The following is a 72,089-nucleotide window of genomic DNA, read 5'->3' as shown; positions in this document are numbered from 1 at the left end:
TCACAGCTCAGCCAGAATATGAGGGTGGAGATACCCCACAGTCATAGGCCAGGAAAATGGTACCATCACAACAGTGTGAAGATGGCAGGATGACCTCCCATGATGCTTCCTGGAAAGATAGCAGGATGTGTCCTCCTTGGTGCTTCCTGGGAACAAGAAAAGCAGCCTGGGTTCTGCTACAAGCCATGGTTTTGAGAAATGTCTTTGTCAGAGACCTGGAGCCACTGCCAAATTGACAGCACATCTCCATTCCTAACGTGTTCAAGTGTGCCCAGTGATTGGAAGAATCATCTGGAAAGCAGGACTGGTCCACCTTCACTGTGGTTCTTAGCATGCCTTCTGGGGAGGGGAAAGCCTGAGTACTCCTTGTGGAAAACCCACAACTTTTGTGTAAAAGGTGAAATGTCAAAAGCACTGAGCTACCCACAACAGTTTAGGGGTGCAACCATAACTGTTTGGGGTTACATGATTGACACACAGCACTCTGGGCCCTCAAGTTGACTATAGTCTGTATGGTATGGATTTTCTAAAAATTCATAAATATAATTAGCAAGTTTCAATTTAGGCAGATGTTTCTTTATTAACTACATCCCCAGTAATTGTGTTGTTGGACCTGGGCAAAGATTTGTAGATACTAAGTGGAAAAGCAAGGTTTTAAAGTTAACATCCTTAATTCTATTGTTTTAAAACCCATCAGAAATAATATTTGTGTAAAGTTTAATGTAAGTGCATTACTTATATTTTCTTAAATATTTATACAAAATTACAAATAACAGAAAATACATTCGACAAAATCCTAAATGTGAAAATCAAGACTAAGATAAATTTACAGTCATTTATCTAACAAAGAAAACAAGACTAAAACTATAAATAGAAGAATTTGCAAGAAATAATGAAAATAAAATAAGAAATATTATGGAAAATGAATAAAAGTGAACTAAAATATCATTAAAATGAAAATTGTAAACATTTTTAGGTGATTTCATAAAACATAAAAGTATGATTTTGGTGTTTTCTGTTTGGTTGATTTGGATTTATAAAATAAAATATTCTTAAAGGAATCTATTGTCTCCTGGACAATGTGATTAGTAGGAGGTTTATCAGTGGGCTTAAGCTATATCAAAGTAAATGGATACATATCAGTGGATTGCAAAACAAAAGAGTGTTTGAAACCTTTTTTCATAAAAAGTGAAAAATGTTTAAGGAATTAGATATATTTATCATGCTTTTATCATATATATATAAAACATATATAGCATATTATATAGTTTATGTTTATCAAAATACCATATTAGCCCACTGGTGCTTGCAATTTTCTGTTTTTATGTATCCAATAAAGTGTAGTTTTTTTTTAAAAAAACAATTTTAGATTCTTTATAATATTATTAAATTTAATTTTGTGTATGTGTATGCCTGTGTGTGTGTGTATCTGAGTGTGTGTGTCTCTGTGTGTGTGTGTGTGTGTGTGTGTGTGTGTGTGTGTGTGATTATGTGTTAATACCAATTAGTACAGTGTCTAGTGTGATCAGGAAAGGCAGAGAGGTCTCCTGAAGCCTGAGTTAGGAAAGACTGAGACATCCAACCTATGGTTTTTATTCTACAAGTTCCCTATCTCCACTGTTGGGCATTTCATCAACCTATGGCTTATCAAAGAATAATTAGTGGTCTTGTCTCTGAGCCACACCATCCCCTTCTATAAATGATTATAGAATAGAAAAATAAATTGTAATTTCTACTATTTAAACAAGTGAAAGGAAAAATAATACTAACCTAAAATGATGTCATTTTATAAATTAATTAGAGGAAACTATAAAGCAACACAAAATACAAAGTTTCACTAACACTTATTTTGTGGTGTATTTTACATATTTAAGTCCCTATTGTCAAACAGAATCTAATGGCTTATGGAGAAAAAAAAAACACATATCAGAACGACTCAGAAAATGCAGTTCATTTTGTAAAATGAATATATGGCATAGCCACTGCTGACAAACTCTCTCTACAAAATGTATCTAATCCTCTGTAAATGTGATTCCTTTAAGAATGTTTTATTAATTCCTTGAGAATTTTATATCATATATTTTGGTCATATTCATCGTCACCCTACCTCTTTCTAGATTTACTGCTATCTCCCCAACCACCCACCTTTAAGCTCTCATCTTATAAACAACAAAAACAAAACAAAACATAAGAACAAATCATCAAATCCAATCTGAGTTATTCAGCTACTCTTGGATGCAGGAAGACCCCAGGAGAGGCCAGAGCTAGGCTGACTCTATGACTGTCTGCAAGGGGCTAGTTCAGGAGATTAGGCCTAAGTTTTTTTTTCTCAGAACGAAACAAAATAGTTCCAGAAAAAACCACTCGCAAAAGCTGCCCTGCCATCTGTCCTGAGGCAAGGCCAGTGAGTCAGCAAAAGTTCTAGAAAGTCCCCAGCAACACAGCCAATCCCAGAGACACATGTACACTTAGAGATAGAATCAGCCAATTACAATAAAGGTCACCTACCCAACCCTGAAATTCCCCTAATTAACTTTAAATTGGTCCTGCAAACTCACCTCCTTATTTGATTTTATTGAACAGTAGACCCCTGCATGCAGGATGGCTGCAGAATAAACAATCTTTGCTTTTGGATACTTTTTGAGTTTGGGATGCCATCATTTCGCAGTTCACAGACCCTTACACTTATAGTATGGTTCACAATCATTGTGAGCTTATATGTACAGAGCCACTTTGCGTTTATATGTATACTACTTTCTTGTGTCAAGAAAACAGTAATTCACCATCTCTGGCCATTTTGGTGTGCTGAGGGAAGGGATATGTTATAAAAACCCAATTTAAGGCTGAGCATTTCATAATTCGTTATTCTCTGTACATGAACCAGTTCTGGGTCTGATCACTGCCATCTAATGTGAAAAGCTTCTCTAATGAGAGTTGAGAGATGCCCTCCTCTATGAGTATAGCAGTTGGTGGACACCATGCAAGAAGAGCTGCACTGGACAAGTGAGCTCCCTGGAGATGGCCCAATGTCCTGTTCAGCTTCGATGGATAACGTCTCATGTGGCACAGCGCCCAGAGTCTTCATCCCAGGATTGTTTCTTGCTACTGATGTGCTTTGTCATGCTTGCCATTGCATAATCCTCATTTCCTTTGCTTGTTGTGAGTGGACAGCTGGAGACCATCACTGCCTTTCACTTGGTATGATTACTTAGCCCACTCTGTTGTACAAGTTTCCTGCAGATTAATATGAAGATGAATTTTCTTGATATAATGCTGTCTAGATGAATCAATGATTTATGGTATTTCTCACCTGATTTAAGTAGTTTTTTTTTAAAGTTAGTTGGATTTAAATAATTTTGAGAAGTTAAAGCAGTTAATAAAAAATATAAACTTCAGTAATTAGGACAGTTGATAGAAAGTTTTAAGTTAGAATCACAAATAAAGTGTGCCCCTTCCTGATAGTATGGCAAAAGCTGCTTGAGTTGGAAAAAAAATAGTACAGTGAGCATAATGCATTACATACATGTATTGTACATCAGGGAAGAATAGGCTTGTGACAAGCTAATAATTAAAGTAAGCATACAATCTAGATTGGGTTTCAGTCCTTGATCTTGTGATCTAGGGATGAGTTAACAGGCTTTTCTGTATGTACCAGGAAATGATAAGGTCATTGTCTTAGTTATGATTTTACTGCTGTGAACAGACAGCATAACCAATGCAAGTCTTTTAAAGGACAATATTTAATTGAGGCTGGCTTAGAGGTTCAGAGGTTTAGTCCATCATCATCAAGGCAAGAGCATGGCAGTGTCCAGTCAGGTATGGTGCAGAGAGAGCTGAGAGTTTTACATCTTCATCTGAAGGCTGCTAATGGAAGACAGCTGACTTCCAGACAGCTAGGCATAGGGTCTTAAAGCCCATGCCCACAGTGACACTCCAACTCTGATAAGGCCACACCTTCAAGTAGTGCCACTCCCTGAGCAAAGCATACACAAACCATCTCAGTTATAATAAAGACCAAATAATTATTTTATAAGAACAGAAAACAGATAATCAGCCAGCTTACCCCATCAGAACTTCAAATATAAGAGATAAAAGATGACCTGCTCCTTAGGAAGTATGGATTTTTGTCAACGAAACATAGGGAAAACTTGCAACTATAGGCTTGCTTGTTTAAACTTGTTAATTACTGAGTGAAAATTACTGCTTTGAGGTCACAGTGTGCTTTTGGAAAGACAGATAGATAAGAATTGTTCAGTTAGATATAAGTTTCATATAAGAAATGTGCAATCAATATGCTGTTGTAATTTTCCTTTGTGTAACAATTTTAATCTGTTTTTGAAGAGTATGTTTTTGTTGTGATTATCTTTGGAAAATATATAACTTGTGGCTATGAAGTAATTTTTTTTCTAATAGAAAAACCTTTATGTCAAGGTGTGTAAAAGGTGGTTAAAAGAAGTAAAATAATTGCTGGAGCTTGTTTTTGCTTCAACCATTCTATATGTGTGTGAAGGTTAGATTTCCTCCCTTTCTCTTCTCAAACTGCTGGCTGCCATCGGTAGTAGCCTTTGTAAGTATCTGCCTCTACCTTCATGAGAACCCTCATTGGCTGCCTGCCTCCATTTACCCTCTGGTGTCAAAGTTGGCCTTTTCATTTTCATACTGTCTACTTTGTAGAATAATAGTAGTTTCTCACCTGGAACCTTTGACTTATCTAACCACAGGTTCTTGGCCCCAATAATGTTTCCATGTATGGGTTCTACCTCATGGAGTAGCCCTTGGATCCAATCAAAAGGTGATTGTTGGTGTCCACACCACACATGTTACTATTGCACCAATGAACATGTCTTGTCATAGGTCATTCTTTGCTGCTTGAAGAACTCACACTTGCTTTACACTGATGGTTACTTTTCTCTTTCCATCTCATGCATCACGTATTCCAACATGAGTTAGCCAATAGATGACACTTCTAAGGAAGAACCTGGTGTTGACATTTTGTTAGCAATAGAGTCTTACCATCAAGTTCCAGAGGCCAACCATGAGTGATGACAACACCCTGTAATGATTAGGGTCTATAGGACTCCGTTGGACAACCACTCAAAAAGAGATAACCCTCACTATAGTCTAATAAAGGAAGAAAGGGTTTGGTTTTCAAGGAAATGTTGGTGGTTAATATTCAGCATTATTAATGTTTCCCAGGAAGCAATTTTGACTATAAAATTATATGTGCTTTAATTCATTGTTAAAGAGTCATGCAAGTCACTTTTTAATTGGCAGCATTGACAATTCATGCAAATATACTCTGACCTCTCATTGAAATTCGGAAGCCGCAGATGGTGTTTACCTCTCACATACTGCTAAAATTAGTGTAAAATATTCAATGCTGAGAAAACTCTTTATTATGGAAAAGAAATAGTGCAGCATCAGATAGCAGCAATCTTCTGCTCAACTTTGTAAAAAATGTTTGTCAAGGAACTGAATTTTGTACCTTTTAACTTGTTACCTGTTTCTAAACTCTCCACTAACATCCAGAGAAGTTGGAGCAGTAGTATAGAAAGTTTAAAGGTACGTGTTACTAGAGGTCCAGCCCTTGGGGGGAAAGCAACTTTGTTTAACTCTAAAACTACACAAGAAGGTAAAATAAAGAATTGTTCAGTAATGATGATATTGGTTCTCTGTAACCAAGGGAACACATGGAGCTTAAAAGAAAGTATACAATAGCCTTAACATTTCAGAAGCTCAAAGGAGAATTAGTGGTTCAGGAGGAAGGTGTCACTGCAAATATCTATCACTTTAGCGATTTTGTAGATGACTTAAGTTTTAAGTGAAGTGCTTTGATTATCCTTTGAATACAGAGAGCATCTGTATTTAGGAACAGTGAAATAACTAGATTTTTGCGGCCCATTTATTCTTATATTACTAACTATTTTGTCTGTTTTTCATCCTTATGACATTTCACTGGATTAGTTCACAAGTATAAAAGGTGACAAATCAGCTCCATTCATTAAGGTTTGTTGGTCCTGAGGTGGTTGAAATTCAACTCTTTTATTATTTCTTTGTTGGGAGATTAAAAACAAACAGGGTACAGGGTTAAGAGCAACCCTTTATATTCCTCATTAGGAACTGGGTGTGTTTGTTCCTCTCATCCTTTTGATGACACAAAATGATTTTATTTCCCTATGTCTGTTGACAAATCTTTGCTCCTTAGTTCATTAATTCAATGTAAATTGATTAACATGATAAAGAGCAACACACTGCTCCTGATGAAACATTCAGTAAATAATGAAAGCAATCAGATGACTGGAGTCCATTCCTTACACCAGAGAAGGGGAAGCTGTCAGGGCATGGAAGATCTGTACTCATCTTTGGAAGGTTTTCTCTATTGTGCTGTAAAGGTATTAGCTTCCTCTTTTCCCTCACAGGGTTTCTATAAGACAGAATTTGTTTTTCATGTAAACATTTCTAAAAGAGTTCATTCTTTATTCTCTATCCATGCTGTTCTGCTCATAAAAACTTTGAAGCAACAACTGTATAAGCTTAATTAGGATACATCCTGTGTTAAATCCAAATCCAGTCCATAAGCAACTGCTCGCTACATTTTCTTCTCTATAATGTTCATAAATATTAAATAATAATGGAGTTACTGATAAGGAACTATATTTAGAATTTTCCTCCATTGGGTATAAAAGGGAACCACCACCTCTGGTTGGTTTCATGTTTAATTCATGAACACAAAGATGAACTTATAGCTTTTCAGAATAATAAACAATAAGCTAAAAAGGTTATTAGTAGTTTTTAAATAATTATTTATTTTATTTATTTACATCACAAGTGCTGCCCCCGCCCTGTCTCCCCTCACAGAGTTCCCACCCCCACCTACCTCCCCTTCATCTCTGAGAGGGTAGCACCCCCTTATGCCCCCCCAAGCCCCCATGAATCAGGATTCTGCAGGATTAGACAAATCCTTTCCCACTGAAGCCAGACATGTAGGACCTCTGCCACATATGTGCCAGGGGAAGAAGGAAGGCCCAAGTGAGGATGCTTGAATCCCACTTAGAAGGGGGAACAAATAGTCGTAGGAAGCAGAGGAGAGAGAGACTTGGATGGGGGACTGGAAAGCTAGGGAAATAGGGGGCAGGATCTAGGAAGTCCCAGAGAACCAGTATGATGGAGGCTCCTAGAAGTCAATGCAGGTGACCTTAGCCAAAGTGCCCAACAATGGGGAATGACACCTAAAGAGACAACTTCCAGTAGCCAGATGGGACCCTCAGTGAAGAGATGGGGACACCAAACCATCTATAAAACTTTTGACCCAAAGTTAGTCCCCTCTAAAAGAAATGCAGGGACAAAGGCAGAACAGAGACTGAAGAAATAGCTAACCTGTGACCAGCCCATTTTGAGATATATTCATGGGCAGGTACCAATCCCTCAGACTATTAAGGATGCCATGTTGGGCTTGTAGACAGTAGCCTAGCATAACATACTGCTGAGAGGCTCTACCTAGCAGCTGACTGAGACAGATGCAGATACACATAGGCAAGCATTGATCCCCATGGAAGAGTTAGGGGAAGGATAGAAGGTCCTCAAAGTGATGGTAACCCCATAGGAAGACCAATAGAGTCAATTAACTTGGACCCCTGGAAGCTCCCAAAGACTGAGCTACAAACCAAAGATTAATGTTGTTCTTAAATAGAACTTCACTTCAGTCTTTCTAAACAGCAACAATAGCCCCTGACTCCTGTGTTGAAAAATGTAAAGCAACTGCAATATACACATGATATTCTTTTTGTGTTTATCCTGGCACCTTATAATGCTTCTTAAGACTAACACATACAAGCTAGAACATGAATGATGCTGCATATTTTATTTCGGTGTTGGTTGAATCAAAATAAGAGGTTATTCCTTACTTCAGGAAATGGCACTGTTAACTTCCATATAAAAGATCTCAGGAACAATAATGCTGACAAAGTAGGAGAGCCCGAGGATTTCAGAATGCCCTCTGGGTGCACCACCATCTTATAAGTTGCTCCGGAAACTCTGTTGTGCTTTTGGCTAAACTTCAAAATACTTTTCTTGCAAAATATGTAATTTTCTCATTCTATGTACTCATTTTCCTGAATTAAGTGGATGGACATAATGCTGGAAGAATGAACACAAAGGCTAGCTATTTTCTTATTTTAGTTTGACAGTCATCCTCTCAGATTATGGGATGGTACAAACAGAGTTTCTGGATTTTCTTTAGATAAAGAAAGATAAAGATAAAGATAAAGATAAAGATAAAGATAAAGATAAAGATAAAGAGTTTTCTAAGTTTACAATTCCATAATGGTTAAAGGGGCCTAAATTTGTGCAAATTGCATGTTCCCTGTTCATATCAATTACATAGCACAGATGGATAGAGCATTTCATATATTTTCAATATATTATTTAATCTACCTTCATTATTATACATTTTAGCATTCCTGTGAATATAATTTCACTGAATTTCAGATATACTTTTGAACTATATATCACCTTTTTTTTGTTAAAATAGATCTTTAAAGTTCTTTCATTTATACATGGGTATATATTTTAGAAATAAGTAAAATAGTCACATTTATTTCTTCTTAAAATTCCTGTCTTAATAACCTTTTAAGCAAATAACTACTTATTAGAACAGAAACATGATAAATATGCCTTTTAAACTGAACTTTTATTATGTTTGCCCTTTTCATTTATTTAGCAATGGAAGTAGTTGGTATGATTCAAATGTTAGAAGTGATAGCTTCATTTCTCAAATATAGCAATCACTCGAATCATTGAAAATTGAAATGTCCACGTGGGGTGAGAAATGTGAGATGCTAAGTGAAAGCGTTGGAAGCAGTGGGCCGAGGCCTGCTGCTGTCCCACACCAACCTCTGTAATACAAGACATTTAAGAATGGATGCACCTTCATTTCGCTGATACCACCACCATGTGGGAGAGTGATCACCCCAACTACATGTTCTACCCCACATGGCAGTCAATGATGTATGACAAACTCCTTCCAAGAAACAAGCGTTGCAACGATATTAACCTGCATGTTTTTACTTCTTCAAATAGCATTAGACACAAGTTCTTGATGCAGGAAACTCACCCGACCAGGGGCTTGGGTCCCTCCAAGCACCAGTTCCAAGCCACCTTGGGCATGAACTCAACAGACTGTCCCACAGTTCCCGGAAGACTCTCCACACTGCAGATGCCCTAGCATGCCCTGGATCTTAGGATCACTGGTGAGTGGAATGCAACCTCTGTTCCAAAACAACAGTGAGGGGCCTGTGACAGCAGGACAAAGGACACAGGAGCCCTGCCTGACCAGCAGCTCGGGTTCCCTTCTGGTCGGTGCTGGTATACCTTGGTTTTGATCACAGCAGACAGCCCCATGATGCCCAGAGGAGACACCACTTCCAGGTGCTGTAATATGCCCAGGATATTAGGATTCCAGGATACCCGGATACCAGGAGCTTGGTCCCATGAGGATCTCAGGGTCTCAGAGGAAGCTTGACTGCCAAGAACTCTGACCCCAGAATCTCAGGTTCACAGAGAAGGCTGGACTCTGAAGAGTCCTGAATCAACTAGGATTACAGGAAGGATAGGTTCCAATCAGATAAATTTAGGGCCACAAGCAATTGAGAATCAGATGGCAGGAAGCAAGTGTAAGAACAGAAACAAGAGAAACCAAGGTTACTTGGCATTATCCGAACCAAACTCTCCCACCTTAGCAAGTCCTGGATACACGACAACACCAGAAAAGCAAGATATGGATCTAAAGTAACTTCTTATGATGATTATGGAGGACATTAAGAAGGAAATAACGAAATCCCTTAAAGAAATACAGGGGAACACATCCAATCAGGTAAAAGAATTGAACAAAACTATTCATATTCTAAAGATGGAAGTACAAACAGTAAAGAAATCACAAAGGCAGACCACTCTGAAAATAAAAAACCTAGAAAACAAGTCAGGAGCCAAGGATGCAAGCATAACCAACAGAATACAAGAGATAGAAGAGAGAATCTCAGGTGCTGAAGATACCAGAGAAAACATTGACACAACTATCAAAGAAAATGCAAAATGAAAAAAGATCCTAACATAGAACATCCAGGAAATCCAGGACACAATGAGAAGACGAAACCTAAGGATAATAGGTATAGAAGAAAAGGAAGATTTCCAACTTAAAGGGCCAGTAAATATCTTCAACAACATTATGAAAGAAAACTTCCCCAACATAAAGAAAGAGATGCCCCTGAACATACAAGAAACCTACAGAACTCCAAATAGTTTGGACCAGAAAAGAAATTCCTCCCGTCACATAATAATCAAAGCACAAAACAAAGAAAATATTAAAAGCAGTAAGGAGAAAAGTAAAATATAAAGACAGACCTATCAGAATTTCACCTGACTTCTCCCCAGAGACTATGAAAGCCAGAACATCCTGGGCAGATGTCAGACAGAACCTAAGGGAACAGAAATGCCAGCCCAGGATACTATACCCAGCAAAACTCTCAATTACTATAGATAGAGAAACTAAGGTATTCCATGACAAAACCAAATTTATACAATATCTTTCCACAAATCCAGCCCTTCAAAGGACAATAAAGGGAACACGTCAACACAATGAGGGAAACTAAGCTCGAACAAAAGCAAGAAAGTAATCTTTCAACAAACCTAAAGAAGATAGCCACATGAACAGAATTCCAACTCTAACAACAAAAATAACAGGAAGCAACAACAACTTTTTCTTAATATCTCTTAATATCAATGGGCTCAATTCCCCAATAAAAAGATATAGATTAAAATACTGGCTACATAACAGGATCCAACATTTTGCTGCATACAGGAAACCCACCTCAGGGACAAAGAAAGAAACTATCTTACAGCAAAAGGCTGGAAAACAATTTTCAAAGGAAATGGTCACAAGAAAGAGGCTGGAGTAACCATTTTAATATCAAATACAATTGACTTTCAACCTAAAGTTCTCAAAAAGGATAAGGAGGACACTTCTGACTCATCAAAGTTAAAATTTACCAAAATGAACTCTAGTTTCTGAACATCTATGCACCAAATGCAAGGGCATCCACATTTATTAAAAAAACATTGCTAAAACTCAAAACACACATTACACCTCACACAATAATAGTGGGAGACTTCATTACCCCACTCTCATCAATGGACCAATCCTGGAAACAGAAATTACACAGAGACAGAGTGACACTAACAGAAGTTATGAAACAAATGGATTTAACAGTTATCTATAGAAAATTTCATCCTAAAACAAAAGGATATACTTTATTCTCAGCACTTCACGGTACCTTCTCCAAAATTGACCATATAATCGGTCACCAAACAGGACTCAGCAGATACAAAAATATTGAAATTATCCCATGCATCCTGTCAGATCACTGCGGACTAAAGCTGATCTTCAATAAGAACATAAATAATAGAAAATCCACATACATATGGAAGCTGAAAAATGCTCTACTCAATGATAACTTGGTCAAGGAAGAAATAAAGAAAGAAAAGACTTTTTTAGAGTTTTAAGATAATGAAGCCACAACATACCCACATTTACAGGATACAATGAAGGCAGTCCTAAGAGGGAACCTCATAGCTGTGAGTACCTCCAAAAAATAAGCTGGAGTGAGCATACACTAACAGCTTGACAGCACACCTAAAAGCTCTAGAACAAAAGGAAGCAAATTTCACCCAAGAGGAGTAGATGGCAGGAAATAATCAAACTAAGGGCTGAAATCAACCAAATGGAAACAAAAAGAACTATACAAAGAATCAACCAAACCAGGAGCTAGTTCTTTAAGAAAATCAACAAGATAGATAAACCCTTAGCCAGACTAACTAGAGGGCACAGGAACAGTATCCTAATTAACAAAATCAGAAATGAAAAGGGAGAAACTGAAACTGTGGAAATCTAAAAAATAATCAGATCCTACTACAAAAGGCTATACTCAACAAAACTGGAAAATCTGAGTGAAATGGACAATCTTCTAGAAAGATGCCAGGTACCAAGGTTAAATCATGATCAGATTAATGATCTAAACAGTCACATATCCACTAAAGAAATAGAAACAGTCATTAATATTCTCCGAACCAAAAAAAAAAAGAAAAAAAAAAGCCCATGACCAGATAGCTTAATGCAGAGTTCTATCAGACCTTCAAAGAAGACCTAATTCCAATATTCCTCAAACTATTTCACAAAATAGAAACAGAAGGTACTCTACCCTATTCATTCTATGATACCACAATTACTCTGATACCTAAACCACACAAAGATTCAACAAAGAAAGAGAACTTCAGACCAATTTCCCTTATGAATCTCGATACAAAAATACTCAATAAAATCCTCGCAAACCAAATCCAGGAACACATCAAAACAATCATTCATCGTGATCAAGTAGGCTTCATCCCAGGGATGCAAGGACAGTTTTATATATGGAAATCCATCAATGTAATCCACTATATAAACAAACTCAAAGACAAAACCCACATGACCATCTCATTAGATGCTGAGAAAGTATTGGACAAAATCCAACACCCCTTCATGATAAAAGTCATGGAAAGATCAGGAATTCAAGGCCCATACCTAAACATAATAAAAGCAATACACAGCAAGTCAGTAGCCAACATTAAACAAAATGGAGAGAAACTTGAAGCAATCCCACTAAAATAAGGGACTAGACAAGGCTGCACACTTTCTCACTATCTATTCAATATAGTACTTGAAGTCCTAGCCAGAGCAATTGGACAACAAAAGGAGATCAAGGGGATACAAATTGGAAAGGAAGAAGTCAAAATATCATGATTTGCAGACGATATGATAGTATATATAAGTGACCCTAAAAGTTCCACTAGAGAAGTCCTAAACCTGATTTCAGTGAAGTAGCTGGATATAAAATTAACTCAAACATATCAATGGCCTTTCTCTACACAAAGGATAAACTGGCTGAGAAAGAAATGGGGAAATAACACCCTTCAAAATAGTCACAAATAATATAAAATACCTTTGTGTAACTCTAACTAAGAAAGGGAAAAATCTGTATGACAAGAATTTCAAGTCTCTGAAGAAAGAAATCTAAGAAGATCTCAGAAGATGGAAAGATCTCCCATGCTCATGGATTGGCAGAATTAATATAGTCATAATGGCTATCTTGCCGAAAGCAATCTACAGATTCAATGCAATACCCATTGAATTCCAACTCAGTTCTTCACAGAGTTAGAAAGAACAATTGGCAAATTAATCTGGAATAACAAAAATCCTAGGATAGCAAAAAATCTTCTCAAGGATAAAAGAACCTCTGATGGAATCACCATGCCTGACCTAAAGCTGTACTACAGAGCAATTGTGATAAAAACTGCATGGTACTGGTACAGTGACAGACAGGTAGATCAATGGAATAGAAGAAATGAACCCACACACCCATGTTCACTTGATCTTTGACAAAAGAGCCAAAAAAAGACAGCATCTTCAACAAATGGTGCTGGCTCAACTGGCGGTTAGCATGTAGAAAAATACAAATTGATCCATCTTATCTCCTTGCACAAAGCTCAAGTCTAAGTGGATTAGAGAACTCCACATAAAACCAGAGACACTGGAACATATAGAGGAGAAAGTGGGGAAGGACCTTGAAGATATGGACACAGGAAAAAGATTCCTGAACAGAACACCAATGGCTTGTGCTGTAAGATCAAGAATAGACAAATGGGACCTCATAAAATTGCAAAGCTTCTGTAAGGCAAAGGACATGGTCAATAAGACCCAAAGGCAACCAACAGATTGGGAAAAGATCTTTACCAATCCCAAATCTGATCGGGGACTAATATCCAAAATATATATATAGAACTCAAGAAGTTGGACACCAGAAACTAAATAACCCTATTAAAAAATGGGGACAGAGCTAAACAAAGAATTTTCAACTGAGGAATACTGAATGGCTGAGAAGCACGTAAAAGAATATTCAACATCCTTAATCATCTGGGAAATGCAAATCAAAACAACCCTGAGATTCCATCTCACAACAGTCAGAATGGCTAAGATAAAAAATTCAGTTGACAGCAGATGCTGGCAAGGATGTATAGACAGAGAAACACTCCGCCATTGCTGGTGGTACTGCAAGGTGGTATAACCACTGTGGAAATCAGTCATGCGATTCCTCAGAAAATTGGACGTAGTTCTACTGGAAGATCCAGCAATACCACTCCTGGGCATACACCCAGAAGATGCTCCAACTTGTAATAAGGACACATGCTCCACTATGTCCATAGCAGCCTTATTTATAATAGCCAGAAGCTGGAAAGAATCCAGATGTCCCTCAAGAGAGAAATGGATACAGGAAATGTGGTACATTTACACAATGGAGTACTACTGAGCAATTAAAAACAATGAATTTATGAAATTCTTAGACAAATGGATAGATCTGGAGGATATCATTTTGAGAGAGCTAACCTAGTCCCAAAAGAACTCACATAATATGCACTCACTGATAAGTGGATATTAGCCCAGAAGCTCAGAATCCTTTGAAAATGGGGGAACAAAATACCCATGGAAGGAGTTATAGAGACAAAGTTCAGAGCAGAGCCTGAAGGAATGACCATCCAATGACTGCCCCACCTGGTGATCCGTCCTAAAAACAACCACAAAAACCTAGACACTAGGCAGATGCCAACAAGAGCCTGCTGATAGTAGACGGATATAGCTATCTCCTAGGAGGCTTTGCCAGTACCTGACAAATACAGAAGTGGATGATCACAGTCATCCATTGGATGAAGCACAAGGTCCCCAATGAAGGAGCTAGAGAAAGTACCCAGGGAGCTGAAGGGGTCTGAAGTCCCACAGGAGGAACCTCAATATGAACTGTCCCATACCCCCAGATCTCCTCAGAACTATAGCACCAATCAAAGAAAACTTGTGGTGGAACTTGTTACTCTAGCTGTATATTGAGCAGAGGATGGCCTAGTAGGTCACCAATGGGAAGAGAAGCCCTTGTGTGGGAAGCCACATGTGCCATTGCAGAGTGGCACTGACTACTGCTGGCCACCACGCATAAGATTGGACAAACAACCAATGTGTACATATGCAGTAAAGTTTTTTGCAAAGACACTGCCTGGCCCAGGCATGATAATGAGGTTCTGTAAGGTACTGAGAGAGAGTAGCCAATCAGATGAGGAACATGCAAATGAGGCTTAGTGCATAACCAATCCGGGTGTGAGACACGCCCCTCCTAGGCCTATAAAAGCAGCACCAGTTCTGGGCTCGAAGTCTTTTCGCCTCTACAATCAAGCTCTCCCAATAAACGTGTGCAGAAGGATCCTGTTGCAGCGTCGTTCTTCCTGGCCAGTCGAGCGCGCGCAAGAAGTGGTGCCGAAAACCCGGGACAAGAAACATCTTCAGGCACGAGCGAAGACCCCCTGCTACAGGGAGGATTCAGAACTGCATCACGGGGAAGGAGCAGTTAATAAAGGTTCCTGCAAAACAGACTGCTGAGAAGGATCCGGCGTGGATTCAGAACTCTTCAGCTGAGGAACGGTGGTACCGGTAAGTAGAAAGAAATTAATGTGAGAGGCATGCTCTCCTACGAAATAGATCTGATAATTGTTGCTGGGGTTGCTATCTTTCTTGCCTTGATCTTATATCATGGCTTTAATTGTCAACTCCCAAAATGTAAAGATACAAAAAATAGTATAAAAAATAGTAAAAAGCAGAAAATTAAGTCAATTTACCCTCCTCTCGAGGACTCTGAGTCGTTAGAATTGTCTAGCTCAGAGGATTCCGAATTATCAACAGGAGAGGAGGAAGATTTGAAGGAGGCTGCTGCGGAGTATGAGGCAGAAAGATCTGGTCCAATAGGGAGGAGTTTCAGTGCTCCCCCACCTACTCCGCCTTATGCAGATAAGAAAGCAATTGGCAATGGTCACTCTTTTTGCACTCCTAAAGGGTTGCAAAAAATATGTCAGGCTTTTCCTGTTTTTCAGGATCATGCTCAACAGCGATATTATGAGCCAATATCGCATAAACAAGTAAAAGAGCTAGCAGAGTCAGTAAGGACCTATGGAGTTAATGCCTCATTTACTCAGTCCCAAATTGATAGATTGGCTCACAATGCCATGACTCCTTTTGACTGGATGAGTGTGGTAAAGGCATGTCTTACGATGGGACAGTATCTAGATTGGAAGTCTATATGGCATGATCTGTGTTTGAGTCAGGCCCATGCTAATGCTACTGCAGGGCAACAAGTATGGAGCTTTGAAATGCTTACAGGTCAGGGTATATGGACAAACAATCAATTAGGATACCCAGTGCAGGTCTATGATCAAATTAATCAGGCAGCAGTGAAAGCTTGGAAAGCATTGCCTAATCGAGGAGAGGTATCTGGTAACTTGACAAAAATTATTCAGGGAACTAATGAGCTGTTCTCTGAATTTGTGGCTCGCATGATGGAAGCGGCAGGACGTATATTTGGTGATGCTGAGGCCGCAATGCCATTAATTGAACAATTAGTTTATGAGCAATGTACCAAAGAATGTAGAAATGCTATCACACCATGGAAAGGGAAAGGGCTACAAGCATGGATGAAAGCCTGTAGAGAAATAGGAGGACCTCTTTCAAATGCAGGGCTGGCTGCCGCAGTTTTGATGGCGCAAGCAAAAGAAATAACCTGCTATAATTGTGGACAAACAGGTCATATGCAAAAGCAGTGTACAAAGGGTAGAAAGAGTAGGTTTGAAAAGACAGAACCAGGTACTTGCCCAAAATGTGGGAAAGGAAGACATTGGGCAAATGAATGTAGATCAGTCAGAGATATAAAAGGAAGGCCAATACCTCAGTTTAAAGTGCAACAGCCAAAAAACGGGGTGAGGGGCCCCCGTCCCCAGGGCCCCCAAATGTATGGGGCATTTCAGACCACAGTGTCCATGAGGCCACCCAGAGACCGAGGAGAGCCACTCCGGGTTCAGCAGGATTGAACATCTGTGCCACCTCCAGAGTAATTCTTACACCTCAAATGGGGTGCCAACCTATTTCATCAGACTTTAGAGGTCCCTTACCAAAGGATACAGTGGGTCTACTGTTGGGTAGGTCCTCTTCTGCTTTGAAAGGATTGATGATATATCCCGGAGTTATAGACTCAGATTATGAGGGACAAGTTAAGATTATGTGTTCTGCACCCCGAGGTATTGTAGCCATTTCTCCTGGAGATCGCATTGCTCAATTACTGATTCTTCCTAGTTTGCATAACATGTTCCCTAGTAGCCAGGATTCCCAAGGAGATAAGTGACTCGGTTCTACAGGAACTAATGTGGACTACATATCTTTAGATTTGGATAATCGTCCCACTTTACAATTACAAATAGAAGGAAAAACCTTTCAAGGTATAATGGATACAGGAGCAGATAAAAGCATTATATCCAGTAATTGGTGGCCCGCTTCTTGGCCTGTTAATCAATCGTCACATAGCTTACAAGGATTAGGATATGAGGCTACCCCAACTATAAGTGCAAAATCCTTACAATGGAAAGATAAAGAAGGAAGAACAGGGCTTTTTCAACCTTATGTACTCCCTTTACCTGTAAACTTACGGGGAAGAGATGTGTTGTCAGCCATGAACTTTATATTGACTAATGATTACTTTCAGAAAAGCAAGGAAATGATGAAAGGAATGGGATATATACCTGGACTAGGTCTTGGAAAAAACTTACAAGGTAGAATTTCACCAGTTAAAGCCACAGAAAAAGTAGATAAGAAAGGGCTGAGTTTTTTCTAGGGGCCACTGAGGAGCCTTTGCCCATTCCGTGGCGTACGGAGGACATGGTGTGGGTGCCTCAGTGGCCTTTACCCTCTGAGAAGTTAAAAGCAGCTAAAGAATTAGTACAAAAACAATTAGACCTGGGACATGTGGAACCCACTCAATCACCCTGGAACACCCCTATTTTCGTTGTAAAGAAGAAGTCAGGTAAATGGAGATTGTTACATGACCTAAGAGCCATTAATGCACAAATGCAAGTTATGGGTCCTGTACAAAGAGGACTCCCCCTACTCTCAGCTCTACCTAAGGATTGGAGAATTATAGTAGTAGATATTAAGGATTGTTTCTTTTCCATTCCATTAAATAAGAAAGATAAACCTAGATTTGCATTTACCTTGCCTTCTATTAATCATATGGAGCCTGATAAAAGGTACCAATGGCGGGTATTACCCCAAGGAATGGCAAATAGCCCTACAATATGTCAGTTATATGTAGGAAAAGCTTTGCAACCGGTTAGGGATGGTTTCCCCTCCTTAAAAATTTGTCATTATTTGGACGATATAGTGATTTGTGGACCTGAAGAAGAAAGTATACAGCAAGCTTATGGCTTGCTTAATGAAACTTTAAAAAATAATGGCTTGATTATTGCACCAGAAAAAGTACAGCAGTCTAATGTTAGTCAATTTTAGGAGCCACTATTCCTTTACGATGTGTCACCCCACAAAAGATTAGTATAAGAAAAGATCATCTAAAGACATTAAATGATTTTCAAAAATTATTAGGAGATATAAATTGGATTAGACCTTATTTAAGGATCCCTACTTCGGAATTAAAACCTTTATTTCAAATTTTAGAAGGAGACTCACATATTACCTCATTGAGACAATTAACACCTGAGGCTTCTGATGTTCTTAGGAAAGTGGAAAAGGCTATCCAAAAAGCACAGTTAAATCGTATAAATGAGCAAGAACCTTTGTACCTATGCATATTAAGAACCATAAATTTGCCAACTGCTGTGTTATGGCAAGATGGTCCTTTAGTATGGATACATCCACATATATCCCCTAATAAGACTATAGAGCATTATCCCACCATGGTAGCAAACATGGCACACAAAGGGATAAAAACTTCAATTACTCACTTTGGAAAAATGCCCGATAGCATAATTGTCCCTTATACTGTCGCACAAATGCAAATACTGTGTGCTACTATAGATGAATGGGCCATTCTTAGATGCAGTTTTTCTGGTTTAATTGATAATCATTATCCTAAACATCCGTTATTACATTTTATGTTATTACATCCAGTAATATTTCCAAAGGTAACGGCTAATACCCCTATAAAGGGAGCCATTGATATTTATACAGATGGATCAAAAACAGGAATTGGAAGTTATGTAATCAATGAAAAGGCTGTAAGGTTGCAATTTACACCAGGAGCCCCTCAATTGGTAGAATGTTTGGTGGTTTTAGAAGTTTTTAAAAGATTTCCTATGCCCATAAATATTATCTCTGATTCTGTTTATGTAGTTAATGCGGTTCTAGCATTAGAGACTGCCGGAAATTTTAAGCAGTCTAGTCCAGTATCTGAAATTTTGATGAAAATACAAAATTGTATTTTGATGCGTGAGCATCCCTTTTATATTCAACATATTAGAGCACATACATCATTACCTGGACCTATGGTTAAGGGAAATGCAATTGCTGACTCAGCCACCAGAGACATGGTTTTCCTATCACAAAGTTCTATAGAAAGTGCTAAGAATTTTCATCAGCTTTATCATGTCCCTGCTTCTACATTACGACAAAAATTTAAGCTCACACGAACAGAAGCCCGAGATATTGTCCTACAGTGTGGTAAATGTGTAGAATTTATTAATGCACCTTCCGTGGGTGTTAATCCTCGCGGATTGCGACCCCTAGATGTTTGGCAAATGGACGTCACACATATCCCATCTTTTGGGAAATTACAATATGTACATGTATCCATTGATACCAGTTCTGGTGTCCTACATGCCTCTCCCTTGACAGGGGAAAAAGCAGTTCATGTTATATCTCACTGCTTAGAGGCTTGGGCTGCATGGGGCAAGCCCCTAGTGTTAAAGACAGATAATGGTCCTGCATATACTTCTTCTAAATTTAGCCAATTTTGCAAACAAATGCAAGTAAAACATATTACTGGATTGCCCTATAATCCACAGGGCCAAAGCATCATTGAGAGAGCCCACCGCACTCTGAAACAATATTTGCAAAAGCAGAAAGGGGAAATAGAGGCTATGACGCCAAAGATGGCTCTATCCCTTGCAATATTTACTCTTAATTTTCTAAAATTAGATGATGCTGGAAGATCACCAGCTGAAAGGCATGGACAATGGCCTCAATCGCCCAATGAAATGGTCAAATGGAAAAATGTCCTTGATAATAAATGGTATGGCCCGGATGCTATCTTAATCAGGTCCCGGGGAGCTATTTGTGTTTTTCCACAGGGTGAAGAAAATCCACTTTGGGTCCCGACGCAACTGACAAGGACCATGAAAGAGCAAGATGAACCCCAAGATGATTCTCCTGCTCCTAATGATTGAAACCAGGATAAGTATACCTTTATGGGCCATAGTAAGATCATGGCCAGTACCTTTACCGGTACATTCCAATTCTTCTACCTAGCCTTTGTTTTTTGCAAAGGAATGTTTTTTGGATGTGCCTTATGCACGACAAACTCCTCAAGAGCCACGGGTGTATAAGAGTACTAGTTTTCATTTAAATTATACATTATGCTTTGTGCATAATGTAGATAAACCTTTTACACCCTGTATATTTTTAAGAAAAAGATTATCTCTAATTGGGCAGATCAAATTAATACTGCTGACACTATAAGTCAGATAGCAGAAAAAACGTCTGAGGCATTGCTTACCCTGCAAAGGGTGGATTCTCATATCACCTCAGGGTTAATGTTAGTGAATCAGAGAGTGGATATTTTACAACATGACATGGAACAGATGATGGATGTCATACAAATGAGTTGTGTGGCATCCACTTTGCATGTGTGCATTACTCCCAATAGGTACATTAATAATTCTTTTATTAAAAGTACAGACCTATCGAATTACCTGAAGGGGAACTGGTCGCAGGAGCTGGAAAGGTTGCAGACGAGGCTGCAGATACAGATCCTGAACCTTAATGGGACCAGAGTGGAACCAGTGACCCTCGGAGACTTTACCTCTTGGCTTACCTCTGCTTTTTCTTACTTTAAGGAATGGGTGGGAGTGATTTTGTTTGGTGCTGCCATATGCTGTGGACTGGTGTTCATGCTCTGGTTGGTATGCAAATTCAGAACCCAACAAAAACGTGACAAGGCGATTATAACTCAGGCACTTTTAGCTATTGAAAACAGCTCCTCCCCTGAAATTTGGTTATCTATGCTCAAGAATTAGTCAGCATGAGATTAGATGAGAGAGACTCAACGATCATTGATCAGCCCTTGCTCATCAATAGGGTGATCATGATTTCCCCACTAATTCATTTTTTGGCTGGCCTCTTTTGCAGAGTTCGCCCTAGGTCATTTAGCAGTTATTGTCACACAGCACTGCGGTATCCAGAGACGGGCAACTTTCCTCGTGCACAGTCCAACCTAAGACATGGGGCCCGGTGGCGATAGGGTTACCCTATGACGGGTAAGGCTGTGACATTAGAGGAATGACCTAAAACAGGAGCCACGGCGGATGGGCATAATTGCACAGGCCTAGTCCAGCCTCATTTTATTAAAACAAACAGGGGGAGATGTGGGAAGCCACATGTGCCGTTGCAGAGTGGCACTGACTACTGCTGGCCACCACACATAAGATTGGACAAACAACCAATGTGTACATATGCAGTAAAGTTTTTTGCAAAGACACTGCCTGGCCCAGGCACGATAATGAGGTTCTGTAAGGTACTGAGAGTATAACCAATCAGATGTGAGACATGCAAATGAGGTATGATAATGAGGTTCTGTAAGGTACTGAGAGAGTAGCCAATCAGATGAGGAACATGCAAATGAGGCTTAGTGCATAACCAATCCGGGTGTGAGACACGCCCCTCCTAGGCCTATAAAAGCAGCACCAGTTCTGGGCTCGAAGTCTTTTCGCCTCTACAATCAAGCTCTCCCAATAAACGTGTGCAGAAGGATCCTGTTGCAGCGTCGTTCTTCCTGGCCAGTCGAGCGCGCGCAAGACCCTTGGTCCTGTGAAGGTTCTATGCCCCAGAATAAGGGAATGTCAGGACCATGAATGGTGGGTTGGGCAGCAGGGGGAAGTGGGAGGGGATAGGGGATTTTCGACGGGAAAATAGGAAAGGGGATAACATTTGAAATGTAAATAAAGAGAGTATCTATTAAAATCATAAGTCCTCTGCTTCTAATTTGCATGACATAAAATTTTTCATAACAGCAATAATAACATTGCACTACCTACACTTTGGTTCACTTCATTGGCTTGCATTGTCAATCTTTTTGAAGCAGGCATTTTGTAACTAAGACTTAAAAACATCACATATTAAGAATGAACCACCAATGGTTTCAGTGTTTGGAGGCTGATTATGGGATGGATCCCCAGGTTTGGCAGTCTCTAGATGGTCAATTCTTTCACCTCAGCTCCAAACTTTGTCTCATAATTCCTTCCATGGGTGTTTTGTTCCCAATTCTAATAAGGGGCAAAGTGTCCACACTTTGGTATTCTTTCTTCTTGAGTTTCATGTGTTTTGCAGATTGTATCTTGTATGTTGGGTATTCTAAGTTTCTGGGATAATATCCACTTATCAGTGAGTACATATCATGTGAGTTCTTTTATGATTGGGTTACCTCACACAGGATGATGCCCTCCAGGTCCATCCGTACACCAGCAAGATTTTGCTGAAAGGACCCTGATATAGCTTTCTCTTGTGAGGCTATGCCGGGGCCTGGCAAACACAGAAGTGGATGCTCACAGTCAGCTATTGGATGGAACACAGCGCCCCCAATGGAGGAGCTAGAGAAAGTACCCAAGGAGCTAAAGGGGTCTGCAACCTTAGAGGTAGAACAACAATATGAGCTAACCCGTAGCTCTGGAGCTTGTGTCTCTAGCTGCGTAAGTATCAGAAGATGGCCTAGTCGGCCATCATTGGGAAGAGAGGCCCTTGGTCTTGCAAAGTTTATATTCCTCAGTACGGTGGAATGCCAGGGCCAAGTAGTGGGAGTGGGTGGATAGGGGAGTGGGGGGGTTCTGAGGGACTTTTGTGATAGCATTGAAATGTAAATGAAGAAAATACCTAATTAAAAAAATAAATTAAAAAAAAAAGAATGAACCACCAAATGGCTTAGAGCTACCTCTTTGTTACATTTGGCAGGAACTTGAATTTTCAGCCTTCATTTTCAGAGCATAAGGGCAGATGTGAATTTGAAGTTCCTTTACTTGAGAAGTCATTAATATCTAATGGGCAATAAGACAGGTTGTAATCTTGAACTTGAGCCTTTGTGTCATAACTTAAATTCTTTGTATTTTGGTCTCGTGGATATATATAAGATTCTTTTTTCAGAATTTTGAAGAAACTTATATACAAGGAATATTAGAAAAATAGAGCTTGAATTAGAAACTCGAGGAAAATGTTTTCTCCTTCCTTCCTTCCTTCCTTCCTTCCTTCCTTCCTTCCTTCCTTCCTTCCTTCCTTCCTTCCTTTCTTCCTACCTTCCTTCCTTCTTTCCTTCCTTCCTTCCTTCCTTCCTTCCTTCCTTCCTTCCTTCTTTCTTACCTTCCTTCCTTTACTGTATCCCTCTCTCCCTCTCTACCCTCCTTACTTCATTCTTTCCTTTTTCTTCATAATTAATTTGCAAACAATTTATAATTTCCAGTAGCCCAAGTGTGAGCTGCTCCCTGCGCTGGAGCTGTCTCGCATCCATACTCTTCTTTGCTCCACAAAGACATACCAGGTGAACAGAGGCATTTTTCTTTCTAGCAGCTTTAAACACATTTTAAAATAGCTTAAACTGGAATACAAAAGGATGCTTCAATTCATACACATATAAACTGTTTATATAAGGTTCCTTCAATATTGAGTTTGGTTTGTAACTTCACCAACTATTTTAGTCAATTCACACTCAAATATACAAGAATGTTTAATAATAACATAAGTAAAAAAATAACATAAGTAATGCTTCAGAGAAAAAATATAAAAGATATTAGAGTATGTTGTGTAAGAAAAGAGATTGAAGGTTACATGGAATGATAAAGTGATCATAGAGATGAAGCTAGAATTAATTATAGTTTATAACTAGAATTATTTTCTTAAATAAGTCTAGCGAATAAAGTTGAAATAAAAGTCAAAATTGTATATAGGTATATAATATACATTATACATATATGTATATACATATATATATAGACAGACAGAGAACGAGAAGGATCAAAAGCTATAGAAGACCATGATTTCAATGCATAGGCAATAGGTGAGATTTTTCATTCCAAATCTAACCGTGATTTTTGAATGATTGCCTGAAAGCCACAGCTTTATGAAAGCTTGCCCAGTCTGTTTATAAAATCATTGATATTCCTATATATAATCACAAAAAGTAGAGGGTGCTTAATGATGGGACAAAGTTACAGTTAACTTAGATATATTTTAGGCATTTTTATGTTTAAAAAGTGGTATACTCTCAAAGTGTTATGGTGCATTATTGCACACATTGACGTGAGCTAAATTATATTCCATGTTTACAGAACCATGAGATAAAACACTGCATATTACTCAGAGAGCTTAGATTAGATAAGGAGGAAAAAAATAAAACAAAACAAATGAGATCTACTAAGTACATACAAATAAAATAAACCTGTTTTAGAAGAAAATCAGTTTTAGACTTCTAAAAACAAGAAATAGGATACATCTTAAATTCATGGAATTTAATCAGTAAGATATTATATTTTAGCCCTCAGTGTGTAAAAATAGTTACAAAGAAACAAAGCATAAGTTTCTAAATTCTTAAGATTAAGGTGCCTGGCATGTTAATGTATTCATATCCTAATTCCTCAATCAGGCATGATTGTCAACAGTTAATATTAAAAACATGCACTTATCTCCTATTTCCCCATAATTACCTATTGTTTCCATGAAATAAAACTCTGGATGTGCACAAACCAGCTGTGTTCTCCTTGTTAACAGCCCATGCATTATACACCGTCAGAAGCAATCCTGGCAGGTTGTTTATCATTGGCTCTACTCCAAGGATGGAAAATGTTAAGACAGAATGATAAATGATCATACTGGGAATAATAACACAAAGAATAATTAGAGTAGCAATTAACTTTAGCTTATCTTTTTTAAGGTGAAGGGATATGTTTTACTCAAAAATATGCTTTTATTAATTCATGACACAAGAATGATTTTCGAATTAATATTTTAATCCTGTTTAAAATGTTGTTAGGATGTTATAGGATAAATCATGTTCCCAAATTCATCACTTTGATTAAACTAAATGAGTGTTAATATGTTTTTCTCAGCAAATAAAATGTTTTCTTAAAGATACAAATGACAATCTGGCTTTACTTACAACTGAAATTTTAAAATACTTCACCTACTTATTTTGACCATTGCCAGTAAATAATGTTGGGCTTGAATTGCTTCCATTAGTTCTGAGTGAGCTTCTCAAATCTATGAAAGATTCTGATAGAATAAGGGGTTGAATGTTTTCCACAGTGGTTCCTCATGTTCTGTTCAGCCAAGGATACATTTGTATTCCTCTCTTTTTTTTGTTGTTGTGGAGATGGAATCTTGTCATAATGGAAGATCAAAAAATTTGTCAGGTTATGAACAATTTTGGAGTTATTTTTGTAGTGTTATTTTATGACTACGTTAACCCTATTCATTGCTTTGTTTTTGAAATTCAATGATGGTTTAATGTATTATTGCCTATTAATGTGATTTGATACAAATTTCATATTGAAAGAATGTGATCTGCAGCATTTGTCTTTTTTTAATCATGGATGTTGTATGTCCATGATGCCACAATTCCAATGTATTGTAAAACTAGAAAAGAATTTCTATGTCTGTGTCTTGAGAAACATATATAGAATATTTGCCTGTGAATTTAGGAGGGAGAAAAAAGAGAACTGGTGTGTCGTACAACTCTTCTCTGAAACGGTTGAAACAATGTATATTCTAATAAAAAATGTAAAGCTGCTCAATGTCTGTGCTCCTGACAACACTTTCCTCATAGTTATTTAGCTATTGCCATTCTTGCAGATGTGTTACTTAGTATCGTGGGTTTTTCAAGTAAGATTTTAATTGATTCTTTAATAGTTCTATGCAATATGTGTTAATAAAATTCACATGCCACGTCTTTCATCTGATTCAGCTTATTTTCCTTATCCTCACTGACTTTGTCTTCTCTATACTATCTCAGAAAGCTCATGAACTGATCTCTGGGGATTTATAGTCTTCCCATACCTTTCCTCAGAGTGGTCCCTCAGTCCAAGATGAGGCGGTTGTGATGTGAATGTGTCAAGTAGGGATAAGCACCTCATGATCAGTTCTCTCTGCCTACTGAAGAAGTAGTAGCCTTTTCAGTACTAAAAATTAAGTCCTTTTCATGAAGGATTTAGTGCTATATTTTTTCTTCAGGTATAAGGTTTAAGTCCTCAGAGTCATACCTTCAGAAAATTGACAGAAGGATCTACTCTAGGTCTTATACCCTCACCAGGAACTGAAATTTTAGAAAGTTCCAAAGAGCATGTACAAAAACTCAAAACAGAGCCCCCAATGGAGGATCTAGAGAAAGTTCCCTAGGAGCTAAAGGGAACTACAACCCTATAGGTGGAACAACAATATGAACTAACCAGTAACCCCGGAGCTCGTGTCTCTAGCTGCATATGTAGCAGATGATGGCCTAGTAGGCCATCATTGGGAAGAGAGGCCCCTTGGTCTTGCAAACTTTATATGCCTCAGTACAGGGAAACGCCAGGGCCAAGAAGTGGGAGTGGGGGGGGGGGGGAGAGTGGAGGGGGTATAGGAGACTTTTGGAATAGCATTTGAAATGTAAATGAAGAAAATACCTAATTTAAAAAAATCTAAAATGCAAAAAAAAAAAAAGAAGAAGAAGAAGAAAGAAAGAAACAGATAAAGGTAGACCCATTAGAATCACACATGAGTTCGCAATGGAGACTAAAAGCCAGAAGGGCCTGCACAGATGTACTACTGAAAAGAGAAGCTATGGAAACAACACCTTTCACAATAGCCTCAAATAATAAAAAATAGTTTGGGGTAACTCTACCCAAGCAAGTGAAAGACATATGCCATGGCCTCAAGGGAAGAGTGTGCCACAGTTCCCACCCCTGGAGCAGAGCCAGCTGGGCATGGGTCATTTCAAGGTTGCTGTGAGTGTGAAGTTTGTTTATATAATAATCTATATATTTTACTTTATGTTCTCCCTGCCAAGGTTAATGACCCCATGATAATCAGAAATAGCACAATTCCAGGAAGAGAGACGGTGTCTGGTCTTCCTCAGCAAAACTGTAACACTGTGACAAAGGGACGGGGTTGATTATTATGTGTCAAGGGGTTATTATGTGGCAAGGGGATAGCCCTTAAGGCTGTGGGAAAGAGCTCTGAGAACATGAAGGAGTTCAAGAATATATCAATCAGTTTATGAACTGTTCTTTACAGGATTTCTCAACTATACAAAATATAAGGATGCAATAGGAGTTGCATGTGGGCTTCACAGAGCAGAAAGAACAGTGGCAGTGTACAAATGAGCCATCTTTGTCAGAAAAATATTGAAGAAGGAGATAAAGAGATTTAGGGAGTGGTGATCTCAGGACAAGTTCCCATAAAGCTAAGCTTATTGTTTGTGTTTGCAGTTGAACAAGGAATAGTTTAGACTTTTACTCTGGACTAAACTACAATCCAGAAATGGAGGGTACATTGTGATGAAGATCTTGAAGTTGGAAGACACAGGCTCTTGATCCAGATCTTGAGGAACAGTGGCCATGAAAAGCTTGTGCTCAAGCATGGTGGTTTATACCTTTAGTCCCAGAAGAGAAAGGCAAGCCAATTTCTGAGTTCAAGGCCAGCCTGGGACAGAGCAAGTTCTAGGTGAATAAGGGCTTAGGTTTCGGCATGGTGGCTCATGACTTTAATCCCAGCGTTAAAGTGATGGAGCCATCCAGATCTGTTGAATTTAAGGTTTGTCTACAGAGAAAGTTCCAGGAAAGTCATGCTTATTCAATGAAGGAGTTGGAAAACAGAAAGCTGGTGATAATTTAATAGAACAATGGGGCCATGTTCTAGCTCCAGCAAGCAGCAGAACTATACAGCCTCTGCTATGTGGCTCTGTCTTTAGAGTCATGGTCTTTAAGCTAAGGTCATTAAATCCTGATTAATGGGATAATCAAAAAGGAACCTGGAGTAAAGGGTTGAATTGATATGCAATTTCTAAGAAAGTATCTTATGCAAAACCAAAGACTGGTCTTTGATCTGTAAGAGTTATCTCAAGCAAGGAGTGGTCTGGAGCAGAGAGCTATCTGGAGCAGAACACAGAGATGTCAGCTTGGATCCATCACTGACTCTGAGTTGTTCATCCACCACTAAGGCAGATGCTGAGGCTGGTTCTCAACATACTTATGATGAAAAGAAAATCAAGTCTTTGAAGAAATATATTGAAGAAGATATCAGAAGATAGAAAGATACATTGTATACAAATTTTAACATAGCAACATGGCTGCTCTGGAAAGGGATGACATCCAAAAATCTTCTAGATCTATGTGATCTTAATCCCTCTGGCTAGCATACAGGCACACACATGTGGTAGCAACCATGTTTGAAAGTGAGGTCTAATTGAGGGGCAGACAAAGCGACCAATCAGAAAATGATTTGCCAGAATGAGTCAGAGATAGGAAATGCCCAACTGTCATGAGAACAGGGAGAAAAGAGAAGCTACTTAAGGACAATGCAGAATGAGTCAGTTAGAAGTAAGTGCACTGATGAGAGAAGCTAGATTGAATAAGTAACCTCAGAGAGGAGTTTGAGTAGAACAGCTGAGTTGAACCGGCCAGCCAGAGTATGGAAAGATCTAGAAATGGTGAGCTTATTCAGCAGTATGCCTCAAGACAACAATTACATCTTGTAAATAAAAGTTATAATTGCAGTACCTCATGCTCATGAGTATTTATATATGAGTATGCTCAGGTAGTATTAATATAGTAAAATTTGCCATCCTATCAAAAGTCATCTACAATGCAATCCTTATCAAAATTCCAATACAATTATTTTTATTGATTCTTTATGAGCTCATGTGCCCCAGTCACACTCATATCCATGTCCCCTCATATCTGCATTTGGAACTTCTTCTTGATCAAAATAAAAAACATACAAAACAATAACAACAACAACAAGATAGAAAATATCTCATTGTGGAAGCAGTAGTATATCACTGTGGGTCTCACAGTACATCACTCTGTCACCACATTTTCACTTGCCAATGTTCATTGCAGTATGCCATTGATCTGGCTTCTGTGACACCATCAATATTGGATCCTCACTATGACTCCTCTCAGTTTTCTCGTTGTTGCCCTGTGTCATGAAGATCTGGAATCCTGATTTAGCATGACTGATTCTGTCACCTCTCACAACTGTTCACATTCACAGATGATATAGAGTTTAGCATGGGCCAACACAGAACCCTGAGGCCTGGGTGGTGGCTAAGCTGATCATCACTTCAATCTAGTCAGGACAACACTAGCTAAACCACCCAATGCCTCCATTGGTCAGAGGCAGAGCCAGTTCTCCTGCTGTCGTGCCCTCTAGGCCAGTTCACCTGCAACAACACTTCTAGGTCCAGTACCACTGTACTGTCCATTTGTGACACAGGGCCCACTCTATCCTGCAGCCTGTGAGAGACAGGGACAGCTCTCATGCTCTCACATCCTGGCAGCTGGCTTACCAGTGTCTTCATCATCAGGGCATGCTCCACTGTGTTGTCAAAATGAGTTGCAGAGCCCACTCTTCCAAGTGCTACAGCCAGTGAGGGTGCAGGACTACCTCTGCCATTTTCATGTTCTCATACCCTCAGGGCCACCTCTCAAAACTACTGCAAATGGCAAGGGGGACGAAGAGGATGGCATCATCCAGGCACCTAAACCTTCTCACTGCATAGGAGGGGCAGGACCAGATATCCTGGGCTCTCATCCTTGGGCCAGTTCTACTATGCTATCCAGGCAAGAACACTGCAATTGCTCTGGAGTATGGGTACTAGTGAGAGACAGGAACAGCTCTCCAGAGCACAGCAGCCAGTGAAGGGCAGAGCCAGTTCTGTACAGCTCTTACTCCCTGTGGCTGTAACAACCAAGGACATCCCCATATTCTATAGTCCTATTTTGAGCCACAGACATCAATTCTGACCCTTGCCACTGCATATCTATGAAACTAGACATGTCTCTCAGTGGCAGCTTGGGTTGGTACCTCATCATCGTCCCAGACATTGGTAGCTAGATGGCCACTCACAACAGGCTACTCTTCTCAGCCCTATTGTCCCTATTACCGTCTCTCTTCATAACGTTCTGTCCCTGATAATACAAGAACAACAACACCAACAAGATGTCTCATTGCTCATTTCCAGAAGTTTCCAACACAATTCTTTACAGGTCTTGGAAAGACAATTCTTAACTTGATATTGAGAAACAACCCGAGATAGCTAAAGCAGCCCCAAACAATAAAATAACTGTTGGAGGTCTCTCCACTCCCAATTTCAATTTATAATGCAAAGCTATAATAATAAGAACCACATGGTATTGGCATAAAAATAGACACATTGATCAATGGAATTGAATTGATGACCCGAATATATAGAACCTGATTTTTGATAAAGAAGTCAGACATACACAGCATCTTCAAAAAATGGTACTAGTCAAACTGGATGTCTACATGTAGAAGAGTGTAATAGATCCATATTTATACCCCAGATAAAATTTAAGTCCAAATGCATTAAATGCCTCAACATAAAAATAGACATACTGAAACTGATAAAAGAGAAAATATTCCCTTTTTCTTTCTCTACATTCTCACCAGCATCTGCAGTAACCTGAGTTTTGATCTTGGTCATTCTGACTGGGGTGAGGTGGAATCTCAGGGTTGTTTTGATTTGCATTTCCCTGATGACTAAGGATGTTGAGCAATGCTTCTCAGCTATTTGGTAGTTTTTAGTTGAGAATTCTTTCTTTAGATCATTTTTAATTTTTAATTTGTACCCCATTTTTAATAGGGTTATTTGGTTCTCTGGAATCTACTTCTTGAGTTCTTTGTATATATTGGATATTGGCCCCCATCAGATGTAGGGTAGGTAAAGATCTTTTCCCAATTTGTTAGTTGCTGTTTTGTCCTATTGACAGTGTCCTTTGCCTTATAGAAGCCTTCCAATTTTATGAGGTCCCATTTGTCAATTCTTGATTTTAGAGCATAACCTATTGATGTTCTCTTAGGAAAATTTCCCCTGTGCCCATGTGCTCAAGGCTCTTCTCCACTTTTTTTCCTAACAGTTTCAGTGTATTTGGTTTTATGTGGAGGTCTTTGATCCACTTGGACTTGAGCTTTGTACAAGGAGATAAGAAAGCATCGATTTGCATTCTTCTACATGATAACCTCCAATTGAACCAGCACCATTTGTTGAAAATACTGCCTTTTTTCCCCTCTGGATGGTTTTAGCTCCTTTGTCTAAGATCAAGTGACCATAGGTATGTGGGTTCATTTCTGGGTCTTCAATTCTATTCCATTGATCTTCCAGACTGTCACTGCACCAATACCATACAATTTTTATTACTATAACTTTGCAGTACAGCTTGAGGTCCGAGATGCTGATTCCCCCAGAAGTCCTTGTATTGTTGAGAATAGTTTTCGAAATCCTGGGCTTTTTCTTATTCCAGGTGAATTTGAGAATTGCTCTTTCAAAATACCCATGGGAGACAAAGTGTGGAGCAGAGACTGAAGGAAAGACCATCCAGAGACTGCCCCACCCGGGGATCCATCACATATACAGTCACCAAGCCCAGACTGTATTGTGGATGACAACAAGTACTTGCTGGCAGGAGCCTGATATAGCTACCTCCTGTGAGCCTCTGCCAGTGCCTGACAAATACAGAGGTGGATGCTCTCAGCCAACCATTGGACTGAGCACAAGGTCCCGAATGGAAGAGCTCGAGAAAGGACCAAAGGAGCTGAAGGAGCTTGTATCCCTATAGGAGGAACAATATGAACCAACTAGTACCCCTAGAGCTCCCAGGGACTAAACCACTAACCAAAGACTATACATGGAGGGACCCATAACTCCAGCTTCATATGTAGCAGAGGATGGCCTTGTTGGACATAAATGGGAGGAGAGGCCCTTGGTCCTGAGAAGGTTCGATGCCCCAGTGTAGGGGAATGCCAGGACAGGGAAGCAGGATTGAGTGGGTTGGTAATCAGGGGGTGTGGGGATAAGATAGGGGGTTTCAGATGGGAAATCTGGAAAGGAGATAATGTTTGAAATGTAAATAAAGAAAATATCTAATAAAAATAAAAATGCTTCTTATTAATAAAATATATAACTTCCATTTAATCTATCAATACCATTCCTTGGTATGAGCAAAGAATAACCCAAATAACCTGCTGTAACAATATTTGTACATTCATGTAAATTGCCACAGTATTTATAAAAATCAAATTGTAGAACCAATCTAGATGGTTCTATAGTTGTGGAAATAAAGATTGTATGATCCATATATTCAGATTTTTATTTATTTATTAATTTTTATTCAGCCATAGAATTGAATGTCATTTTGTCATTGCATGAATGTATGAGACCATGAAATCATCAGGTTGAGTTAAAAAGTAAGTTGTACAAAAAATTATCAGTTTTAATTAATTTTTTATTAATTAAAAATTAATATTACAAGTTTTCTCTCCTGTTTGTAAATTAGAGTAATGGTAGGGTAGCTACTAAATGGAATAATAATAAGGAAAATATACTGTGGAAATTTTAAAGTGGGAGAAGGGATACAGTGGAATAATAGAGGAAAAATATGACTCAAGGACATTATATATGTATGCATGAATATATATGTATGAATATAAATTCATTATGTTGTACAATTATTTTATGCTAGTAAAATTATGAAAATAAAAATACCAGTTCTGTCTCATGTATTATGTTGGGTAAGGAAAACCAGAATTAAAAGACTTCTAAACTGTATTTATGTGACACTCTCATAAAATATTAGAATACAAGAAAAGACAGCTCTTTCTGAAGTTGGCCTGGATGGAAGGCTGCTGATCAGACTCTTCTGACACATGATAAGATGATTTAGGGAGCATTTGCATGATTTCATTTACCAAAACTTGCAGAAATACTGACAAAATTAAGCTTACCACACATATAAATCATGTCTTAATTTCAAAACTAATAAAGAAAAACAATGACTGTACTCATCTACATCTACATCTGAAGGGTTTTGATATAAATCTAAGATTTCATCATTTATGAGAGACCCAAAATTGACATTTTTAATGGAGCCTCTTGATGAAAAAATTTAATCTCTATGAAAATGTATTACAAACACATTTTGCTCTGCATGCATATCCTGCAGTGAATAAAAATGAAGAGTCATTATTTCCAGAAATAATTCAGTCCTAAGAGTACCCGTGTACAATAAATTTGTAATAAATAAGTGCTAATGTTAGTAAATCAACATTGACAAATACTTAGTGAAAGTCTGTCCGGCAGTAATCTTTGAAATTGAAGCTTAAAATGGGACTTCATTAATGAGAAATGAATATCACATAACATTGCTACAAAAGTTTATCTGATGAGAGCGTAAATTCCTAGAAGTTGATATAAAATGTGATGTATGGATATGATGTGTGAGTGATGGTGCTGTTGTATGGCTGTGAGGGTTAGTGACTAGAGAAGGGGATGATAATGGTGCTGGGAGTGCAGGTGATAAAGTCACTCTAGATGCTACAGAAACACATCTTCTGTTAATTGTTCCTTTAAATGGCCTACATTTATCAATGAGCAAGAAATTCATGGCCTTTTATTCAATAAAGGGGAACTTCTCAGACACAAACCTTGTTAATGTGCCAAATAACTATGGAATGGTCTTTATAAAGGCTTTTTAAACAACTGTCGTAGTGATATTTTATCCCTAGTATCTGATTCTATCATCATGAAGAGATGATCAATGCAGACTGAACACAAAAGCAATGGTGCTTCATCAGCAAAGACTTCTAACAGTTGTAATTGATATATATTGGATATTTATAAAGTTAATTGGATATGCAAAATGAGTTTTAAAGATAAGAAATCTTAAATTAAAATTTTTTACCTAAAATTTACTAAATTAGCAAAATATGATGCATGAATAATAATGCATATAACAGACTTTGCAAGCATCTTTTGAGTAGTCATAGGTTTCATTGTGGAATCATTAATACTTACATAATCAAGAAGTATATTACTCCAATAGTGTTACCCATTATTGAAAATTATTGAGAATACCCGATTTCTAAAAGTACATTGAGAGCAAAGGATTTTAGATGTGGCGTTCTAGAATAACACTTCCTATCATACATTGAGTGACTTAGCCTGAGGTTGTTTGAATTTTCTTTTGGATTGTGAAAGAACATCCACCTGAAATAGATATTTTGTATTCTTGTTCTCTCTCTCTCTCTCTCTCTCCCTCTCTCTCTCTCTCTCTCTCTCTCTCTCTCTCTCTCTCTCTCTCCACACAGTGTGGTTTTACCAATTTACAATCACATCAGCAATAGAGTCATGTTCCTCTTTCTCCACATCCTTTCCAACTTATGCTATCACCTGGGTTTCTGATCTTAGCCATTCTGATTGGTGTAAGGTGGAATTTCAGAGTCATTTTGATTTGTTTTTCCCTAGTGACTAAGGACTTATAACATTTCTTGAAGTGGTTTCTGACCATTTGACATTCACCTGTCATGAATTCTGTTTAACTCTATATCACAATTTTTTTATTGGTTGTTTGGTTTTTCGAAGGTTAGCTTCTTGTCTTCTTTGTATATTTTGGATAGCCCTCTATCAAAAGTAGGGTGAATGAAGATGTTTGTCCCAACCCTTAGGTTTCCAAGTTTGTCCTATTGACTACGTCCTTTGCCTTGCAGAAGCTTTTCAGTTTCATGAAGTCCCATTTGTCAATTCTTGATCTTAGAACATGAGCCATTGGAGTTCTGTTTATGAATTCCCCCTCCCCCACCCCCCCCCCCCCGTGCCAATGAGTTCGAGGTTCTTTCCCAATTTCTCTTCTATTAGACTCGTTGTATCTGGTTTTATGTGGAGGTACTTAATCCACTTAGACTTGAGCTTTGTGCAAGGTGAAAAGTATTAATCTGTTTTCATTTTTGTTCATACCACTGGCAGTTAGACCAACACTATTTATTGAACATTCTTTCTTTTTTGCATGTTATAGTTTTGGCCTCCTTATGGATTAAGTATCCATAAGTGTGTTTTATTTTGGGGTTTTCAATTCTATTTCATCGATCTACCTATCTGTTCCAATACCATACAGTTGTTTGTTTGTTTGTTTTATCACTATTGCTCTGTAGTACAGCTTGAGGGTGGTTATTACTTCAGAAGTTCTTTTATTATTAAGAATTTTTCTTGGTATCCTGGGCTTTTTGTTTTTCCATGTAAAATTGAGAATTGCTTTTTCCATGTCTTTGAAGAACTGTGTTGGAATCTTGACAAGGATTGCATTGAATCTATAGATTGTTTTTGGTAGGATGGTCATTTTTATTATGTTGATCCTACCAATCCATGAGCACAGGAGGTCTCTTCATTTTCTGAGGTCTTCTTCAATTTCTTTCTTGAGAGACTTGTCATATAGATCTTTCACTTGTTTGGTTAGAGTTACCCCCAAGATATTTCATATTATTTGTGATTATTATGAAGGCTATTGTTTTCCTATTTTCTTTCTCAGCCCATTTATCATTTGTATAAAGGAAGGCTAGTAATCTGTTTGAGTTAATTTTATATCCAGCCACTTTGTTGAAGTTGTTTTATCAGGTTTAGAAGTTCTCTGGTAGAATTTTTTGGGGTCACTTATATATACTATCATGTCATCTACAAATAGTGATTGCTTGACTTCTTCTTTGCTAATTTATATCCACTTGACATCCTTTTGTTGTCTTATTGCTCTAGCTACACCTTTGAGTTCTATATTAAATAGAAACAGGGAGCATGGGCAGTCTTTTTCTAAAAAAACTAAAAATGAGCCCATTCATTTGCTGGAGTTAACATGGTTTAAAGCCACATCTTCTTCAGTTGGTAACCTGTCTTTATTCTGCCTTCTAAATTGTGAGCCAGTTACCCCAGTGATAATTTACCTGGACCCCAAAAATATATGTGTACTATATAAAATGGCTGTGGTGTTACTTGGGACAAAAAGACAACATGGGATTCTTCCTCTGTTCTTCTCAGGACCCATTCACATACATTTAAAATATGTTGAATTTCTCAATTTACAAAAGATAGTTCCATTCTTCTGACTGAAAGTACACAGGTATCCCATATGAAATATTTCATAAATCCATAATCGAAAGGCAAGAGCTCAAATAATTTTTATCAGAAAAACCAAAATAATTTTAGTACTCTTAAATGAAATGAGTGGATTAATTTTAGTTCTTTTAATAATTTTTAATAAAAAAGTATAAATATACACATATGTCCACTTAAACATTAAACTAACAAAAGGTGAAGACAACCAAGAATGAAATATAACTTAGAAGTCTACAGTGAGGAAGTATGTCCTAGAAATGACAGAGAAGCTATACCTGTAATATCTCAACAATATGTATGACTAAAAGAGGACCTGAAAAGCCACAATGGCAGAAAGACAGAGAAAGTCTTCCCAGACATGAACCCCCTAATTGTCTGGCCAATACAAATAGGTCAGCCCTAAAATCATATGTACACAAGAAACACAGACTCAACAGGTTTTATCTATATGCTCAGGGGCACACACACACACACACACACACACACACACACACACCAAGGAAAAAGAGCCCTTTGATGTGAGAGGGAATGGACAAGTACATGAGAGTAGCTGGGAAGGGAGAAGTGACATAATATTAATTTAATGACAAAATAATGGAACATAAAATGATTTTACTCTAATTCTTTTATAAATAATTGTTTTCATCTCATTTTAATTTTAATTGCATTTTAATAGTTGCTTCTAAAACAAAATGAGATTATGCATACTATAAGAAACTTTGATGTCCAAATAAATATTTTCTTATAAGTTTTTAATCTGTCCTGCACCCACCATTCACTTCCCACTACCTTCTCAAAATAGAAATCTCACAAGAACCCAGCCTATTTGAACCCTTGACAAAGGCCTCTGCCCTCAGCTTATATTCTGTAAAGGACATGTACAGAGGGATAAATGGATGGGTGGGTGGGCAGGCAGATGGACAGAGGGATGAGTGAGCAGATGAGGATCATTATGCATTTTGTTTAATGTTTTTGCTTCTTTAGTTCTTCACAGTATGTTTCTTTCCTCCTTCTAGAAATTCCATAGCATGTCCACCTTCCAATTCTCAGACAGGATTAATCCATTGCTAAGTTTTAATACTTATTGCAACAGGGTCTATTTCATATCAGTCATCAATTTCCTTGGCAGTATTTTTGGTTTCTGCATGAGAATAACTATAAACTATTTACTCTTACCTCTGAGAACAATGATCTGAACACAAGTGAGGAAAAACATGACTATTCCTATTTAACTCATTTATTTCATGTATTTGTAATGTAATTATATAGCAGGAGAGGTATTTTGACTCTTGCTTGACACATTATTTATATCTTCCTACATCATTCTAATTCTTTTTTAAAAAAAATAACCAAGTCAAGAAAAATCCATTCCACCCTTCTGAGGCTTACCAATATATATTTGGAGGGAAGACTTTTACCAGCTGTTTTTAAGTTTTTTCCCCCCTAAAATGCCTTATGCTTGTTAAAAAATATGGCAATCCTACACTTAATTTTGTTTCACATAAGTCTATTCTCCCAGAACACCTCTAACAAACTTTTTTAAACCAGACTTCCTTTAATCTGAGCGCCAACTTAGCAATGAATTATTTCTGAAAAATTAGAGCCATGATTTTTTTTTTCTTGACTATTCTTACAGCAGAGTACATAAACTTATACTGTGTGTGGCTCTGTTAATATAGTCTATTTATTAGTAAAAATATGGATTTATTTGAGAGATGCTACTAGAAAAGAATGAAAAACAGTGGTTTTAATAAATGAATAAAATTACACACAGAGAGAAAGAGAGAGAGAGAGACAGAGACAGAGACAGAGACAGAGACAGAGACACTGACACTTATTCACCGAGGTAGCAAAGAAAATATGTGAATATACTCATCAAAGGTAAAATCCTCCAAGAGGAACTCTCAATTCTGAATATCTATGCTCCAAATACAAGGGCAGCCACATTCATTAAAGAAACTTTATTAAAGCTCAAAGCACACATTGCACCTCACACAATAATAGTGGGAGACTTCAACACACCACTTTCACCAATGGACAGATCATGGAAACAGAAACTAAACAGGGACACACTGAAACTAACAGAAGTGATGAAAAAAATGGATCTGACAGATATCTACAGAACATTTTATCCTAAAACAAAAGGATATACCTTCTTCTCAGCACCTCATGGTACCTTCTCCAAAATTGACCACATAATAGGTCACAAAACAGGCCTCAACAGATTCAAAAATATTGAAATTGTCCCATGTATCCTATCAGATCACCATGCACTAAGGCTGATCTTCAATAACAAAAAAAATAACAGAAAGCCAACACTCACGTGGAAACTGAACAACACTCTTCTCAATGATACCTTGGTCAAGGAAGGAATAAAGAAAGAAATTAAAGACTTTTTAGAGTTTAATGAAAATGAAGCCACAACGTACCCAAACCTTTGGGACATAATGAAAGCATTTCTAAGAGGGAAACTCATAGCTCTGAGTGCCTCCATGAAGAAACGGGAGAGAGCACATACTAGCAGCTTGACAACACATCTAAAAGCTCTAGAAAAAAAGGAAGCAAATTCACCCAAGAGGAGTAGACGGCAGGAAATAATCAAACTCAGGGGTGAAATCAACCAAGTGGAAACAAGAAGAACTATTCAAAGAATTAACCAAATGAGGAGTTGGTTCTTTGAGAAAATCAACAAGATAGATAAACCCTTAGCTAGACTCACTAGAGGGTACAGAGACAAAATCCTAATTAACAAAATCAGAACTGAAAAGGGAGACATAACAACAGATCCTGAAGAAATCCAAAACACCATCAGATCCTTCTACAAAAGGCTATACTCAACAAAACTGGAAAACCTGGAGGAAATGGACAAATTTCTGGACAGATACCAGGTACCAAAGTTGAATCAGGATCAAGTTGACCTTCTAAACAGTCCCATATCCCCTAAAGAAATAGAAGCAGTTATAAATAGTCTCCCAGCCAAAAAAAGCCCAGGACCAGACGGGTTTAGTGTAGAGTTCTATCAGACCTTCAAAGAAGATCTAATTCCAGTTCTGCACAAACTTTTTCACAAGATAGAAGTAGAAAGTACTCTACCCAACTCATTTTATGAAGCCACTATTACTCTGATACCAAAACCACAGAAAGATCCAACAAAGATAGAGAACTTCAGACCAATTTCTCTTATGAATATCGATGCAAAAATCCTCAATAAAATTCTCGCTAACCGAATCCAAGAACACATTAAAGCAATCATCCATCCTGACCAAGTAGGTTTTATTCCAGGGATGCAGGGATGGTTTAATATACGAAAATCCATCAATGTAATCCACTATATAAACAAACTCAAAGACAAAAACCACATGATCATCTCGTTAGATGCAGAAAAAGCATTTGACAAGATCCAACACCCATTCATGATAAAAGTTCTGGAAAGATCAGGAATTCAAGGCCCATACCTAAACATGATAAAAGCAATCTACAGCAAACCAGTAGCCAACATCAAAGTAAATGGAGAGAAGCTGGAAGCAATCCCACTAAAATCAGGGACTAGACAAGGCTGCCCACTTTCTCCCTACCTTTTCAACATAGTACTTGAAGTATTAGCCAGAGCAATTCGACAACAAAAGGAGATCAAGGGGATACAAATTGGAAAGGAGGAAGTCAAAATATCACTTTTTGCAGATGATATGATAGTATATATAAGTGACCCTAAAAATTCCACCAGAGAACTCCTAAACCTGATAAACAGCTTCGGTGAAGTAGCTGGATATAAAATTAACTCAAACAAGTCAATGGCCTTTCTCTACACAAAGAATAAACAGGCTGAGAAAGAAATTAGGGAAACAACACCCTTCTCAATAGTCACAAATAATATAAAATATCTCGGCGTGACTCTAACTAAGGAAGTGAAAGATCTGTATGATAAAAACTTCAAGTCTCTGAAGAAAGAAATTAAAGAAGATCTCAGAAGATGGAAAGATCTCCCATGCTCATGGATTGGCAGGATCAACATTGTAAAAATGGCTATCTTGCCAAAAGCAATCTACAGGTTCAATGCAATCCCCATCAAAATTCCAACTCAATTCTTCAACGAATTAGAAGGAGCAATTTGCAAATTCATCTGGAATAACAAAAAACCTAGGATAGCAAAAAGTCTTCTCAAGGATAAAAGAACCTCTGGTGGAATCACCATGCCTGACCTAAAGCTTTACTACAGAGCAATTGTGGTAAAAACTGCATGGTACTGGTATAGAGACAGACAAGTAGACCAATGGAATAGAATTGAAGACCCAGAAATGAACCCACACACCTATGGTCACTTGATCTTCGACAAGGGAGCTAAAACCATCCAGTGGAAGAAAGACAGCATTTTCAACAATTGGTGCTGGCACAACTGGTTGTTATCATGTAGAAGAATGCGAATCGATCCATACTTATCTCCTTGTACTAAGGTCAAATCTAAGTGAATCAAGGAACTTCACATAAAACCAGAGACACTGAGACTTATAGAGGAGAAAGTGGGGAAAAGCCTTGAAGATATGGGCACAGGGGGAAAATTCCTGAACAGAACAGCAATGGCTTGTGCTGTAAGATCGAGAATGGACAAATGGGACCTAATGAAACTCCAAAGTTTCTGCAAGGCAAAAGACACCGTCAATAAGACAAAGAGACCACCAACAGATTGGGAAAGGATCTTTACCTATCCTAAATCAGATAGGGGACTAATATCCAACATATATAAAGAACTCAAGAAGGTGGACTTCAGAAAATCAAATAACCCCATTAAAAAATGGAGCTCAGAACTGAACAAAGAATTCTCACCTGACGAATACCGAATGGCAGAGAAGCACCTGAAAAAATGTTCAACATCCTTAATCATCAGGGAAATGCAAATCAAAACAACCCTGAGATTCCACCTCACACCAGTCAGAATGGCTAAGATCAAAAATTCAGGTGACAGCAGATGCTGGCGAGGATGTGGAGAAAGAGGAACACTCCTCCATTGTTGGTGGGATTGCAGGCTTGTACAACCACTCTGGAAATCCGTCTGGCATTTCCTCAGAAAATTGGACATAGAACTACCGGAGGATCCAGCAATACCTCTCCTGGGCATATATCCAGAAGATGCCCCAACTGGTAAGAAGGACACATGCTCCACTATGTTCATAGCAGCCTTATTTATAATAGCCAGAAGCTGGAAAGAACCCAGATGCCCCTCAACAGAGGAATGGATACAGAAAATGTGGTACATCTACACAATGGAGTACTACTCAGCTATTAAAAAGAATGAATTTATGAAATTCCTAGGCAAATGGATGGACCTGGAGGGCATCATCCTGAGTGAGGTAACACATTCACAAAGGAACTCACACAATATGTACTCACTGATAAGTGGATATTAGCCCAAAACCTAGGATACCCAAGATATAAGATACAATTTCCTAAACACATGAAACTCAAGAAAAATGAAGACTGAAGTGTGGACACTATGCCCCTCCTTAGAAGTGGGAACAAAACACCCTTGGAAGGAGTTACAGAGACAAAGTTTGGAGCTGAGATGAAAGGATGGACCATGTAGAGACTGCCTTATCCAGGGATCCACCCCATAATCAGCATCCAAACGCTGACACCATTGCATACACTAGCAAGATTTTATCGAAAGGACCCAGATGTAGCTGTCTCTTGTGAGACTATGCCGGGGCCTAGCAAACACAGAAGTGGATGCCCACAGTCAGCTAATGGATGGATCACAGGGCTCCCATTGGAGGAGCTAGAGAAAGTACCCAAGGAGCTAAAGGGATCTGCAACCCTATAGGTGGATCAACATTATGAACTAACCAGTACCCCGGAGCTCTTGACTCTAGCTGCATGTGTATCAAAAGATGGCCTAGTCGGCCATCACTGGAAAGAGAGGCCCATTGGACACACAAACTTTATATGCCCCAGAACAGGGGAACGCCAGGGCCAAAAAGGGGGAGTGGGCGGGTAGGGGAGTGGGGGTGTGTGGGTTGGGGGACTTTTGGTATAGCATTGGAAATGTAAATGAGCTAAATACCTAATAAAAAATGGAATAAAAAAGAAAATATGTGAATATAAGTAAAGTATAGAGGAAGAGAAATATTCTCCTAGCTAAAGCCAATGCTCTGAAAGTTAGTAAGTAAACAGGATTAGTAAAGTAACTATTAACCTTCAGGGAATATATAGGAAATCGTCTTTTTTCAAAGAAATATCTTTTTTATTATATTTAATTTTTATAGTCCAGTCATTATCCCCCTCCCAGTTCTCCCTCCAACAGTTCCTCAGCCCAGTCCTCCCCCACCCTGTCTCCAAGAGGATGTCCCTACCCCTCTACCCGACCCCATGCGCAGTCATGCCTCCTCCCCACTCCCTGAGTTCTAAAGTCTCTGGAGGGTTAGGGGACCCTGTAGTTGAAGTAAGGAGAGCAAATCATCTTACATTAATCAGAGACACAGTTTTCCTAACTCAGTTCTACTAAAAGGATTTTAAAGACCTAGCCTTCAGATTGTGATTTCCTTAGTATTTTGTGTCCTTTGGTTAGCACTTGCATCAAGGTTCCTTGCCTTTAAAAGCAAATGTATGCCAGCAAGATTTTGTTGATATGACCCTGATATAGCTGTCTCTTGTGAGGCTATGCCAGGGCCTGGGAAATACGGAAGTGAATGCTCACAGTCATCTATTGGATGGCACACAGGGCCCCCAATGGAGGAGCTAGAGAAAGTACCTAAGGAGCTGAAGGGGTCTGTAACCCTATAGGAGGAACAACAATATGAACTAACCAGTACCTCCTGAGCTCTTGTATCTAGCTGCATATGTAGCAGAAGATGGCCTAACCGGCCATCATTTGGAGGAGAGGCCCTTGGTCTTACAAAAATTATATGCCCCAATACAGGGGAATGCCAGAGCCAGGAAGTGGGAGTGGGTGGGTTAGGGAGCAGGGAGGGGGGAGGGTTTAGGATACTTTCAGGATAGCATTTGAATTGTAAATGAAGAAAATAGCTAATAAAAAATTGTTTTAAAAAAGCAAATGTCAAGAAAAAAACAAAAGAAAACCACAAACACAGTTCATATTAGCAGTGGCTTTGTCATGCTCGCCATCACCACTAGCTCGCCATGCCTGTTCCTTAATTTGTCCCTGTTTTAGCTCCTTGTCCTCGGTGCCCTGTCATGCTTGTGAATTCTTGCATGGCGTTAAACACCTATTTTGCACCAATCTTTTCCAGTTGACTTGTTTTCCACTTTGGTGTGTGGTTTTTAATGAACTCCTCAGGTTTCCTGAGGCCCTCTGTTCAGAGCCATATAGAACAGACCAGAATATGTTGCTGTTGCTGTTTCAAACTCATTCACCATTCCTGGAAGAAAATATATTCTTTCAAATTCTTGGTGACTTTCAAAGTCCCTCAAGTCTTCCCTTCTTCCCCATAAATTTCAGCTTGCTGCTGCCCTCTCCTGGCCCACAATAGTATATTGACAGTTAATGCTAATGTTGAAGGTAAATCTTAAGTATCATAATAGAAGGAAAGTAGTGTGTCTGAAACGTGGAGTCTGCTCTAATTCTCCTGTAAAATGCAAGGCTTCTCATGCAGACTACACCTATATACTCGAGTTAGAGGCCACATAATTGTCTTTCTTTTTAACAAGGTCTTACTACAAATTCCTGGCTTGCAGGGAATATCAAGCTGACTTCAATGTCACAGAGATTCCACTACCTCTGCCTCCAGAGTTCTGAGATTAAAGGTATATGTCCCAACGTTGTGGGTTGCCCTGGTGCTCTTTGTATTCTGATGTTACTTCTGCTTCCTCAAGAGGAGCTGCCCATGAGGAACGGTAGATCACTTACTTGGGTGATTTCATGTGAACCCTCTACTCATTCTAACTGGTCAAATAGTAGCCAGAGTCTGTGAACGGGCAGTGGAAGGGAAAGATGGACTGGAGGTCTTAGAGAGTGAGAGCAGAAGAAAAGGATGGAGGAAGAGGACACAGAATAACCATGTGGCCTAAAGAAAGTCAGTAGCAAAAGGTTCTTATAGCTGGGAAACAAGTTAGTATAGTGATAGATCTGTGTCATCTAGGCTTATAGCTTATAAATATAATAACAGGGTTGTGAGGTTTTTATCCAGGCTTATTGGGGTAAGAAATTATGCCAATACACAATGCCCAACAATAAGCCACATTGTGTGTCCAAAAAAGGGTCAATAATATTGCTCTGTTTCATGTAAAGAGAGCCAAACTTTAAAAAAACCTAGAGAAATATATAGAAGAGGATCACCTATTTGGTCATCAATGAGAGGAGAAGAGGATAAGCCCTTGGTCCTGTGAAGGTTCTATGCCCCAGTATAGGGGAATGCCAGGGTCAGGAAGCGGAAGTGGGTAGGTTGGTGAGCAGGAGGAGGTGGGAGAGGATAGGGTATTTTCAGAGGGGAAACCAGGAAAGGGGATAACATATATAGTAACTTTAAAAATTGTTCAAGATGTTGATTAGCTATTATTAATTACGAATTTGTTCTTTCTATAGTCATGTACTTTGAAAACTATTCGCTGATCCTATTTTTAAGCATAAGATTGATATTTCTCAAGAAAAAGAGTCTTGTAAAGAGTTGTTAAAATTAAATAAAAATCTAGACACTGGGAGCTCTGGTTGGTTTCTATTGTTTTTCTACCTATGGGGTTGCAAACCTCTTCAGCTCCTTCAGTCCTTTCTATAACTATCAACAAACCAGAGCTCCCAGGGTCTAAAACACAAACCATGCCTCAGTACAGGGGAATGCCAGGGCCAGGAAGCAGGAGTGTGTGGGTTGGGCAGCAGGGCCAGGGGAGGGTATAGGGGACTTTGGGGCTAGCTTTTGAAATGTAAATGAAGAAAATATCTAATAATAAAAAAAGAAAGATTTTAAAAAGAGAGAGAGAGTACATGTGAAGGAACCCATGGCTCTAGGCATATATGTAGCAGAGATGGCCTTGTCAGGTGTTAATTGGAGAAGAGGCTCTTAGGTCCTGTGAAGGCTTGATGTTCCAGTGTAGGGGAATGCCAGGGTGGGGAGGCAGGAGTGGGTGGGTGGGGAGGGGCACATCCTCATAGAAGCAGGAGGAGGGGGAATGGGTTAGGATGTTTCTGGGGCGAAAACCGGGAAAGGGGATAACATTTGAAATGTAAATAAAGAAAATATCCAATAAAAAACATAGACACAATTCTAAATTTCTCTCTCACAGATGATTACATAAACAATCCATTGTTTCAGTTCTTGCACACGTTTATTCAGTCCTGTTTCTTCTTGTTTATATCTCCCTTGTTTATATATCCCTTGTTTATATCTCCCCCCGAACCTTGGGCCTTTCACTCTTATATACTCTCAGTTCCCATCCACGCACAGCAGGCCACGTCACCTCACCAGGCACGCAGCTTCAGCTAATCGGGGCAGCAGGGGCATGTCTCCACCAAATATGGATTTGCCAGTATCATGGTGCACCTGCGCAGCTCTCATGATGGTTGTGGCTTATTTTCAGGTGTATGAGGAAGTCAGGTGCAAGTCATAAGACTTAGCTGCAGTCCCAGGCGCCATCTTGGGACTGCTGCCACACCTGCTCCTCACATTCAGTGTCTAAAATTTTGTTTTGTAAATACAATCCTGTATTAAGGTAATCTGGAGACATTAAGAACATGTCTATTGCTTTGCAAATATTATAGCCATTGTCAACCCCATGGTATTCTCCCACACTGCAGAGGATGAACAGCCATGTAGGTGTGTATCTTTGTGTTCTTTGCAGACAGAATGCCAAAGAGATCAGAAAACTTCCATGCTCTGAGCAACGGGGTGAAAAGCTTTAGTTATAAGGGTTTCTCCCTGCACGTAACTATTCCAGGATTCATGTGCCAAAGTAACAATTTCACACACCATAATGGTAGTGGCAGCAAGCACATCTACTGTGAGAAACTTGCGAATGAGAAAGTCTTCCTGAAGCATACAGGTCCTTGTTTCTTGTTCATGGACTTATTATTATTATTTCTTTAGAACTGCTGAGAAAATAAAACCATTTCTACACTTTTCACTATTTACACTCTTAATTAAGACTCTGGAATTGAAAGCATTATATGTAGAGGACTAACAACAAATACCTATTGCCTTTTGACAGAAATGGATAATAAACCATTTTACAGTTAGCATTTCTGTAGTATTCCCAAAGAGCATCAATGAAGCTTTTCCTCATTCACAGCAAATATTTTTGAGTATGGGTTTACTAGTACAAATTTGCCTGAGATAGAAGTCTACTACTTTACTATAAATAGGCATTAGTCTCTCAATTTAGGGTAAAGTTACACTTCAGAAACTAAGTGGCTGGTAGTATGTTTAGTGCACATTACCATTAGGACAAAGTTAAGATGCAACGCAAGTCATGGGAGCGGGAGCAACAGTTCATCAAATCTATAATGGAAAGTGTTTTCAAGGAACTCAAGTGTTGCATTAATTCCTTACACAAATAGCACTTTTACAAAGTGAAGAAAATTCAAGCTGACTAGAACTTTTACACTTACATCTTTAATTTATAGTTTTAATTGAAAGATAAATTTCAGTAAGGATTTGGACTGTCTTTTAAGTAAGTTAGAACACTGAGAGGAAACTCAGAATATCACACATCTCGTGTTCTTTCCTTGCTATGACAAAAGTTTCAGACTGTGGGTAGTGTGTGTATATTGTATCTATATCTCAGGGAGATTATTTATGGGAAACCGTCTCAAAGTTTAAGCTGAAAGAGCTGGAAAAGCTGGCTTGCTCTTCCAGAGAACTGGGGAATACATTCTGAGACAATTAAAAGTAGTAAAAGCTGAATAAAAGGAGGTCACGGAACTTAGTTATCTGCATAAAACGATTACAATCATAAAGTTATTGGTGCAAGGAATCTTTTGTGGCAAATGAGGAAGCAGCTGTTTATTCCTTCCAGGCTGATGGAGAGAAGCCGAAAGACAGAACGGCACAGGCATTTTAAGCACAGGCTATTCATCAGAAATTACAGAAACACTTAAGATCTCCGGAGAGTCTAACCTGTTTGAACAGGATTCCGAGAGTCACCAGATATGACAGCAAACATTTGGATTACTAAGAAACTGGCATCAAGCTTTAAGAGTTAGCACACATTCAATTTATTAAATGTTTTATGCACCATTGTCATTGGCCCCCACCACAATCAGTGGAATAACCCCACCCCCACCCCGACCCTGTAAAATCCGACAGAAGTCTCTCAGTGTAGTTTGAGAGCATAAAAGCCAGTGAGGTTTGAGGAAGAAAGTTGTGTCAAGAATTGACAATGTAATCTGTGAGTTCCGCAGTTTCCATTCCCAAAGGCTGTGATGTAGACTGCAGACAACAAAATGATGTAAGGAGCTGGAAAGAGGCAGCACAAACGTATGCCTACATGCAATCTTAACGTGAATAAAGATGTCAGACTGCACATATTGTTTCCACTGTATATTTCCTGCATAAAACAATCCTCTTTAATGTACATTCCACCTCAGTTTTTATGTTCACATCCACTTCTTAGAAAAGAATTAAGTTTATGAATTGTATCCATTTCCCATCCTTTAGCCTTTTCTTCAAGTAAAATGTTAGCCTTTCGTGTCTTTAAATTAGATGTTAGCAAGATAGCAACAACTAGAAGGACTTTTCAATTAAAAGGATATTGTTTTATTTGATTAACACAAATCCCTACTATTTTCTTCTACTCTTTTCAATGTTTCTCTTTGATTTACCAAATTATCTTCACGTATCTGTCATTGAGGTTCAGTGACTTATCAATAAATAATCATTGAGGACAAGTCAAAGAGAGTGTGTGTTCTCAGGTTTGTAAGTTTTATTGGAGCACACCCATGCTCATTTATTAATGTAGTGTCTGGAGCCAAGTTTGCCTTACAAATCTAAAAGTTTCGGATGTGACAGAGACTGTAATGATTCCAAAGCCTGAAGGCTGAAATATTTACGTACAGAAAAACAACTCAGTGATTCCAATTCAAGTATTACTAATTAAGCCATTTTCTCTAATTTTTACATTTATATTATTTTCTAAATGATCATACTGCCTTTCTGCTTCTAATCTTTACCTGTGAATAGAGGACTTTGAATTTTATAAGTCAAGACAACACATTATAAGTTAAAATCCATATAACCAGCTATACCTTCATCCTAACGGGATGCTGCACAGTATTTCAAATGTAAACTTGTGACTGAATTTCTAACCACACACAGTTTTGCTCTCATCAGTCCATCTCCTCAGTGACTCAACTGCTTAAAGTAGCTTTCCATTAAAACATCCTATTTTTTTTCTCCTATATCATGATCAACTTAAGTAATAATACCCGGTCCAATCAATTTTGCTTCCAAATCTGTCTAGGCTTTTTTTTTTTCCCCCAGTACACGTACATATTAACTCAACCTCTTGTCAGTACTTCCCATTTCTAAACTGTACAAATGAAATAGCATCTTAACCAAACTTTCCACAATGATTTTCTTCTGGTTTCCTCTTTTTTAAAGCAACATTTTATTTATTTACTGAAGATTTCATATGATCTACTTTGGACATATTTTTTAAAAAAGACTCTCTGCAATCTAATCCGTGCTAACTGTGTTATGTAAGACACGTTTGTCATTAGGTTAGGATGTGTTGACCTACAGTCATTGCAGTTTCCTTTTTTGTTTTTCTTCTACATCAGGAATGTAAGAACCTTAGAGGACTCCTATATTTTAGTAAAGTCTGAAATAATCATACACAAAATAAAAATTTAAAGCTTTGCCTAAATTGTCTATTGATGCGCAGTTTTGTATGTATTAAGTTCAAAATTCTAAAGGTACCTTATATTCCATTCATGATAGCATCATTTATTTATAAAGCCAAGGTACTACTTCAAACTATTGCAGAGGCATAGTGAATTCTCTAGATCAAATAGTTTTAGACTTCTCTTCCCAACTATGTTCCTTCAGGCTTTCATTTTTGCAATAAGCCAATATGTAACTAATTAAAGCATGTTAGCTATTTGATAATTCCATTTTTATGTTTATAAGTACTAAAATATGTAGTGGGTCTATTTAGTATAATACAAACTTACTTATATTTAGCTAAAAAATTAATTTCTGGAGAGTATCTCTTATGAGTTACCAGTAGCAAGTAGAACTGTTTAGACTCAAATCTACATATGAAACTTAAAATATTGTTTCTGACTCTGGATGGTTCTTTTATTTTTTTCTATTTTTGTTTTATTGAAAATGTATTTTTTCATACAATATGTTGTTTGCACAGTTCTACTCCCCCAGCTATTCTGAGAGGCTCCTCACCTCCCTTCTCATCCAAATACAAGGACGTACTCATTCTGCTTCTCATTAGAAAAGAACCAGCGATAGGACAAAAAACAAATAAAATAAATAAACAAACAGAAGAAAAAGAGCAGAGTTTCAGAAGGAGCAAGGTCATTTTCCTCAGACCAGACAGGGCAACAGAAACCCTCACCCAATGAACATACTATGTTTTGTTCATATTTGTCACCCCTCACACTTCCTACAACCAATCAAGACAAAATTGTTTTCTACCCAAATATTCTGAGATGTGAGCCCTTCTACTGGAAAGTTGTCAGTGTACCAGGGGTTACACAAGTTAGAAACCTGACTCTCCTTCCATCTCCCAGTAGCTATCAATTGACAATAGATTTTCACCTGGAGTGAGTCTTTGTGCCCACCTCTCCTCTTTGTGTATATTAAATGTGCATATAACGAACCTGATAATGTCACATCCAGCATTTTGTCCACAGCATTGAACGCATGCTTTACATAGCCTATAATTAATTATTTTTAACCCAGTCACCTTTTTAAACCAGAACCTTGGGTTCTGACACATTCATTTGTTGATGTCAGTCAGAACCCCAGCAAGGATATCATCTTTAGCACATAGCTGGTTCCCAGTCACATACTTGGGCTGAGAATATGCAAACTGTCACAAAATTTCCATTCTATGATCATAATGAAAGCAGTTAATTTTCCCATGTAATGATTATGATCAACATTTGTCCTTTGAGATCTACAATGCAGGTTCTTCCAATGCCATATCTTTGCCTATAAGTGGTAATCAAATAACATAAACCTTCTTATCCCTTCAGCAATCAAGTTTATTGCTTTTCCATCTGCCTAAGTTAAAATTAATGGCTAGTGTAAAAAAAAATCAATAGTAACTGGAGAAAATAGCCTGGGATCTATTATATTAGCCATATCAATTGGTAGTGGATAATGTCTATAGTAGAATAATTATTTATTAGTCACCCATTTGGTAAGCATGTTGAGTTCTATGTGGCAAAGACTTTTCTAAATTGGAGAAATAAATTTGTAAAACTTTAAAATAAAAAACATAATATGATTTCATAATGAAAGAAATAATAAGTGTATAATTTAAAATTATAGATAGCAAATCATTGCTCTGACAAAACGCTATGAGCAAGGTGACACATAGAAAAAAAGGTTTATCGGGTTTATAATTTCGGAAGGTGAATCCATGACTATCATTTTGGAGAGTGTGGCAGCGGGCAAGTGAGCATGGTACTGGAAGAGTAGCTGAGAGCTTACATCTTTTCATAAACACAAACCAAGGAGGGGTAGAAAGAGATACCTGGGAATGACACGGGTTATTGAAATCTCCAAACCTGTCCCTGATGACACGTGTTCTCCAACAAGTCCATACCTTCTGATTCTTCCCAAAATAGTTCTACCAACTGGGCATAATGCATTCAAACACGTGGATCTATGGGGGCCATTGCTATTCAAACCACCACAAGATGGCACAGTGATTTTAAAAAGAAAAGTAGCATAGTTTTCAAGAAACACTTCAAAATCTATATAGAGTATAAATGAGGAAAAATAGGCATGAAATAAAATTTCTAGTTAAGAAACAGCTACAAAGTTTCTATTAAGAACTAATAATGGGTCATCAATAGAGTAGCAGTAAAAGTTAGACGAGGAACTTATATTTCAGATGTATTTTGAATGTTGGATCAAGTAGAATACTCATAAAAGGCAAGTGACTTTGAGTGAAAAGATGTTTTTAGCATAAGGAAATCAAAAGACTATTTGAAAATTATTGAGAAACATAATTTAGGGAGGATATACTTGAAGAGTTTCATCTCTACATGTAAGTTTTTAAGAAGGCTATTAAACATTTAATAGATGTAGTATGTTCTCTTGGTTTTGAGAGGTTACAGGTCATGTGAGAGCATCTTTATAGAGATATAAGTTGTAAGGTTATTTCAAGACAAATGGTAGTCAAAGGTCATATGCTGAAAGGAATTTGCTAAGTGGCTTATTAAAGACAGAGATAATAAGAAGCCTTTAGCCTGAGCCTTGATGCAAAGAGGTCATGAAAATCAAGCAAAACAGGATAAAAAGGACTATACAGAATGTCAAAAGGAATAGCAGATAAATGTGGAATCTCCTGAAGACCATGTTGACTGATGTTTTTAGAATTTCTAGTTGAGTTCAACAAGATTAAAATGAGAAATTTCATTGAATTTACATGATCACGTGATTTAGAAAAGATAATTTTACAGAAATGTATATAATAAGGGTAGATAAAATAGTATGTGAGGAGGCATACATGAGTGTTATTTGTGAGAACTTTTTAATTAAAAGTAGAGACTTAAAGGAACCCTCTTTAAAGATATTTTCTTATTAGTTGACTAACTAATGCTGATTTGTTACTGAATTACTAACATATAGAGAAAATGCTGTAAAGAAGAACATTGTCTGTTGGTCAGTGAGAAGAGTAGCTGTCTAGTAAAATGATAAATGAAACTATTTTGTAGGTACATAAAAGTATTTGTTACTAATAAAAGAAGACATCTATTCTAAGATCATGTTAACAGGGCATTTGGTTATCTATTTTAGAAATTTCTGAAAATTACTTTGTTAGTGAAATAGGAAGAAACTTCAGTTGAATACATCAATGGGAAGTGATATTTTAAAGACTATACAGGAAGAATGTGTCACAAAATAGTCTTAAATAATGGGAGAACAATCAGAACCTTGGACAGCAAAAGATCTACTGAAAACTAGTTATTTGTTTTCTCCAAGGTTGATATTTGACATATACAGGAGAAAAGGAAAATTATACAAGAATGTCAATGATTCTGTGCAATTAATCATGAATGGTAGGAATTAATTTGTGTGTGATAGAAAAATTCTATTCTGCTTGCTATTTGACAAGGGTTGAAAGGAATGAATTGTATTTATTCAGTGTTGTCACTATGCTTTATAGTAATCTCTGGTATAAAAATGTACATCAGAATAATAAAATATTAAAATCTACAATGGTGAGTCACACAGACTGAAAGTTGCATCATATATATTTTGGGTCTGAACATTTTAGATAATCAGAGACTATAACAGTTAATGCTATTATAAATGTACACAATAAATTAATAGATTAGCTGTTTTTCTTTATTCTAGCTAGTTCTCTAATAATAACACAGAAAGACCATGATTTAATTTTGATTTAAAGTAAAAGAACTGGGCCATATAATTCTATTCTAACCTGATCTAATCTGCCTACCAGTCAAATTCCCTGAGATACTTGCATTTTGTATGGATCTGGCTCTCTGGTCTTCAGGAATTGGTGTCTTTCTGGATCCTTTCCTCATGACTAGTTCTCTCTTCCTCCTTTCTCTCACCTTCCTCTGGCTGACATAACTCCCACCCTATTCTCTCTATTATCTAGTAAGTAGCTTTTACAGATTTTATTAATAAAGCAGGAAATAAATGATGAACAATGTTTACACAAACATGAAACAGGAGATTCTTAACCTAAACATTAAAATGTTTTGGCCAGAATTGAAACTAGATAGTAGGATAGGAAAAAAAAAATCAGCATTTGAATGAAACAAAGGTAAATCTTACACAGTGCACAATGATATTATACCCACAAGAGGCCATTTAATTAGTCATTTTGCCAGTTGAATTATGATTAAGGAGTAACAGCTTCAGATATGAGAACTTTTGTCAATTGATTGTGATGAGAAGGGAGTGTAACATACACCAAAGAATGATTGATCAGAAATATGGAGCTTAGAATGACACTCGAAAGGAGGTATGTCATGATACAGGACACAAAGAGCTAAACAGAAGGAATGTAAAACTTGGTTGTCCAAATCATGTACCCAGTAAGCAGAAGAAATGCTAGAAACAGTTATGCAATGAGGACAACAGACAGCATCTGGGAGCAGCCTGAACAATGTGATGCATACATGGAGATCAATACAATTCCATTTCCCACTCCCCCATCAACCCTCCAACCTTACTGATAGGACACAGAAAGCACATATAGGTTATTCTCCAAGGCATAGGGAATCCCTGAACATTATGTGAGGAGGTTAAATAAACATAAAGTTTGAACATTTGTTCATGGCTACAGGTTATAGATGAAAATGGATAAAACACAGATTTGGCTTTTTACCAAGTAATTTAACAAGGCCATACAGGGAATAGCAATATGTTGTATAAAATGTGTTTGTGGACATACAGATAAAAGAAGCCATGAGATTCTCCAGGCACCAAATCATGGATGTGATGTGTTCTTTTTTTTCTTTTTTTTTTCTTTTTCTTTTTTCTTGAGGGTTAGGTGCATCGTGTCTGAATGAACACAGACCTGGCAGTCCTCTACTGTATGTCTTTTGGGGATTGCATATCAGCTGGTGTATGCTGTATGTTTAGTGTTCTAGTTTTTGAGGCATCTCTGGAGCCAGATTAATTGAGACTGCTGGTCCTACAGAATCACCCTTCTCCTCAGCTTCTTTCAGCCTTCCCTAATTCAACAACAGGGGTCAGCTGCTTCTGTCCATTGGTTGAGTGCAAATATCTTCATCTGACTCTTCCAGCAGCTTATTGGGTCTTTCATAGGGTAGTGATGCTAGGTCCCTTTTGGTGAGCACTCCATAGCCTCAGTAACAGTGTCAGGCCTTGGGACTTTCCCTTGAGCTTGATCCCATTTGGACCTGTGGCTGGACCTTCTTTTCCTCAGGCTCTTCTCCATTTCCATCCCTCCGACAGGAACAATTATGGGTCAGAGATGTTACGGTGGGTGGCAACCCCATCCCTCACTTGATGTCTTATCTTCCTACTGGAGGTGGGCACTGTAAGTTCCCTCTCCCTACTGTTGGGTGTTTCATCTAAGGTCCCTCCCTTTGAGTCTTGAGAGGCTCTCACCTCCCAGGTCTCTGGTGCATTCTGGAGGGTCCCCCAGCCTCCTATTTCCTGAGGTTGCCTGTTTCTATTCTTTCTGCTGGCCCTCAGGGCTTCAGTCCTTTTCCCTCACTCAATACCAGATCAGGTTTCCCTCTCCCCGCAACTCCCCCTTTTGTCTGTTGTTTTGTTTTCTGTAGTTTGTCTCTCCTTATGTGTCTGTTTTACTCCATAAGTGTGCTCTTTCTCATATGTCTTCTTTTGCAAAGTTTTTTGATTCATGGAAGTCTACATGACTTTCTTGAATTAATGTCAATTCTCCCTGGAAAATCTGACTGCTAAGCACTTAAACTTTTGCAGATGGCTTACTCTAGGCACACTTTGCTCCACATATAAAGTCTGTATTGGAGCATCTACTAAACATTTATGTTTCAAAGAATAAAATACAACACTACTAATTTATTGCTCTTCAATGTAGTTATACTGTTTCAAATTTAATTTTTAATTATCAACCCATTTTTCTAAATTCTCAATTCATCAAAGGTATTATCAGAATTGTATATTATTGCTTGGAATGCAGTTATTCTACTATAAAACAAGTTGACTAAATTGAAAAATATTTGTTACCAAGTTGTCTTCAAATAAAATGGCAATACACACACACATATATATGTATATATGTATACATGTGTGTATGTGTGTGTGTTACATAGTAATACTAATTATTACATAGTAGCCTAGGTAGATAATAGTATTGTTAAGTATTTATAGGTGACTTGCAAAGAATTACTAATAATATATGATTTATGTTAATCTTCAATTTCAATAGGACAATTTGGTTATGTTAGAAAATAATTCATATGTTTTGGTTTTGGATTTTAATTTAAAATGTTTATATATTACCACTCAGAAAACAGCAGAAATGGTTTCACATATGGGTCAATCACATTCAGTTTCTTATTTTCAAGATAAATGGTATCATTTAAATTTACCCATATATTCTTGCAACAGTGCCCATAAAAAGGATATTCCAATTTAATTAAGAAATTTCTTCAGAAAAGATCATTATTTTTCTTAATTTTATAATAAATTCTATTTTGTGTATGTTATTTGAACAAACAAAATATAACTACAACAACACTGCATTATTTTCACTTCTTTTGGGGCCCTTTTACCCTAGAAATAAAGTTTAAATTCTGCTAGAGCTTCTGAATGCCTGCTTACTACTAGGGAAGAGTGTCCCTGGAGATTCCACGGACTTCCGCCATTGATGTAAGGATGAAGTGTTCTAAGAACGTCTGAAAATATGTTCAGGCAGAATTTAAAAGAAGAAGGACAAATAAAAAGTACAGATTGCAATTAAAGAGAGAAGAAAAATTGCTCAGGGTCACACTTACATGGAAGCAGATAGTACAGACACCAACTATTTGACATTCCTTTGAACCACTAAATTACTGGAAAAATGAGCCAAAAGTGGACATAGAGATTGAGGACCCCTTGTGTTCATCAATAATTATTTTAATAATTGCCACTTTTAAAGTATTAATAAATTAATATTATTTATAAATTTATAATTTTTAAATTATTATTAAATTAATAAAATAATAAATTTATAATTGCTGAATTTAATTATTTTTATAATTTACCTGAATACTATTTTAACTGAACTCATAAAATTTAAGAAATAAAACCTCAATTTATAGATATTGAATATATTTTCAATCATTTTATATGATATATCGGTATAATATAGATTTTTTTTGATTAGTCACAGACTTTGTTTAGTACTGAGTTAGATATTTGAGTGTGATGAAGTAAATTCACATTTAAGATTATCATTTTTAAAAATATTTGAATGTATTCATGTGATACATATGTTTCTAGAATAAGATACTCAAATTAAGTTCTCTAAAAGAACTTTTTTATCAATTACTACTATGTTTTAGTAACCATATGTATAGAATGTGGTATCACTCTTTGCCTAATAAATACTATGGACAATAATTCATACCCTGAAATTTTCCTAGCTCCCAGTGAAATTTAATAAATAATGTTATAAACATTTAAATATAATAAGTTAAATATACTGTGCAAAATAATAAGTGATATAATAGAAAAGATAAATACTTAGAAAGTTATCAAAACAAACTAGATAACACACATAGATTACAGAATTGAAAATTGATGGTCCAATAAGATTTGTAGGAATTTTAAAAGAAATACATGAAAATATGAAGAAAGTATAATAGAAACCAAAGGACAGTGAAAAGGTATGCTCTTTTGAAATATCAAATATAATTTTAACAAGGAAGAAAAGAATGGAAGAATTATTTGAAGAAGTAATGGCAATAGTTTCGCCCAATTTAAGCAGTGCAGCAAAGTGCAGATGGAAAAGACCCAGATAACCCTGAAGAATGTATCAAAAAGCCACATTTTACTAGCTTGTGGGAAGGAAAGGTCTATATACTGAAGGCTCCTTGAAAATTATTTTGAAGATATTTCTGTCCTTTTCTACTTCTTATGGAAGATTCCTATATTCTGAAATGTATATTCTGAGTGGAAGCATAATTTGTATTTTTCATTTAAAAGTGATTTTTTCTATTATAATTATTTCTAATCATTAAAAATAAATATTTCTGTTCCAGTATGTTGTTCATTGTCATATAATATAGTGTAATAAATTTATCTGGTACAATAAAAGATATTTTCAGAAAATCCTGAATGAATTTTTATGTTTGATACAGTTTTACATTACCATGCCTATTAAAGCTCTCTTTTATATACATTATTATGCCTACTAGAGCTCTCTGTTATTGTCATAGTTTAGTTTAATATATATATTTAAAGCACCTCCAAAACCAAAGTTTCTTTATATTTATATGAAAAGTGAGGCACATGGATTGACTTCTTCAAGGAGTACTTGGGAAAACATGGGGTTATGGAGTTGCCTCAAATAAAAAGAGAACAACTTATGATAAAGAAAATGTCTCTGACAACTCATGTTTTTTTAAAAAAAACTTTCTTATCTTCAAAAGCATTATCTTATTGGTGTAGAAGTTAAGTGACATTAAAATTGAAGTGTTAGAATTATGGTGGCAAACTGTAGCTCCCAATAAACTAATGTGCAAAAAAGAATATAACAGTGCAAATTGTATTCACTGCCAAAAAAGATTGCAAAATCTTCAAAACACTTAAAGTGACCAAGGCACTATTTATATCAGGGAAGTGTTAAATTGTTGAGATGCTACATTTTCTATTACTATGGGAAGTTAGTTAAATTTCCACTAGTTCTCTAGGTATTTTTCTTGCTACATTGTATTTCCTTTGATAAATCACATGTTCATGCATGTTACTTCATTACGATATACTTTATTTTCAAAGTCCTTGCTTTTAGCACAAAAATCTACAATTATGTAGTAAATAAAAATAGGATTAAAATACATATAGACATGCATACATACATACATACATACATACATACATACATACGTGCATACATGCATACATACATATGAAGGCAATATATTCTCAAGGAGAAAATCCCAATTGCAGCTCACTCTGCCAGTCATTTTCTTTTCTTTTGGGCATCTCTGCATGAATCGCACATGTCAACAGGGTTTATTGAATGCAGTTTCACTATCAAAAAGATTTTGGGTATCATATTAGGTTTCTCTTTAACTAGTTGTTCTGTTACTTTTAATATTAAGCCATTTTCCATCAGTATGTAAATGCATTCAGCAAAAAGAAATTGAAAAATAATTGAACTCTCAAGGTTTGCTTTATACATGTAAGGATTATCTCCACTTTTAAAAAAAGGTTATTTATTGATAACATGCATAAGGAATGTAACCCAGCTGGTTCATCTCAGTCCCTTATCTGCTGTAAATTTTAAGTCTTAAGCAGCTCAGGTTTGTGAGAACAGTGACAGAGTTCTGTCCCACTATGATAAAACCTTAGATTGAATCCCTATGTTTGATGCCTCTCAAGAAAAGAGAATCCTTTCTAGTGGATACTGGAAATCCATAAGATACCTTCTCTTGTTCTTCCAACATGCAACATTTCTATGCTTACGAAACCTAGTTCTTCCTCTGAGCTGATCCAAATTCCCCCAGACACTGTCCTCTCAATTCACTTAAGCAGGTGGCCTGTTTCATATGCCAATGCAGCTTCTTTAAATAACTAATGTTCTTTCCAGGGTTTCTCAACACTCCAAAAATCCCCATTCTGGAGTCCCAGGGTATTGACATAGTGGCGTCTTTATAAACACATAGCTTTAATTAGTTAACCATGTCTCAATTCAACAATAGGCCCTACATTTCAATTTGTTTTTTTGTTTTTGGTTTTGGTTTTTTGGTTTTTTGTTTTTGTTTTTGTTTTTTAATGCATCCTCCTCCAGATAAACTCTAGTTTCCCTAATGTTCAGGGTGAAAGCCATCCATAATGAAAAATAGCCATGGCGTCACTATAAAAATGACTTTTCTCACTTCCAGCTTACAGGAATACATTTCTCTGCTTCTACTCTGCAGTTAAAGCAAGCTTTCTAGGAGCTGAGACTCTAGCACATCACTCTGTCCCAGGATGTGTTACTTTGCTACATGCATACTGATCTCTGGTGAAATGAATCCCAAAATCTAACTAAATGTCAAAGGTATTAGCATGTTTTACCTTCAGTGGGAAGCATTCCACCCACGCCTCAAATATCATCAAGCATCCACTTCTAGATGCCAAAAAAATGAATTTTAAACAACCAGTTCTGTTCTACAAGATAACAACAATAGGCTACACTGTCTTCTAGAGTGCCCCACTGTGTGTGAAATTCATAAATCCTGTGAAATTATACTCTTATTATTTGTGACTACATTTGCTTTAGCTCATCTTGACATGTGTCAAAGATGTATTTACCCTTTAATTACATAAAGAAAAAACATTCCATACACAGCTGTACTGTGATACAATACACTTAATCACTTGATTTTTTTCACCACCTGTGGCAGGTGGGATACCTGGACCTTGGGGTCATGAGAGCAGGGGAACTGGCCCTGTCTCTCACCAGTTGTACCACTTGGAAAAGCAGGCCCACCACCTTGCCTGGGAAGGACAGTGGAGCTTACCCTGGTGGTAGGGGCATGGGCAAGTGAGCCCTGAGTGTGTGAGCATGGAAGAGCTGGCCCTTCCACTTGTTTGCCATGTGGTAACCCTTTCCTCCTACATAAGGCTAGAGAGCTGGTCCTGTCCGGGATCATGAGAGCAGGAGAGGAGGCCTGGTACCTCACCAGAGGCAGTACAGTTGAGCCTGGCTGGGATGTGGGAGTTTGCAGGTAAGCTAGCCCCAAGGATATGAGCACAGGAAAACCTGTTCTGCCTCTTGTCTTTTGTGCCTCTACAGATGAGAGACAGATGCTTTCCCCCCTCCCTTATCCCTTACCATCTATGGCAGGCAGGTGATCTGGCCCCAGAGTCATGAGAGTTGGGTAACTGGCTATGTCTTTCACAGGACGCAACATTCTGGAGAATAGACCCTGCACCTTGACTGGGCAGCAGGATAGAGATGGCTCTGGTTTCAGGGGTTGCTTGCCCAGAGGGTAGGAGGGCAGGAGAGCAGGCAGGATGTCCAGCTCAGTTAATTGTCAGGCCCAGATACAGGGTTTTGAGTTGACCCACCCCAACATCTGCGCTGGTGAACTGCTGCAGTGCATGAAAAGTCAGTCCTATAGATTCAAAGCTACGAGATCTCCATGACACAGAGCAACAATAGGATATCTCAGAGGAGCCCCAGTAAGATTCCAGTATTGACCAAGTAGCAGAAGCTGGAGGCCTCACACCAGACCAAGGAGTCGTTGAGATGAACAATTGTAAGCAAAGAGGGGTGGACAAAGGGCGTACTCTGGTGCACATTGTGACACACCACAGATTCCCCAATAATATTTGTTTTTCTTCTGTTGAGAAGGGAGGAAAGAGATTTGTTGTTCTTCTGTTGCAAGGATGGAGAGTAGGTACAAGAGTAGGGGGAGATGAGGGAAAGATGATGTGCAGCTTACAAAGAAACCATAAAATGTTAAAAGCAACAATAACAATGACAGATATTTGCAGGAATAGGAATAATTCTTACAGGACGTTGATAGAATGTAAACTAGTTTGGCAATGATGGAATGTCCTTAGTTGGTTTCTCTTGCAGAAATAAGTAACACCCTGAGTGGAAAACCAACCAACCAACCAACAAACAAACAAAAAAAAAAACTTGGGAAGGAAAGGACTTATTTGACTTACAGGTTATAGACCACCAGCTGGGAAACTAAGACAGGATCTGAAGGTGGAAACCGAGGCAGGAATCAAAGCTGGAACCAAGGAGAAGTGATACTTATTGGTCTGCTCTCTATGATTTTCTCAGTTTGTTCTTTTCATGATCCAGGACCAACTCTGCAGAAATCGCATCATCTGCAACAGGCTGAGATATCTCACATCACAGTCTACATACAACACAATGACATCTCTGATGTTCAGTTCTACTGTAGAACAATTCATAATAGCTGAATATGGGGTCAGTCTTGGTACCCATCAGCATATCGATAGGTAAAACAATGTGTTGTAAATATAGGCGGATGTTATTCAGTACTAAATAAGAATGAAATCTTGTCATTTACAGCAACATGGATAGAAGTAGGGGTGCAATATTAAGTGAAATAAGTCTTATACAAATAGACAAGTAAGTACTATATATGAAAGCTAAAAGAAAAAGTTGATGTAAACGCGGCATAGTAATTATTAGAGACTAGTAATAATTGTATGCAGGTGTGGGTAAAGGGGATATTGGATGTGGTGTGTGAATGCTACAGAACAATCACAAGGAAGGCTATTAATATTATCTTAAAATTAAAACTGATGACTCGGGATTGGGAGGCACATGGGGCATAGGAATACAGAGTGGTCAAATATGTTCTACAGGAGTCATTCTGAATCCCACTATTTTATATATATATATATAAGTATGTTTATTGAAAAACATGTGAAACAAAAACTGCAGGTACTGTGGTAAGAGACTCAAGGCACTTGGATAATTTCCATGTTCTCATGCTCTCTTCAAAGAGGATTCTGCATAGACTCTCATCCATTATTCCCAGAATATTTCATAGTGTTCTGAAATCATTACAGTGGCACTTGGCACTCATACATGGGAGACTGAGGTATACATTGCTTGATACTAAGAGTTGGAGATTAAATAGTTTGAAACTATTTCAAAGTAAATAAATAAATAAATAAATAAATAAATAAATATTGACAGACATACATTGTTGCAGGATATTTGATCACAATGTGAACCACAAGATTGCATTATTTATGTAAGTAAATTTACTCTTTCGTAGGGAGCATCCATGTTTCAAAGTGATGTCTGATTGGGTGACAGAAAAAGTGACAAATAAGAGAAGGATTTGACAGAATAGTATATGCCCAACTCTTAAGAGAAGAGAGAATAAAGAGAAAGTGTATAAGAGAGCAGTATAGAGAGAAGACAGAACAAGTTAGAAAATGAGAAGGAGCCAGAACATTAGAACAGATTGCTAGAATTAGTTTGAGGCCAATCTGAGCAATTTAGGAGAAGCCCAGAGAAGCCAGATTGAATCAGTCATCTTGGAGAAGAGTTTGAGCCAGAATAGCTGATTTGAATCTGACAGCCAGAGTTCAGAAAGAAGAAAGGCTGAGCTTATTTTATCAGTAAATCTCAAAGGTTGAAAACACTCTAGGCCTAGATTAGATTGCATGGAAGCTATACGTTTTCAGGACTAGGCGAGCCTACAAAGCCAGCAAGCCCTGGAGAGGACAATTCTGGTGAGGGGTTATATTTTAGATGTATTAATTGTAGCTAAGTACCCACATTCAGGTGTTCTTTGCATTTTTGGATACTTGTCATAACTACCTGCAGATAGATGTATGAAAGATACATACATAGATATAACCTACACACATGTATTATATATATATATATTTATAGATAGAAGATTGAAAGATCATATATATATGCATAGGTTACATAGTTAGATGTTAGGTAAATACAAACATGCATGCATAGATACATACATAGATAGATACATAGGTACATATTTAGATGATGCATAGATGATAGATTATGAAAAATAGATAGTAGACAGATAGGTGATCAAAGACAGAGAGACAGACAACTCCAGTAGTGGTTGTGTGTTTGTTTATTTGTTTGATTGTTTATATGTATGAGGTCCTATTTTGTAACTCAAGCAGGCCTTAAACTCAATTCAGTTCCGCTGCAGCTTCCTAGGTGCTGAAATCCAAACATGCAACAACATACCACATGTTCTCGATATAAAAAGAGGTATTTACTTCTTGTACTGTATTTAACATCTAGTTTCTACTTTGCTTTTACTTCTCAAATATTTCTGTCTGTTTTGTAACATTAGATAAATCACCCACTACCTGAAGATCTAGTTTCCATTTATAAGTTTCTCAACCATTATTAAAGCTAGCCCTACAGCAGTTCCCTTCACACTGACAGTCTGCTATTTTTCATGGTTCTTGGTTTATTGTGCATTAGTGTATTGTCAATCTTTTTGACAATCCTCATGGCGCAGGTAGTATGAGTAAAGTTTTCAAAGAATATAATGTAAGAAATATGACATAATTTTATGTGTCATAACAATAGGTTATTTTAAAGCAAACTTTTACTGTTACTTATGAAAGTTCTCTATTCTGTTATTTATTGTTAATAGGAAAAGATAGCACAGTCAGAATTATTAATCAATTTCCTTACTTTTTGCTCCAGTAAAGTGTAATTGTAAATTGCTTCAAGCCATTTAAACCATTTTACGAAAGGCTTTGTCTCTTTTCATTTGTTCTTATTCTTGAATGCAAACATGGCAGTTTTATGAATCTCAGTTATAAACTATTTCCAGATTCCTTAATATGATTGTTCAATTTTACTAAAATCTTTCCCAATTAGCTAATTGCACATAAAAATAATATAATTTACTCAATAACAACATCCATAAGACTATCAATAGGGAAAGACATAATCTCGTCTACAAGGGAAGGTATATCTGATGACTAATGCACTGTCAGAGTCCTCAGAATTTCCTGTAACTTCAATCAATATTCTTTAGGTGTATTCAATCAAACCATTTAATAAAATTTATGTAACTTATTTAATATCCTCATAACTATATTCATTATATATATATCATACATAATTATACTTTGTTAATTACAGAAGCAGTTATTTCTCTTCCTGCCTATCTTAGTTAGAGTGACCATTGTTATGATGAAAGGCCATGACAAAAAGCAAAGTGAAAATGAAAGGTATTCTTTTGTTTTCACTTCCTCCTCAGAGTCTATCATCAAAGGAACCAAATATATAAAGTAATATGAATTTCATTAGAATGTTGTGAGTAAATCTCAAATATGCCCAGGCATTATTGGCCCCGGGTCTGACTATCCAGACATATCTTCTTTGTGTTCACCCAATAATGTAAGGAAACTGGAGTATCAAATAGACAATGTTATCACCTGCGTCTCTGATACTCTTAACCCATTCAAAGGTAGCCCAAAATACACAACCTCCTACCTAAAAGCACCACTGCCTGGCAGACTATGACCAAGGACTGTATACTGTTCAGGCTTAATGAACTTGAGAAGTAGACACCACACTTGAGGGGACAGATGGAGGGTGTGTGGGGCTAAGGGGGCACTGCAGAGTGTTATGGAGGCTTAGATATAGTTCTTTCTTTAACATCGCATCTTCCTATAGAATTCCAGATGCACAGAAATATTGACCCAAACCTGAAGATCCAATTTTTTGAGGATATTTGTGAAAGTATTGGTATGGACCAATTTGCTATTGTAAACTCTTGCTGAAATTTTATAACTTTTGAATTTATATTTTATATGTTTTAAATTCTTATATGTACTTTGGCCTTACATACTCCAATTTCAGACATAAATCTCCTGATAAAGAAGGCCAACACTGCATGTACAGGGAGAAGGGGATACTGAGAGGGCCTGGGGATGCACTTCAGTGGTACAGTGTTTGCCTCACATGCTTACAACTTTGAATTTAACCCCTAGCATCACCATAAAGAAAGAAGTAAGAAAGAGGAGGAAAAAAGTTTGAGACTAAGTCATGCTAGTTAAGAATGGGCCCATATCACTTAATTTCCAAATATTGTAAACGTGGCTTGTTTCACCTATGAGTGTGAGCTGAACTGACAGGTCACAAAACCTAATACAATCATATGAATGCAGAGGCTTACTAATTTTTCTACTTAGGATGAGTGAGACTCAAAACAGTCCTCATTCCTGTTATTTTTATAATCTTCCATCACAACACATTGTATCACATGCACAAAACCACCACCAGAGTACACATGGAAGTCTTCATAAATTCTTTATGCTTCTGATTATTTTTGATTCCACTGCTAAATATCACTAAGAAAAATCACACAGAATATAAGCTTACAGAAGGAAAACAGAAGAGCCATAAAATGTGATATTAAAGATATGGGGTCTCCAGGGATAATGTGTTATCCCTTTAGCAAACATAATTTTTAGAACACTCTATTTTTTAGAAACATTGATGAGGTAATATCTTTTATTAACATAAAACTGGATGATACTATAAGCACTTGCAGTTTCCAGGCACATACAATAATGGAATGCTGATGATTGTGGGTTATATATGAGTATATTTGCATGCACATTGTCTGAGCACCAATTTCATGTGTGATTGATTTTCAAAGTGCAGTGAACAGAATACATTTTCAAGGCCCATTTATTCAAGATGAGGTTCAAGTCACATAAAATATAAGCAATTTTGTATGAATTATAAAGACAAAACATTCTCCAAAATACAGTTGTTCATGTGGGTTCCTAAGGTAGAGTCTCTTCATTAATGACACAACATTTTAATCTATTCTTCCATGGCCTAATATGCATGTCAAAAATTCTAGTGTTGGTGATTGTCACATTTCATATACATATCACCAATTGAGGACATTTTCCCATGAAATTTTCTGCAATGATTAGATGCAGTAAGCCTTCTTAAAACCTCACTCATTCATCTACTCATACACAGAAACATCATTTATTCATCAAATTGTTACATGAAAACATATTGTAACTATGCGTGTGCTTGACAATGATTACTACCTGAGGAAGCTAAGAAAATGGATGAAGCTTGATATAAAACTCAATTTTGTTGTTCCAACATCGTAGCAGAAAGTCCCTCCCTAAATGGTTCCTTAAAAATATCAATATAACCATGATGTGTCTTCAATATAGACAACAGAATTTCTCTCAGAATGTCTCACATTTTCCCTTACTCTATCCTGTCTTCCTCCAAAATTTGTTCCTTCTTCCTTTTATATTTTATTTCTATTTTTAATAACACATTGTGGCTAATTAGTGCATGCCTTGTGTGTGTGTGTGTGTGTGAAGCAATCTACTAGAGCATAGACAATATACCAATAGTGAATCCTCACCCCCCCCCCCCCACACACACACAATAATGACTATTTCTCTGAGTAGGTATAGACTGCCAATAGTTTCTCAGGAGTTAGGAGTGAGGCCTCAGCTCGGCAGTGGTGGTGCACACCTTCAATCCTGGCACTTGGGAGGCAGAGGCAGGGTGAATTTCTGAGTGTGAGGCCAGCCTGGTCTACAGAGTGAGTTCCAGGACAGAACTACACAGAGAAACCCCGTCTCAAAAAAAAAAAAAAAAAAAAAAAAGGACTGGGACCTCCTTATCCATTAATTCTGAAATGTTGGCTGACTAGATTTTGTGCAGATCTGGCTCAATCATTGAAATGGACCTGGAGGGCATCATCCTGAGTGAGGAAACACAATCACAAAAGAATTCAAATGATATGTACTCACTGATAAGTGGATATTAGCCCAGAAACTTAGTATAGCGAGATATAAGGTACAATTTGCAAAACACATGAAACTGAAGAACGAAGACCAAAGTGTGGACACTTTGCCCTTCTTAGAATTGGAAACAATCACCCATGGAAGGAGTTACAAAGACAAAGTTTGGAGCTGGGACAAAAGGATGGACTATCTAGAGACTGCCATATCCGGGGATCCATCCCATAATTAGCCTCCAAACGATGACACCATTGCATACACTAGCAAGCATTTGTTGCAAGGACCGTGATATAGATGTCTCTTGTGAGACTAGGCCGGGGCCTAGCAAACACAGAAGTGGATGTTCACAGTCAACTATTGGATGGATCACAGGGCCCCCAATGGAGAAGCTAGAGAAAGTATCCAAAGAGCTAAAGAGATCTGCAACAACATTATGAACTAACCAGTACCCCGGAGCTCTTGACTTTAGCTACATATGTATCAAAAGATGGCCTAGTCGGCCATCACTGGAAAGAGAGGCCCATTGGACACGCAAACTTTATATGCCCCAGTACAGAGGAACGCCAGGGCCAAAAAATGGGAATGGGTGGGTAGGGGAGTGGGAGTGGGGGGGGGGGGAGGGTGTAGGGGACTTTTGGGATAGCATTGGAAATATAATTGAGGAAAATATGTAATTTTTTAAAAAAAGAAATGCCAGTTTCTCAAAATTGCACATACCAATGTATGTGAAGTCTCAGTCTCACACTCAGATCATCATTGGGGTCTCCTTAACAGTCTCAACGGCTAGCTATTAAATCGTTCCATCCCAGTCGTTGGCATCTGTATAAAATATGTCGGGTTTTCAGCTCCCAGAAATTCAAGTCATTCAAACTTATTCATGTGGAAAAATTGAGACCTCAGCCAACGCAGAGCAGACATAGGTACATATAAATTATTGCTCATAGTAGTGTATGCAGTTCATGTTTCTCTGTGTATATGTTCATAGGTTTTTGTTATCATGTGTGAGTACAGGTGGGCATGTGTGACTATGCAAATGAGGGGACCATCTCAGATTTTCATACTCTTTTGTGAACTTTGGGAGATTTTTTCTGTCCTTGATTCCAATGTCACTGCAGGAATGACAGTTGTTATTTCAGATACAAGGTCCTACCACTAGATTTACTAGCACTTTGACACTTGATCTCAGGACCACATGCTATGCCACATCTCTACACTCTTTGAACTGTAGAATTTCTGAGCATAGTATAGAAGTAGTTGCATATCATTTTGTTTAAGGTTAATCTGAGAATTAAGGAATGACACAGAAAATGTGGATACATATGTGTGTGTGTGTGTGTGTGTGTGTGTGTGTGTGTGTGTGTGTGTATGTAATTTATTAACCAGTCAACCTTAAGGGGAAATGTTCTTTTTTTTTTTTTTTTGTTCCTCTTAAATTCAGAATTCAAGCAACCAAATTAGCATTTATATCACAATAATACATGCAGAGGAATTTTATCCCATCAACCTCCCTGCTCTGGTAAGGGATCACATTCAAAAACCTTTTAGACCTATGTGACCTAGTTGGAATATAGATATGCCTTGAATCCCAGGAAACAAGCAAGCAGACCTCTGAGTTCAAGACTAGCCCAGTTTAGAACAAGTTTCAGGTAAAGAAAAGCTTAATTTCAGGCATGGTGGTACACACTTTCAGTTCATCATTCAGGAGACAGTGGTGTGGAGAACTCTGAGTTCTGGTCAGTTGGTTCTGTTGAGTTCTAGTCAGTTCTAGTCTGGTCTGTTTGTTCTGGTCAGTTCTAGTCAGTTGCGTTCAGTATTATGGAGTTGAGTAAGTCAATAAGCAGTCAGTACACACAGGGGAGTCTAGTTTCTGAGTTCATGGAGTTCTGTGTAGATCACCAGAAGTATTTGAAGCCAGAGAACAAGGAGTGTCCCCAGAGTTGGTTTGAGGCAAAGCAGAACAATTCAGTGAAAAGCTGAGAAAAGCTAATTTGAATCAGTCAGCTTGGAGAGGAGTTTGAGCAAGAAAGCGGAGTTGAAGCAGCCAGCTAATGTTCAGAAACAGCTGGAAAGTGTGAGCTTATTCATCTGTAAGCCTCAGACAGGAAAATTGCATCAGATAAATAAAAGTAACTTTTACAATTGTGTAACTCCAAAACAGCAATGAAAATGTCAAAATACATAATTTTGAATAAAGCAATGTGCAACTTTAAAATGTATCACCTTAATGAATAACATCATTAATTGTTATTCTTTGAAGGTTAATTATTTTAATTCATTTTTAAAAGATAAGTAAAGAGAATGGAGCCGGCATGCAATTTCATGATGTTCACAATTTTCTTTTAAAATGTAATCCTCTTTTGAAAGTTCTTTTTTTCCTACAGGTTGACATCCAATATTAATGACAGCATTATTTGTTACACAGTTTGGAGAGAAATTTTTGATTCATATGAACAGTTGCTGCTAAGATGGGAGCCTGTTGTTTTCTCAGCATGACCCTTGTGCAGGAAACTCTCTGGATAACATGCTATTTCCTTACATCATTGCTCTTCCAGACAGTGAACCATGACTGACTTCTTCATACAGCTTTCCTGAGAAACACAAGCATGCAGGAAATTTCTATCAAATGATCTAAAATGTTTTGAGCTTGGCTTGAGAATTTAGAGTAAGTTAGTGAGTACTCAGTTTGTATTCGACAGGAGATGAGCACAAGACCAACGTAGTTATTTTGGAAAAGTTTACATGGAGCCAGAGTTGGGAAATATATTTAATTGCAAAACTAAAAGTGCAAACAACTGCTTAAAAGTGAAATAATATTTAACTGAATGAAAGGCTGACCAGTTTCTATGGATCAGAATATTAATCTTATGCTGCTGGTTGTTCACAATACCAAGATTAAAGGTGAATAAGGGATATGTATGTCATGTATGTAGAATATAAGAAAGACAATCCTAGTTAGTGTAATTTAAAAGTATTACTACTTATATCTATAGTTTATATATAAGAATATACTATAGGCACAGTGATTAAAATATGACATCACTCTGAAAAACAGCAGAGGGTGTATATACATTACACCTGGAGATTATTTTTTACTTGTTTCTGATTTCAATCCTAAATTCAATACTAAGCAATAATAATCAAGACAGTATCAGAAAACACACACAAACTCTGTGTGTGTGTGTGTGTGTGTGTGTGTGTGTGTGTGTGTGTGTGTGTGTATGTGTGTGTGTGTGTGTGTGTGTGTGTGTGTGTGTGTGTGTGTGTGTGTAAAACTTATTATAGGGCATAGAATCAAAAACTGACAGCACATATTAGTAAATATTCTAAAATAATTCAAAGCAATTCGGTGAGTTAATGTTTCTTTCAAGTGATATTTCTAGACCACTAGCATACATTATAAGGAAAATTAAACTTTACTCAAATATCATACCATAAAATCAAATTGAAATGATTCTTCAACTTTCAACTTAAGGCTTAAGGAATAAAATATAAAGCTTCTAACATATATATATATATATATTATATGTATATTATATATAATATGCTGTATTTATATTTTATTATAGACAAATTTTTCTTAAGACAGAAAATTACTAGCTATAAGATATGATAAACTAAATTTAATCAATAGTATAAATTACTTATCTTAAGAAATCATTAAGGAAATAAATAATGTAAGCACTAGAATGTATATAAATACTTGCAAATATATGTGTATGTACAAACATATATATATATATAACATATATAATGAAATTTAATAACTCATTTAAAATAAACATCCAAGCAAATCTATACAAAACAAAGTAAAATCCATCTGCAAAATTTAAATGAAATAAGAATAGAGGGGTTCTATAGTTCTGACAAAGAACAGGCATTCTGTATCCTTATTCATCAATTAAGTGATATTGAAAACAGTGTGGCATATCATTTCTCACTTATTAGAAAAGTTGTGTGTGTGCATGAACATGGGTAGTCATACATGTAGGGTCCAGGTTATGATGTCAGGTGTCTTTCTCTACCATTTTCTACCATATTTGTCTTTTTTTGTTTGTTTGTTGATTTGTTTTTGAGACAATTTCCATTGACCTCTGACCTCACTGGTTCAGAGATGGAGAGGAAGACCTGGTAATCAACCTGCCTCTACCTTTCCACCTTCTAGCACTCGATGGTTATTTTGGCTAAGCAAGAACTCTAGCTACTGAGCTATTGCCCCAGCACCACTAAAATTGTGGGAAATATGTAGGATTTATGATTTTCTTTCTTTTTTTATTAGGTATTTTCTTCATTTACATTACAAATGCTATCCCCCAAATCCCCCATACCCCCCCACTCCCCTAACCACCCACTCCCACTTCTTGGCCCTGGCGTTCCCCTGTACTGAGGCATATATAGTTTGCAAGACCAAGGGGCCTCTCTTTTCAATGATGGTCGACTAGCCATGATTTTCTGTGGCAGTGAATTATTCTATAGTCACATTGAATAACTATTGTTTTAAATCATACTAAAACATATTTGTCATATAACCAATTCTAACTGTAGGATTTGTCCTTCAAAATCAAATGTATATAAAACAAATTATACCTCAAAAATATTGTAGTATCCTTGTTATTAATTGCCATCATGCCAATGAAGAGAATGATAATCTGCCTTACTTGATTTTCTGTGGTTGTGATAAACTACCTTAGCTAAAGAGACATAGGAAGGAAGGATTCAATTAACTCTCAATCTTAGGTTACAACCCATCATCCAGGGTAAACAGTTGGTTACATTGTATTCAAGAAACAGAGAGCATGTCTGCTGGCTCCTAGCTTAATGGTTGCATTTAATATCAATGGGTTGATACAGTGGTCAAGGCTTCCCACCTGAGTTAATTTAATCCACCAAAATACTCACAAGTATGCCAGAAGGACTTTCCAAAGTGGCTCTGTCTCAAGTTAATATTTGAAAGGAGCCATCAAGACAAACAAAAAGAAAAGTAGAAAATTGCTTTCTGATTAATGCAGGAAAAGTTTTAATCAAGTATGATTTTCGGCTGTTTGTTAGCATTAACATAAACAATACAATTTGGGTTTATATAAGTATATATGAGAATTGACAAATGGAGAGATTTTAATAGATTTAGAAATGTGATTGTTTATAGTTTGTGGTTGATTTCAAGGGACCAAATAAAAGAGAGTTGCCTGGGTGAATGGTTGTATTTTACATTACAACACTTATGAAACCTCATCAAATCGTGTACTCAAGATATGAGTTATTTCTTGTATCTAAATTTTTACCTAAGAAAGAAAAAGAGCTCAAAAATCCAAGTTTTGATGAAAATATTGAATATATGTTTTTATATATTAGTGGTAGGATTGTAAAATGGAACAGCCCCTTTGACACTCTTATATGCTAAATTCATAGTCACTAAACCTGAACCAGTACATACCCTGTGGCCTATAGATTGCCATTGCATGTCAACATAATTGTTCATAAAATTTAGACTATATCTGTTTCTAACTATTGACACAAAGGTATGACTCTAAATGTTTGCAAAAAAGATCTTAAGCTCCTTTAAATGCCTTATTTATAATTACAATGAACAATAAACCAATCATGTGCCTATAAATAGGAGAAGACATCTACTTCTTCTGTTTTTAAAATCCTTTTATCCCCTATTTGTGATTAAAAAGCT

This window comes from Mus musculus, chromosome 12 (assembly GCF_000001635.26).
Source record: "Mus musculus strain C57BL/6J chromosome 12, GRCm38.p6 C57BL/6J".
NCBI lineage: Eukaryota > Metazoa > Chordata > Mammalia > Rodentia > Muridae > Mus > Mus musculus.
The sequence above is the reverse complement of the archived record's forward strand: the minus strand, read 5'-3'. Positions refer to the sequence as shown.